Source organism: Zingiber officinale, chromosome 6A, assembly GCF_018446385.1.
Source record: "Zingiber officinale cultivar Zhangliang chromosome 6A, Zo_v1.1, whole genome shotgun sequence".
Lineage (NCBI taxonomy): Eukaryota > Viridiplantae > Streptophyta > Magnoliopsida > Zingiberales > Zingiberaceae > Zingiber > Zingiber officinale.
Window position 1 is genome coordinate 136,659,455 of NC_055997.1, and position 72,089 is coordinate 136,731,543.

General features: G+C 36.3%; 3 protein-coding genes across 8 annotated transcripts; all 3 read left to right on the forward strand.

The window, feature by feature from the left end:
* The first annotated feature begins 3,778 nt into the window (after positions 1–3,778).
* LOC121998260 (mitogen-activated protein kinase kinase kinase YODA-like) lies at positions 3,779–35,109 on the forward strand. 6 transcript variants are annotated; one of them, XM_042553094.1, is made up of 13 exons: positions 3,779–4,237; positions 6,243–6,932; positions 7,022–7,750; positions 8,788–8,875; positions 8,975–9,037; positions 26,686–26,846; positions 26,923–26,998; positions 30,871–30,930; positions 31,110–31,217; positions 32,111–32,350; positions 33,194–33,285; positions 33,867–34,575; positions 34,693–35,109. In XM_042553094.1, exons 2-12 carry the CDS (start codon positions 6,397–6,399, stop codon positions 34,360–34,362), a joined length of 2,649 nt encoding a protein of 882 aa, XP_042409028.1. In that variant the 5' UTR covers positions 3,779–4,237; positions 6,243–6,396; the 3' UTR covers positions 34,363–34,575; positions 34,693–35,109. The 6 variants fall into 6 exon arrangements, with proteins under 6 accessions (XP_042409028.1, XP_042409026.1, XP_042409027.1 ...); XM_042553092.1 differs by lacking the exon at positions 30,871–30,930 and adding an exon at positions 30,979–31,038 and having other exon boundaries at positions 3,845–4,256; XM_042553093.1 differs by having other exon boundaries at positions 3,846–4,256; positions 34,655–35,109.
* A 12,257-nt stretch (positions 35,110–47,366) lies between these two features.
* Positions 47,367–47,859, forward strand: LOC121995379 (WUSCHEL-related homeobox 8-like). The gene is made up of 2 exons (XM_042549131.1): positions 47,367–47,382; positions 47,510–47,859. Exons 1-2 carry the CDS (start codon positions 47,367–47,369, stop codon positions 47,857–47,859), a joined length of 366 nt encoding a protein of 121 aa, XP_042405065.1.
* Positions 47,860–50,460: 2,601 nt separating this feature from the next.
* Positions 50,461–51,522, forward strand: LOC121994459. Its single transcript, XM_042548482.1, has 2 exons — positions 50,461–51,229; positions 51,339–51,522. Exon 1 carries the CDS (start codon positions 50,576–50,578, stop codon positions 51,200–51,202), a length of 627 nt encoding a protein of 208 aa, XP_042404416.1. The 5' UTR covers positions 50,461–50,575; the 3' UTR covers positions 51,203–51,229; positions 51,339–51,522.
* The last annotated feature ends 20,567 nt before the right edge of the window (positions 51,523–72,089 follow it).

Here is a 72,089-nt window from a genome sequence, read left to right on the forward strand (position 1 = left end):
GCATACAGGATATCTATACCACTCGGTCTGTTTGTCTTTATACCCAGGTCCTGGTTAGTACAGTTTCTCTCCTGCTTACTTCAGTTTGGCATTTACCTTTATTCATCAGGAGACTGTACGCATGATTAGTGCTAGGTGTTATTTCTTTACTTTGCATATCAACTGTACCTGCTGAGTGTTGGACTCACCCCGCCTCCATTGTTGTTATTTTCAGGTTGATGCTGTCAGGAGGGAGTTCCAGTTGCTAGTCCCCTGCAGACCTCCAGCTATTTGCTATCGTTTGTATTGTTTTTGATTCTCACTTGACTATATTTGGATTTGGATGTTGAATACTTAGATATTATATAGTTTGTCTCGTTGATGGATTTGTTTTCGATTTTATACTACTACATGCCTGCCTGGACGGCAGAAGAGGTAAGAAAAATCGGATTTGGGCTTTACGAGTGTAGTTGAGTAGGGTTGTTTTCGAGTCAGAGTATTACTATGTTGTTTATTTTATTAACTGCGTGGTTGTGACAGCCAGAGGCTGAATACTTATCTAAACTGCGTGGTGATTGGTTTTATTTACTGTTATTATTCCAGCCGCCTGTGGCTGAGGTATTTATGTATGTAGAAAGTTTCAGATTGTCCGTCGTACAGGGGAGATGCTGCCGAAATTTCTTCGGACAGGGACTCCTCTGGGGCGTGACAGTATGAATATTTTTTTTTACTATGACATGCCCAATTATAGTAATTCACAATAAAACCAAATCTACAAATATATTCTGAAACTTTACTGCACTCTAAGGATTTACCATTGTGAAACTTTCTATATGGACACCTTATCTTATTGTCATCCATATACTCAATATTATTAGATGTAAAATTTAAAAAATGTTCCAACCTCGTCATAAACTCATCAGTTAAATCCAGACGCTTAGGTAATCTTTTTTATTCTGCATTTTGCTTGTTTATAATTTATTAAAACATTAATAAAAACTATATAGTACACTAATGATGATTATGTATATAGTTCATTACAAATGTAGAGACACATATAGCAAATAAAATGTAAACATATATGAGATAGTACATTAATGCTAACATTATTAAAGTAACGGGTGTAGATATACCTAACAAAGGTCAACAAAGATGAGTGTTTCTCAAAACATGTCAAATATAGACTTACACAAATAATATTATGAAGTCAACAATCAAATATAAAAGTCGACAAACAAATATAGACTTGCGGCTATCAACATACCATATCTCGTGGCCAGCGACCAACTGGGAATAGCCACAGACAACCCTTGACAGCAGAGGACAACCACAAGCAACTGCGGATAGCTGTGGACATCTATGGAAAGCTAAGGTAGGCTAAAGTCAGCCTCAGGCTATCGTGGCCACCCCCCGTCGACTATGGCAAACCAAGGGCAACCACAGCTGGCTAAAGTGGGCAGCAGCCGGCCAAGTCGAGCTGTGGCCACCCAGGGCAAGCCTAGGGCAGTCGCAGCTGCTTGCAGCTAGCCAAGGTTGGCTACCCATCATAGAGGAGACCACCTGTGGCTAACTAAGGGTGGTCGCGGCCGTCCAAGGCAAGCCACATCCGTGCCCATCCAAGGCAAGCCGTGGTCGCCCGGGTCGTCCAAGGCGAGTCGCAGCTAATTGTCCGTTGAAGAGGAGAGAAAAGGGTAAGGGGAGCTTACCAGCCAAAAATCGTTGTTGTGGGAGAAGAATCCCGGTTGCCTTCGTGTTGTCACTGCCATCACCGAGGAGAAAAGAGGGTTAGGGTAGGGGATATCAGAATTGGATGAATGAGTGTTTTTAGGATTTTTTTGGCGATGAAAACATTTTCGTCGCCAAATCCGTTGTAAATCTACGATGAATCCATGGATTCGTCGTAGAATGATAAAAAAAGTAATTGAAACACTTTTAGGATTTTTTTATTATTTATTTTTTTAACCAATCTACGATGAATCCAAGGATTCGTTGCTAAAAATATTACGACGAATCTATGGATTTGTTACAGAATTGGTGACGAATCCATGGATTCCTATCAAAATTGGTTACAAATCCATAGATTTGTTGCTGGATGGTAAAAATATAAAATAAATAAATATTATCAAATTTCGTAGAATAACCAACTCATTCTCAACAAATCTAAATTGATCTACTCATCTAAGTCATCCACCTTATTGTCAACATGACCAAATCATTGAACACATTTGACCTTATTGGCTTTTCTAGTATATGTGATTCATTTAACCAAATTAGCTCTTATCTACTTTAATTAATTTGTTGCACTCTCACCAGTATGATCAACATTAGTTGCGAAAAATATAACATAAAAGAAAATACAAGCATAAAATATTTTTATTTTTTACCGTGGATTCATCGCAAAATGATAAAAAATAATCAAAATATTTTTTTCCAAAAACATTTAAGTCATTAATGAATTTTGATCAAAATTTATTGATGGACTTAGATAAGTCTTTTTTTTTCACTCTGCCAAGTCTTACAATGCTCCAAAACTTTTGATTCATGATCTAGATCAGTTTAGATAAATTATTTTAAAAATTAGTTTTTTTATTTTGTGTATAGTATTGATTTCAACACATCTTATTTACTCTAAGATAACACTAATACTTCCCTTGTACTCTTCTGATTATGTGTATACTAAAATTTTAAGATTTCATAAGCATCTATGCTTGTGATCTAGATAAGTAAATTTTAATCCAAACTTTATTCAGCACTCTCCTAACTCTCACTATATTAAAAACTCTTGATTCATAACCTTTATTAGTTTAGAAAAAATATTTTAAAAAATTCAATCTTCCTTATTTTTGACATAATATCATATTTGGGCATAGTCACTTTTGATTTACTTTAGGATAATATCAATAGTTTTCTTATACTCTCTTTATTTTGTCCATCCTAAAATGTGTTTTAGAAGTATTTATGCTATCAATGAGTTTGACAAATTCATAAATTTTAAAAATCATATTTAGTCTAAATCTAATCTAAGACGTTTCTTGCATTCTCTCAAGTCTATTATCCCAAAGCTTAAACTCATCATCTCTGTCGATTTAGAGAAATTATTTTAAAAAATTAATCTTCTTTACTTTTGACTTTATTAATAAGTTTTGATTAAAAACTCATAAATAACTTAAATACTTCTGAAATTTTAATATTTCAGTATGAAGAAGATCAAAAATAAATATAAGAAAATTATTGATATTGTCTTTAGTAAATCAAAGATGTTTATGTCCCGATATGACAGGATATTGAAAGTAAAAAAGTTGATTTTTAAAAATAATTTTTCTAAATTGATAAATTTATTGTTGACTTAAATATTTCTAAAATCTTGAAACTTTAACCCGACGAGATTAATTATTAGTGTTATCTTAGAGAAAAAAAAATATCTTAATTCAAATATTATATATATATATATATATATATATATAAAAGAGTTTTTAATTATCGTGAGATTCATGAGAGTAAAATAAAACTATTGGATAAGATTGGGACTAAATTTTTTCTAAGCTCATTAAAATTTTTTTTATCAAAATTCATGGATGATTGAAATATTTTTGAAATCTTAAAATTTTAGTACGGACAAAATTGGAAGAGTATAGGAAAATTATTGGTATTATCACAAGTGAACCAGAGATGCCTACATCTAAATATGACATGTGCACAAAGTAAAAAATGTTGAATTTTTTATTTTTTACTATTAAATTGATAAGGGTTATAAATTAAGATTTTTTTTGTTGGAATACGATGAAACTCAATTTATTGAATAAAATTTAGATCGAACTGATTTTATCTAGTTTAGTTTTGCGTCGCTTAAATGAGTTTCAAATCTTAAATTAGACGGTTCATTATTATTGTTAAATTCCAGTGAGAGGAGGAGCTACCACTGCATAGTGCAAACCCCTTCTTATTTTCGGCATTTCATCGCCTTGCTTTTTGATCTCGATTCCTCTCCGTCTCTGCCCTCGTCGTCCGATTCTGGTTCTCCTCTTCTTTCCCTGGGTGCGATCTCTGGTCCTGTGTTAGGGTTTCCAGTGTCCTCCGAGCTGGCTCATATCCAGCGTGAGCTCGAGCTTACAGAGTCAGATCGAGGCGAAGTGAGCGACGAATCCTCGGCGGAATTGTTTCATTGAAAGTCCAAAAGCTCCGGCTGCTTCGTATAAAATATCTTGACTGGATAAAGGCCAGAGGATCTCGTTCGAACAGGATCCGTTCAGCTACTGGAGTAAGCTAATTCTTTTGTGGTGAGAATCTAGGTGTTTTAGGTTTTCGGGGGTTTCTGGATTCTAGTGGAAAACCGAGCTTTTAGATAGTATAGGGGTTTGAAAGTTGTGCTTTGGTTTCGTAAGGAACTAATATAATTGTTGTCGTATTTAAATTGCAGCTATCTAACTCACTGATTCTGAATTTAGGGTAAGTTGTTGATTTTACATTTTTAGTATAGATACTGATTTCACTGATTTTTTCTTGTTGTCGATTTTTAACCTTACTTTAAATCTTTGCATCATATATTATATTAGCTTGTGTGAGCTATTTTGAAATTATATTAAATAAAATTAGTGAAATTCCTTAATTTGAGTGTTATTCTTGCCATCTTTTGCATTCGTGTAAATATTTTTGATATTGGATTCAGGTTTGGCTGTTGCTGTAAGTCATTTGTATAAATTTTACTGTTGGTCAAGGAACAAGCATCCTCTTCTCTAGTTAACTAATTTGATGGAGGTGAATTCTGTAAAAGAAAGAAGATTATTATTAATCTTCTACTCCAATCTCTCCAACCCTACTAATTTGATGGAGGTGAATGCTGTAAAAGAAAGAAGATTATTATTAATCTTCTACTCCATTCTCTCCAACCCTACTAATTTGATGGAGGTGAATGCTCTAAAAGAAAGAAGATTATTATTAATCTTCTACTCCACTCCCTCCAATCCTACTACCTGATTCTATGTGATTGCTACTGGATTTGTCTTCAAATGTTTCCTGATCATATTTTTTTTTATTTGCTGTAATACAATACCATCCATATATTATCCATTTATGTTAATTACTAATCATATAATTATGTTATCATCTATATAAAAGAAGAATTATATATTATCATCATAACATTTCAATACAATAGTTATTTACTGACTCTCATCTAATTTTATCAAGAGATTGACATCGAGAGGAAGTCATCAACACCAGCTCCCTTCCCTTTTGACACCATTACAACCTCCCACTTAGGCTTCTTCAATATTCTCTTTGGTGCACTCTTTCATCACAAAACCCCTGGTTGCTCGCATTGAGCCCGAGGCTACTCTTGCAATGCATGGTCATGTATTCTGTTTCCCTCGCAGTTGACATTGCAACCTTGGAGACTCCCTAGGTCACTAAAATCTTGACATTGCTCTTTGTTAAATTAAAGCATTAGTCTATATCCACTGCCTGCATCATCTTGAAAATCCTTTGTTATCCTTTCATCCTATTATCATATGCGCCGATCATCTGTGAAGCATATAGATCATTTGATCGACATTGGTGATAATTCAGGGTCCATGGACATGTCGTATATATCTCATGATCCCTAAGCTTGTAGATCATTCTAGGCCAAGTGTGCTATTTGATCTTGGTTCAGTAATTTGAAAACATTTAGTGTCTAACAGTCGTCATCCGTGCTCAATGCAAACTGAAGATAGGGCAATGTTAAAGATGGGATATTATTCTTAAACTCCTACTTGATTCACTTGGATCCTCATACCTGATTAGCTATGATAATCCTACTTGATTTGTTCTAATTCCTTTTGGATTCCTCTCCACATTGTGGGTTGCACAGTTGGGTCGGGTTGTCCTGGGACATTTTACCTAGGCTGTTGTGGTCACTAACACATGTTTCATTGGAGCAGGCATGCTTTTCCTAAAGTTTCTCTTTCATTTTATTGTAATTTCTCTTTTAGTTTGGACTGATATTAAAGCTATCTTCCGATACTGTCTCTTTGGCACAACTTACCAATGAATCTAGAATCCAATTCATGTGTTTGTATGCCTGAAATGGCTAAAGAACATTGTCCTCGTCAACCTGGACGCAACTTTTTCAAATGCAATTCTTGTTTTTCTCACTTGGTTATAAGTTTCCAGTATTGAAATTTCATTTTTTGTTTAAATGGGACATAGATTTATTATTGTAGTAGTTGACGTTGTTGATTCTATTTAAAGTTAGTATTGATCCCTGAGTAAACTTCTCTTGCCAGCCTCCTTCAACTAGAAGCCCATCTCTTCTGAATTCTACCAATTAGATTGAGGCTTTTATGTGAGGCAAGCCAAGCTCCTACTAATGACTTGGAATTTTCTGCTATAGTGGCCTCTATTTTGTAATCCTCAAGCAAACGAGGAATTTCAGTCAAAATGCCTACGTTGTGGGGGAAATTTTCATCTAAAGATGCGAAAAAGAAGACGGTGAAAGAAAATTTCATTGATACATTGCATCGTTTTATAAGTCCATCTGAGCATAAAGAAGGCTCAAGAAGGATTGAACGGCATAGCAGCCATGCAATTTCAGAGAAGAACTGCAGATCCAGTTCAAAATCACAATCTACATCACCCTCTTCACAAGTGTCTCGCTGTCAGAGTTTTGCCGGTAGGCCAAATTCCCTACCACTCCCTCTTCCAGATATAAAGTCAGGCATTACTCGCACACCCTCTGAAGTTCATAATCCAAGACCAATATTGGAAAAACGTGGAAAACCACCATTGTGTTTGCCACTTCCAAAGCCTCATCGCATTCCAAAAGGACTTGATGATTTTGATGGAGAATTGGCTACTGCTTCGGCTTCTAGTAATTGCTCGATTGATAGCGATGATCGATGTGATTCTCAACTTCAAAGTCCTGTAGGCAATGACCTTGAAAATTCCAACAAAAATATTGTAGATAACCATTTCAGGTGTGGTATTATATCTGCATTTTGATTTTCATTGTTAGCTAATGTTGTTTCAACTTCTTTGCAACCTAATGTTGCTTATCTTTTTGAAGTTTGCTGCAAAAGGATCAGTTTTCTCCAAGGAAAAAGTGCCCAAGAGAGATTGCTAAGCCAACAAATTTTATATTTGGAAACCAAACAACATCTTCACTCATGTGGGGTGTTCCAAATAGTTATCGGTCTAATATGCAAATTTCTCATAACAGTGCTATAGGAAGTGCCCCAGATAGTTCTATGTCAAGTCCTTCAAGAAGTCCTATGAGGGTTTTATGTCCTGACCAGGTTCCAATATCAGCATATTTACCGACAAAGACTGTTAATGATGTAACATTCAATGGATCTGGCCAGTGCTCAAGCCCAGGCTCAGGACAGACATCTGGGCATAATTCTGTAGGTGTAGATATGCTGGGGCAGTTTTGGCAACATAGTAGAGGTAGTCCAGAATGTTCTCCCATACCTAGCCCAAGAATGACAAGTCCTGGTCCGAGTTCTAGGATACATAGTGGAACTGTCTCTCCACTTCATCCACGGGCAGGAGGAACTGCACCAGAATCACCTACAGGTCGAAATGATGATGGAAAAAAACAACGTCATAGATTGCCTCTCCCACCAATAAATGTTTCTCGCAATTCTCCTTTCTCTCCAAGTAATTCAGCTGTTACTACGCCAATATCTCGTAGTCCTGGAAAGACAGAAAATCCTGCAAGTCCAGGATCACGGTGGAAGAAGGGAAAATTGATTGGTTGTGGTACATTTGGACATGTTTATGCCGGTTTTAATAGGTAATATCCTTCTATTAACTAAGTTATAAGTTTCGACTTGTTGTATGTTATTAAAATTCTTCTGATTAGACCTGCCATCATCCATGATTAGGCTTATCAAAAAGTTCTTTCATACGATACTTGCTGATGGATGATTATTTGGTTGACATTTCTATATTTGAGCTATATTATTGTTGAATTTGGATTGAAGTTAAATTATTTACTTGCATAAAGGTATCATTAATTAGTCATTATTAAGGAACTTCAAAGTTAGATCTCAGTTTGAAATACAACATATTTTCTCAGCCGAGGTCAAGGTTTAGACTACATTAGCAACATTTTTGGCAATGACATTTAGCGAACAATTTGGTTTGAGATCATAGGCATCTAGTGTTCAATAAGCTCAGAGATCTATGTGAGCAGCTAATTCCTTTATTGTCAATTACAGATTAGCATACTTCTGTACTAGATAGACATTGAGAGATGAGCTTCATTTATTGTCCCTTTTAGTCTCTATTTCTTCCCATGTCTATTAAATAAACACTTCCACATGCATTCACAATCTGATGCTCATACAATCATCCTTGCAAATCTATGGGTAACCCCATATCAGAGGATGTAATGAAATTGAATATGGAAGGAACTTAGCCATTACCTTCTTAAAGCAAGTCTATCCTAATCAAGTAGTCTATTTGAGTCAAAGGGGAGTGCTACTACAAGGGTCAGGGATATGGGCTAAGGTCACAACCTTGAAACTGAGGGAAGCCTTTATATTTGTGTTTGGTGATCATTCATGAATATCAACCACTAGTCTGACGAAGGATATGGATAACTTTGCGTGTAAGCTTGAACTCATATAGCCAATGGAAACACCTTGGAATTATTTCATGATAAAAAATAGTTTCATTTTGTAAATCCACATAATTTATCAACAATCCTAAATTTTTTGTTGGTTTACTAGCTTCACCTTGTATATGAATTTTACTAATTCCTCATACTTCTATGGGCTTGTTTTATTTTCCATGTTTTTTTAAAAATTTTTTATGCCCTGTTTATAGTGAGAGTGGTGAAATGTGCGCAATGAAGGAGGTTACCCTCTTCATGGATGATGCCAAGTCAAAAGAAAGCGCAAAACACTTAGGGCAGGTGAACACCTTTTTTATATTAAAATTCCCATCCTCCCAGTGTGTCTATTAGTGTTCTTTCATTTTCAATCATCTCTTTTGTGTTGTTTTCTTTTGACAGGAAATATCTCTTCTGAGTCGGTTGCAGCATCCAAATATAGTGCAGTATTATGGTAGTGAGATGGTATTGCTTGCTTTCTTGAATACACAATGGGAACATTCTATTACTTAGTTGATTACTGATGATTGCTGGTAGTGATAAGTTTTCTTGGTACATCATTACAAGACATTATCTCCATCATGGTAGTTTCCCATCATTTCTTGTTTGTTTTGTATTTTACATTCTCCTAAGGCTCTTTATAAGCTACACTGGGAGACTTAGTAAAATAAACATCTATCAAATATCAGCCAAGTAGGTCTGTCCCTGTATGGCCATTTAGAACTGGTACAAACGATGAGAAGTTAATAAGGATTCATGCCAGTAGAGTCATTAGGTTATTATAATTATTGTCAAATTTTATGAAGGATAAGAAGAACAGAAGCAAAAAAAAAAAAAAATCAACCAAAACTATCAGCCAATTCATTGAAGAAGAGTATAAAAAGTTTAGGTAGTTAAGAAACTACCTTCCAATACTTGTAACTATCAACCACCAAGAAAAATCAACATCAGACTACTGTATTATTAAATGATATAAATCCTTAAATTTGTGCATCATTGTTGTCATAATTTTGCCACTCCTCCTTGGCAACGATGTTGCACATTACAAGTCTTTCTTTCAAGTATCCTGCCTTCTGCAAGCCTATGGTGAATATATCAACAAGATTTTCTGCAGAACTATTTTCTCCAATACAATCTTACCATCTTTCTCTCCAAGTCTGATAATATGATACTTAATCATGATTTTCTTTCTCCTTGTGCGTACGGGTGAGTATTTGGTTAAAATTGAAAGTATTTGGTTAAAATTGACTTGAACTAAACCAAACCGATTGTTTTTTTTTTGAACAAACCGAATCAATCGAATTTTTTAAAAAAGCCGAACAAACTGAACCGATAAAATATCAGTTAATTCGGTTGAAAATCGAAAGTTTTTTTAAAATAAAATTCGGTTTCAATCTTAAAAAAATAGGGTCTAAAAATTCAGTTTGATCCAAAAATTTAGTTAATTCGGTCTATTCGGTTTAACCGAATAAGAAATTTTAAAACTGAACTGAATTAACCGAATTTTTTTTAGGAAAAAAACTGAATTTCTGAATAAACTGAACTGAATTTTAAATTGTTTGTTCTATTTAGCCGAATTTTTGCTTACCCAAGTGTGAAAGATAGGATTCATAGCTAAAGCAATAGCAACTTAATTGTGACAAATGAGCTAAATATCATGATCACTAGCGCTAGGTGCAACATTATTCAGCCTATTTAGTAGAATAAGCAAGTATATTCAATACATTGTGTAGAATAATAAGCAAGAATTTCCTGCTTTGAACTCCAACAAATAGTTCCAGAATTCAAAATAAAGAAATAACTTGATGTATTCACCAAATTGTCTTCTGAACTAGCAAAGCTAGCATCTGTGAAACATATTAGTTTCACATTCACTTTCCTTGGGTATATCACTCCTAGACCAACAGTCTCTCTCAAATACCTCAAATTTCTTCACTCCTGAAATGTGACTCTGTTGGAGCACACATAAATCTTGACATCAAATTAACAGAAAATAGAATATCTGATCTATTGGCAAATAGACATAATAAACTACCTACCATACTTTTGTAAACACAAAAATCAATCAAACTAGTCTCATCATCAAGATTAAATTTCTTACATGATGAAATAGGTGTGGAGACTGACCTCAATTTTACAAAAAAAAAAAAATCTCAAGAAGATCAGCAGTATACTTCTTTTGTCAGATAAAAATTTCCTATCTGGATTGATGTTTCTCCATTCCCATCAAATAAGATATGATTCCAAGATCAGTCATACCAAACAATTTCGTCATTTCAGCTTTATACTGGTTCAAGATGGTCTCGTGATTACCTATTACTAAAATACCATCTGCATAAGGGGTAACAATAATAATTCACCCTCATTTCTTCTTCACATAGAGAATTGCTTCACTAACGCTCGTTTTCAAATCTCAAACTAATCAAGTGATCACAAATGTGGTTGCACCGTACTTTAGTTGTCTAGTTTAGACCATATAAAACTTTCTTCAAATGATAAACTTCGCTTTCTGCTCCTTCTTTGTCAATGCTATCTGGTTACTCAACATAAATTTCTTCATTTAGATCACTATTAAGAAAGATTTAACATCCATCTCATATACCGACCATGCTTTGTGTGCTGGAAGTGTCAAAATCAACTTGATTGTGTCTGATCTAGCCACTGATGCAAATGTTTCTGCATACTCAATTCCTTGCATTTGAGAGTAACCTTTAACTAGTTTGGATTTATATTTGTTAATGGTGCATCTGAGTTGATTTTAACTCTAAAAGCCAATTTGATAACAATAACATTTTTGTTTCAGGCCTTTCAACCCATAACAAAGTACCATTTTTCTCACTCATTCTAAGCTCCTTCATTGCTGCCTGGCACTCTTCTGAACCTACATCATTAAAATAACTTGGAGGGCTTTGTAGAAAGATTACACCTTTCACAAATATCTGTCAATGATCTAGGACCTCTAACTGGAACATGATCAACACTGTCATGTATATTTTCTTCCCCCAAAGCAGGTTCAACAAGTTCAAAATCAGAATCATCTACCAAGAATGCAACTTAATCACAAACTTGAGATTTTTCCTAATCCCAAACTTACCTTCATTAAATCTTACACTCCTGGCTACATCAATTTTCTTAGTATAAAAGGGTAGTCCGGTGCACGAAGCTCCCGACATGCAGGGTCCCGGGGAAGGATCCATTGTATACAGTCTTACCCTGCTTTTTGCAAGAGGTTGTTTTCAGGATTCAAACCCGTGACCTTTTGGTCATATGGAAATAACTTTACCGTTGCGCCAAGGCTCCCCTTCATCAATTTTCTTAGTATGCAAATTAAAAATCCTCTATACTTTTAAATGCTGAGCATAGCTTATAAAAGTACCAAATTCTGATATGTGATCTAGGTTGTCCCTCTTAGCCTCAGGGACAAACATAACATATAGTGTTAAATACCTTCAAATGATCAATGGAAGGCTTCAATCCTTTCCAAACCTCAAAAAGGGTCTTGTCGTCATCTAATGTTATAGTAAGCGACATACTTTACAGGTAGACAATTACTGTTTCTGCTCAGAACTTGTTTGGGCATGACTGATTGATGATGATACCAGTTTGCTTCAAGAACTTTTGAAACTCGCTAGAAGTACACTGAGCATTATCATCAGATCTTAATATCTCTATCTTCCTGCCACTTCATTTTCTACCTGTGCTTTGAATTTGACAAAGTTATCTAATACATCTGGCTTATATTTCATGGAATAAGCCCATCAAAATCTTGTACAGACAATAATGAAAATCCAAAAATACTTGCTGCCATTTAAGGGATTGGATTTCTTAGGAGTACAAATAACAGTCTGCACCAATTGTAACTTTCTAGTAGCTCTTTGAGCTTGACTAACAGGAAAAGACTCCTGTCTTTCCTTCCAAATTGACAAACATCACAAACAATTTCAGCTTGACTAGTTAAAGGAATGTCAATCACTATACTTTTGTTGTGCATTCGGTGCAAGGACATGAAACTAGAATGACCTAGTCTTCTATGCCACAAAATTACATTATCAACTATACTAATGCGACTTCTAATTTCTATCCTCCTTCCATTCTGTAGGAAAACTCCAATCATGCATCTTGATAGAGAGCACTGAATTCCCAGACTCATTACTCACATCAGATTTCTTGTCATGAAAAATGCAGTGTGATTATTTATGACTAATTGTGTGTTAAGTAATTTTGGTGGAATTAACAAAATATGTTATTTATTTTATTCATCAATATCATACATATGCATAAAGAGTATTTCGACTTGATCAAAACCCTACAATCAAGGTAAATTATATCCTTACAATTAAGATAAATCATATCCCTATACTTCCTTTTTTATTTGTATAATTTGTAACACTCCTCATCAAACTAGAGCATAAATATTGATCATGCCCAGCTTGTTACAAAGAATCAACCCGAACCCATTTAAAGTTTTTGTGAAAATATCAACACTCCTATCTTTACATATCCGGTAGAGATCAAACCTGGTTGAATCTTTTTACGAAAAAAATGATAGTTAATTATAATATGCTTGGTTCGTTCATGAAATATAAGATTGGAAGCAATATGTAGAACCACTTAATTATTGCATCACAATTTGGCTGGTACTAAAGTTTTAAGACCTACTTCAATCAGAAGTTGATACATTCATATTATCTCATATGTAACTTTTACCATAGTTTTATATTCTGATTCTGCACTCGAATGTGAGACAAATTCTTACTTTTCCATGAAATTATATTTCCCCCTAACAAACATGGATGTAGATCTTTATCATTCTTGGATCCTACTCAGTCAATGTTTGAAAAACACTCAACCTTAGTATGACCATGATTGCTATACAAGATACCTTGTCTAGGTGCTCCTTTCAAATAACACAAAATTTGTACTACATTTACCCAATGATTAATTGTTGGAGAAGCCATATATCCGCTCACAATATATGCAATATCTAGATGAGTCACAATGAGATAATTTAACTTTGCAACCAATCTTCTATACCTCTCAAGATTCTCAATAATATTTTATGAGTTGTAGATTAACCGTCATTGGAGTACTAGATGGTTTAGCCTGAACAAGTACATATTTTCTCTAAGATAAGAAGATTTCTTTCTTACCTGTTACCGCAATGCTCAAAAATTATTTTGAAAATAAACCCTAAATCCTTTGTATGAAATTGATTTTGAAGAAAGGATTTAAGAGACGAAATACCAACTATATCATTTTCTTTAATGACAATATCATCCACATATACAACCAACAAGATGATGCTTACTAGAGATTGCCTGTAGAATGGAGAATGATTAGACTTACATTTCTTCATTCCAAACTCCTCAATTGCCAAACCAGGGCACAGAGACTTTATTTCAAATTTTATAAGGATTTATGAAGACGATGGACTTTCCCATACTCCCCCTAAGCAATAAAGCTTGACGGTTGCTTCATATAGACTTTCTCTTGAAGGTCACTATGAAGAAAACATTTTTGATGTCTAACTAATGTTAGGGTCAATTATGAGTGACCGCTATGGAAATAAATAATTGGATTGAAGTAAGTTTAGCAAGAGGAGAAAAAGTATCTGAATAGTCACTCCATAAGTTTGGGCATAGCCCTTAGCAATATGATGGGCTTTCAGTCGAGCAATTGATCCATCAGGATTGATTTTAATGGTAAACATCCATTTGCATCCAAATGCCTTCTTCCTGTAGGTAATTTGCCATCCAGAGCATTTATCTCTTCGACCATAGCATTACGCCAACTAGGATAGAGTTTCATGAACCGTCTTTGGAAGAGATATAGAATCAAGAGGCGCAATAAAGGAATAGGTAGATGATGATAAGTGGTTATAAGACACAAAAGAAGACATTGGATAAGTACATTGATGTTTATCTTTGTGAAGAGCAATTGACACCAAATACTTGCTAAGATTAGTATTGTAACATCTATATCTTTTTTGAACGCGAGAATACCCAAGAAAAACATACTTTAGAGATTTTAGATCAAGTTTTATAACTTGAGGACGAATATCCCGAACAAAGTAGGTATATGATCCTGTCTGAAAGTCGATGAAATGGAAAGCTGGGGATGTGGATGTCCTGCTGACCGCTCGTAGACTCCGCTCCGCTCCGCCCTGCAAGACAGATGACGTCAGTGTTGAGCCAGGGAAGGGATCCTCGGCGTTGACCCTTCGACGCTCAAGTCAGTCACCGGCGATGATGTAGAAGGCGGAGCAACAAGAATGAAGACTGTAGCGCAAATAGTGTATATCGTGTACCTCCGCCGATACTTGGACCTCTCTTTATATAGAGCTCTTGTAGTGCGCACACACTTTCCTAGGCAAGCACGCTTCTCGAAGTTTCCCCTGAAAAGACTTGTCCGTAAAGTATCCTGACACAATACCTTAACAAGCCGAGCATATCTCTAATGTGACAGTGGAAGCTTCCGTCGTACGATCTTCCTATCGACCATGCCTGGTGTCAGCGACACTAATTCCCAAAAGGATGTCGAGAGATAACACAGTGGGTCCGTTGCTGGGCTGAGCGGGTTAGTCGCTCGGTCGGAACTCCGCTGTGCTAGTGCCTCGTTCGCTTGGCTAGAACTCCGCTAAGTCTGAGCCGAGTCCTATTGCCTGACAGAGTGGGGTAGTTGATCGGTCAGGATTCTGCATATCGTCTCCTCCTCCTGGCGTCCAACAACACTCCATTGAGCGTTGGTCGTTTGACACCTCCCAGAGTCAAAGGTGGGGTTGAATCAGAGCCTTCTCCCGGTCGGGGGCCTGGTCGCTCGACCGGCCAATGTGATTATCCTCCGTTTGACCATATGATACCTGAACGTTTACCGCCTTGACTCTGACCTCCATCGTGGCAACTGACCCTGCCGGGTGGGCCCCTCCTTATCGCCGCATCAGTATAGTTAAATGTTCTAAGTTTAATAAGAAACAATGACTTATTTAGAAAGAAAATGTGACGAGGAGTCACCTTAAAGAACAGACGATTGCATAATGATTAATTAGACAACAAGCTGAGGAAATTGCATCAACCCAAAATTTAGGAACTTGCATTTAAAATAATAAACTGTTGAATTTTCAAGGTGTCTATTCTTTATCTTAGCAACTCCTATTTGAGATGGTGTGTCTACACAAGAGTTCTCTGGAGAATGCCATTGGAGTCATGTAAGTTTGAAAAGATTCCAATAAGTATTTCTTAGCATTATCACTTCATAATATTTGTATAGGAACATTAAATTGAGTTTTAATTTAAAAATGAAGAATAACTCAAAACAACTTTTCATCAAAGATAATTATGTCACGTGAGAATAATCATCAACATAAGTAACAAAATACTTAAACCTAGTTTGAGACATAATAAGACAAGGTCCTTGAACATTTGAATGAACTAATTTAAAAGGAGTACTCGTTTGTTGACTCTTGGACATGAACTAAGATGATGGTGTTTAGCAAAGGGACATGCCACAATCTAATGAGGATAGACTATAAAATTGGGGACAAGGTTTTTCAATACTGAGAGAAAAGGATGATCCAACCGTCAATGTGATTCGAATAGAGTGATTATTCCAGAAAAGAGATAGACTTTGGTACCTGTACATCATGGATGTAGCGTCCCCCAAACTCAAATCCTTTATCAATAATCTTCTTTGCCATAAGATTCTGAAAAAGATAATTATTAGGAAAGAATGAGACAACAATTAAGAGTACGGGTGAGTTTGCTTAAAAGGGCAGCCCGTGCACGAAGCTCCCGCTATGCGGGGTCTCGGGGAAGGATGCATTGTACTCAAGGGCATACTGATCATAGCTGATTCAGCTCTATGGTAAGAGACTTAGGGTATACTCAAGGGCAAGCTGATCATAGCTTGTTCATAAACTTGCAAGCTGAGAAAATCTCTTTATTGTTTGAAACAGTCTCCAAGGACTCGTTAGTTGGTTCACGAGATTCAACTCTATTGTAAGAAACTTAGGGTTTACTCAAGGGCAAGCTGATCATAGCTTGTTCATAAACTTGCAAGCTGAGAAAATCACTTTATTGTTTCAAACAGTCTCCAAGGGCTTGCTAGTTGGTTCACAAGATTGAGCTCTATTGTAAGAGACTTAGGGTATACTTAAGGGCAAGCTGGTCATACCTTGTTCATAAACTTACAAGTAATATAAAGGCCATTTTAATTGTGCATGTTGATGATTTCACAATAACAGATGATGATGAGGAAGAAATTGTAACGCTTAAGCAACTGTTGAGGACAGTTTGAAGTCAACTATCTTGGTCCCATGAAGTACTTCTTTGGGAATGGAAGTAGTTTGGAGCAAGGAAGGTATTTTTACTCCCAAAGAAGATATGCCCTAGATCTCTTGAAAAAATAACAAGTATGTTGAGTTGCAAACTTATAGATACTCCCATGGCGAATTGAAAGATGAATGTTGAAGTAGATTCTCCAGTCGACAATGACATGTTCCAAAGGCCGGTGGGAAAATTTGTTTATATTGCTCTTCCTATACCAGATTTACTTTTTCAGTAAATAAGTTAGCTTATGCATTCACCACCAAAACAACAGTTAGACACTGCATCCTGCATCTAAAGGTATTTAAAAGGGGCTGTTGGAAAGGATGTCATATCAGAAGAGTAACAATCAAAGAATATAAAGCTTTGCTGATGCAAGTGAGGCAAGTTCTATCACTGACAACAAGTCTACTTCTGGCTTTTGCAGCAAGTTTTGGGGTAACTTGGTTTCTTGGGGGACTAAGAGGAAATCTGTTGTAGCCGTGAATAATAAAGAGCTGAATTTTAAGCCATTGCACATGGAATTTTGTGTGCGTGCTAATATGGCTGGAAAGATTCATGAATGATCTTCAGGTTCCAGTTGTGCTTCCTACAATGCTGTACAGGAGAAAGTTGTAGAAAAACGAACATCCTATAAGACATTCTATACTTGTAAAAATGAGAATTTTTTTAAAAAAAATATATAGTAGCTAAAAAAGAGGCTAAGAAAGCCGTGAATAAAGTTAAAAAAAAACTTTTGAACGCTTATATTGAAAATTTAATACAAAAGAAGAGGAAAAAGATATTTACAGAATAGCTAAAGCGAGAGAGAGGAAGATAAGATATCTTATCCAAAATAAGATATATTAAAAATGAATGCAATAGGGATTAGGAAATAAAAGAGTGGTAGAAGATATATTTTCATCAATTTTTTAATGAAAGTTAGGTGACCAGCTTAACTTAGGTAATTTAAATAAGTTAAATGAGTATAAAAATTTAAATTTTTATCATATAATTCAATTTTAGAAGTAGAACAAGCTTTAAATAGGATGTAAAATGAAAAAGTAGTGGGACGAGATGATATTCCAATAGAAGTATGAAAGTGCATAGGGAAACAAGGTATTTTATGGTTTACAAAGTTATTTAACTTGATATTGAAAACTAAAAAAATATTTAATCGATGGAGGATAAGTACTCTAGTTTTCTTGTATAAGAATAAATGAGACGTACAAAATTGTGCAAATTATAAGGGAATTAAACTAATGAGTCATACCATGAAATTTTAAAAATGAGTAATAAAAAATATTAAGGAAGGAGACCACAGTGATTGAAAATTAGTTTGAATTCATGTCTGGAAGGTCGACAATACAAGTTAATTGAAAAATATTGAGAACAAAAGCAAGATCTACACATGATAATTGTAAATCTAGAAAAAGCTTATGATATAGCCACAAGAGAAATTATATGGATAATTTTAGAAAAGAGAAGTGTTAGTGTAGCATATATTGAATTAATTAAGGATATATATGACAATAGTGAAGAATTCAGGTGGATTAACCGAATTATTTCCCATAAAGGTAGAGTTATATCAGGATCATATCTAAGTTCCTATTTTTTTACACTAATCATGAACTCATTGGACACATCCAATACATGGTACCATGGTATATGTTGTTTGTAGATGATATTGTTTTGTTAGATGAGACGCATGAAAGAGTAAATGCAAAACTCGAATTTTGGTGGGAAACACGGTAAGTGAAAGATTTTAGGCTCAGTAGAGTAAAAATATAATATATGGAATTTAAGTTTAACAATATTAGATATAATGAGACAATTATTAAGATAAGAGATGACGAGTTTTCTAAAACCGAGGGCTTTAAGAATTTAGAATATTTTTTGCAAAAGGATGGACGGATTGAAAGAGATGTCTTACATAGAATATAAATAGAATGATTGGAATGGAGGAGAGCATTGGATGTTCTATGTGATTATAAACTACATTTAAAACTTAAAGGGAAGTTCTACAAAATGATAGTTAGACCTGTTATGTTATATGAAGTTGAATGTTGGATTATGACTCGAACATATGAGCTTGAGAGTTGTTGAGATGAAGATGTTAAGGTGAATGTGTGGATATACAAGGATGAACAAGATAAGAAATGAAAATATTAGAGAAAAAGTCGGGGTTCTAGAAACACGTTTAAGATGATATGAACATGACGACCAATAAATGTTCGAGTTAAGCGATGTGAAACTATAACAAATATGCACATCAAATGAGGAAAACCAAAAATGACTTGGTTAGTAATAATAAAATGAAATAAAATTTATTTAAATATATATGATGATGTAGTAGGGGATCGAGTCCAATGACGTAGAAGAATCTATTTAGCCGACCTCACTTAGTAGGATCTGGTTTGGTGGTTGTTGTTGTTGACATAAATGCCAAGATTAGTCGATTGCTAGTCTAGATTTGTTATAGGCCGATAGAAAATATTTTTGTTGTCCACTGATACAACTTATTAGAGTCCATAGATAGAGCACAAAACATTCATGAATTAACTGTGATAGTCAATTAGATACATAACAATCGATGAGTTAGAAACAATCCACTACTGATAAAAGAGGGTTATAATAGAAAATAAGTATATATTTTGATAAATATGAAATTTGGATACGTAGAGTGAGTATTAAGGAAATTTGACTATGCAGTGCACTAAATTGTTGTTTTATTTGCTAAATCTTTTAAAAGGTTTATAGCTCTTGTAAAACATTTAAAAAAATTATTTCTTCTCCAAATTAATTTGTACAACTCTTGTGCCGCAAGCTAAGCATAAATAATACATATACAAGTTATTAGGTTATTAGAGTTATAATTATATGTTGTATATCAAACTACCCCATTCTAGGTATTTAGGGTGTTATGGTTGACTCATGTAAACACAGTGATACACAATAGTCCATCTCTCTCAACTAATGTTAGGCATTTTACCTTTTTGGATACTCAATTATGACACACTATTTTATCTCTGTCAAAACTCTTGCTAAGCATATTAGCCTTTTGGGTGTTCAATTATTCATTGCTTGATATATGTGCTATTTTGTGTTTTATTTTTGATATTAAAACTGGCATTTAATGAATCATGCCATGGCAAACACATCACTTCATTTGGGTTGAAAATACATATGTTATTCTATTAACTTAATTGGCAATGGTTGTGATTGAGGGCTAAAATGATGAGATGAGATTGGAAACTGTGTTTATGTGTAGTGGTGGTGGATTGGGGGTGCATTTTATAATTTTGTAAATCTTGGAGATATTTTGAAAATTTACAAGATATAGAGTAAAATGAAATTTTCCCATCACATTATGCAACACTTTGTTAGTGTCTTTTTGGGAGTTGATGTCTAAATTGAGATTTTGACTATTAGACTAAATATTCACAATTTTCTTATCAATTTAAATCAACTTTAGTTGCCATTTTAAATTGAAGGACTGATTGGATATCTCTAGTCTAACTATAATGGGTTATGCACATATTCATATCGGCCCATGAGGCCCATGAAATTTCTAGCAACCCTTGCTCTTGTTGATGCGTGCTCATAGCATGAATATATTATTAAACTATTTTTAACTAAAAATTCTATAAAAAAAAAGAGAAAATAATAATACAAACAAAAAGTAAATATTATGACTTTTTAATATAGAAAAATTATTTATTAAAAATTTATTATCTACATAATTACAAGATTATATCTTCACTTTAATATAATACATTCAATTTATTACAACATAAATATTATATCTCAAATTTATACAAGAATATTACATATCAAATTTGTAACAAGAGAATGGAAATTGAGAGACTGAGAATCGGAATCTTAGTTGTTTAGATGAGGGATAAGGAGTGAGATTGGGTTATTTAAGGAAAATTTATTTTTCTTAGAAATTGTTAGGTTAATTTGGTAATTTGAGTTTTAATTTGACTAAATGCCCCAAATTAGTTGGTTTTTGAAAGATCAAGCCGTATTTTTGCAAATTTCATGCCGATCTCAAGTTCGTGCCATGCTTAGCATGGCCAAGCTTGGTGTCATATGCTGAAATCTTTAGATACTAGCGCTGTGCAATACTTAGACACTGTTCTTGTATGATGCTATGTAAGCCTAACTCAAACAAGCAAAAGACCTAAAAAAGCTTGGGAAGGGAGGAAAGCTATTTTACTTAAATTCCATCTAGGAATGAATGACAAGATTTAAGGAATCCTATAATGGAAATTAAGTCTCCAAAACACTTGAAGCTGTTTCTAATGAGAAATCTAGAAGCTCTCCTACACTTATCTAGAGTGTTTTATAAGATTAGAGAAGAATCTTTTGGTATTATAGAAAATTCTAAAATGATGGAGATACAACTTGGAATGTTCCAAAACATCTTGGATATCACGGACCGTGCCATCCTTCCACCCCTATGCTTGAAATATCCTCATTGCTCTTATAGAATAGATCAATCTGGTCCTTGAATTGTCAAAGTCCCTTGGAGTGTCCAACTAGCTTCGCTATCTAGAAATCCTCTTCACTTTATAAGATATTGTTGGCTTGTAAGTGATGTTTCCTTCGGATAACCTGATCGCCTGAGATGATTTGCACCTCTTGGTTGTGTGATATCTTCACTCTTAAAGGCGCTATTTTCGATATGTTTCTGTTTGGTTCTCCATGTCTTCATGATATGGCTTAAGGACACTTGCATAGAAAACTGGGTGGAATTCTTAAGTTTTGGTGGCAACTCAAGTTTGTATGCCATTTTGCCCACTTGTCCCACAATGCATAATGATCCCTCGTATCTTCAAATTATACCTTTGTGGTGTCCCTTGTGTTTTTGTTGATTGTATATCTTGACTAACTCAAGGTCTCCAACTCTGAACTTGTCGGAATCCTCCTCTTAGCCCACTTCTTCATGTATTTTGTTGCCTTATGCAAATATAAGTTTTCGATGCCCACTTGTTCTTACTATCTCTTAGCAAATTTAAAATATCTGGCGGCATTGCCTTGTGGTGTTGTGGGTTGGTGGCTCGAGATAAGCTCGAATGAGCTCCTTGTTGACTCATTTACTTGCAAGTTGAAGGAGAATTGGGCAAGGTCAAGGAGTTTCACCCAATCTCGTTGGTTGATGCTTATGAAGTGCCGAAGGTATGCCTCGAGTAAGATATTGCCTGCTTGCCTGCTTGTCCATTGTCTGGTGGTGCATATTTGTAGAGAAACTCAAGTTTGATCTAAGGAGCTATATTGTTCAGTTCAAAATTTGTTGTAAGCAAGAGTCTTGACTGTGCAATTCTTTGGTGTTGGGTTGAAAGTTTCGTACTCTGAAAACCTATCTAGCATGACAATAATACTCCCGCACCCATCTGATGGAGGAAGCCCAATGATGACGTCTATTGAGATGCTTTGCCAAGGTGTTGGAGAAGTCCCTTTAGTGCATATGGTTCTCCTTTATCTTGTTGACACACAAGACATGCCTTTACAAAAGACTCCACATCTTTCTGTTGATGTGGCCAATAGTAGTGCTTTTCGAAGAGTGAGAGTGTGCGCTAAACACAAGGATGCCTCACGCACATGGAGTCGTGATAACCTTCAAGTATTTCTTGTCACAATCCCTCATGAGTGGGCACATGTATGTGACTTACTTTGGCTAGGATGGTTGTAGCTTGAGGGTCATGAGTCATTTCTTTCTTGATGCGATCCACTAGAATTCCTTGAGCATGTGAGATGACAACAAGTTCAACCTTCCTACATAGTACATTTGCCACTAAGTTAACCAATCCTGGCGGGTTGTACTGGATCTCATAATTGAATTCGACAAGGAAATACTGCCATCTTGCTTGCTTGGGTGATAATTTCTTTTGAGTTTGAAAATAGCTCATGGCTACATTATTCGATGATCACAAATTTTGACCCACGTAAATAATGCCTTTAAAGTTGCAAACAATGGACTACAACTGTCTTATCCTTTTCTTGAATGGTGTATTGTCTTTTGGTGTCATTTAGCTTTTGACTTTCAAAAGCTATAGGATGTCCCTCTTGAATGAGTACTCTGTCAATGGTTTAGTGCAATGCATCGGGTTGCACTTTAAATGGCTTGGTATAAACTAGAAGTGTGAAGACCAAATTCCTTTGTCATGACATTCTTTAAGTTTTTGAAGGCTTATCCCCATCCCAAACTTTGCCCTTCTTAAATAAGTCAGGTAAAAAGAGTAGTAATATGAGAATATCCTTTGACAAAGTGTCGATAGAAGTTAGTTAACCCCAAGAAAGACCACAACTTAGTGATTTTTTGGGCTCTTATTGTCGGATGGCTCGCACTTTGCTTTCATCCATGCAGATGCAACCTTGCCCAACTCCCAAAAGGATACCTATAGTTGTGTGAATGCACACTTTTCCTTCACATATAGTCCATTGGCTAAAATACCTCAAGGACTAGAGAGATGCTGTACATGTTCTTTGAGCATGCGATTATATTTAACAATATCATCAAGGCATACAACCACAAGAATTTGAGGGCATTGGTGAGGCTAAAGGGCATCACCAAGAATTTGAAAGAACCATAGCAGGTACTACATTCTGTTTTCGCAATGTCCTCCTCAACTATCCACACTTGCAAATATTCCGACCTCAAGTCCAGTTCTGAGAAGTAAGTTCCAGTGCTAAGTTCATCAAACAAGTTTGCAATGAGTAGGATACAGTAGTTGTTCTTGACTTTTAGCTTGTTAAGAGTCTGATAGTCTATGAAGCGATCCATCAGATTTCCTTTGGAGTAGCACTGATGTTCCATAGGATGCCTTGGATGCTCTGATGAAGCTCACATCTTTCAATTGCCCTCGCATTTCTTTAAGTTTTGGGGATGGCATTCGATATGGAGCTCGGGTTAGGGGCTTAGCTTTTGGAATGACTTCAATGGCATGTCCACTTCATGCTTCGAGAGTAGTTTCTTGGTAATTCTAGAGGTATGATGTCCTTAAATTCTTCTGCACTGCACACCTCTTGGGGAATGAGATATTGCTGGGTCCATATCATGAGTTTTGAGTGTAGCCACAAAGGTAACTTCACTATTCTGCAATCCTTCTATAAGTTACATGATAACTTTATAACAGGACCAATCTGTCACTTGATTGGCACTGCACATTGATGTTTTGGGTCGAGCACTCTAAGAAGGAAACTCCAATAACCATTTCATAATCGTGCATGAGAATAGGTCTCCTTACCTTGACACCACACAATGATTGTGACTTTTTTGAATTAATTGTTTTCAAGCATCCCCTCTTTGTGTGGTTTTAGGCTTAATTTGTCTGCTACATCCTTGGTGAGGAATATCTCAGATGGCCCAGTGTCAACTAAGGTAATGAGTCTATGCCCTAATATTTCAGCTTCCACAAATATCATTCCTTCATCTTGGTCAAAGGCTTCGATTTTTATGACACTCAATTGGCATAGAGCCCCCAATTGTAATGTCTTATTCCCATGTTCTTCTTCTTTTTAAATGATGGCTGAGAGTTTACATCGTTTTGGGCACTCCCTTGCCCAATGTGGTCCCTCATAAACGAAGCACTTAATGCTTTGTTTATCAATTTTTTTTAGATAGATTGCCCTTGAAGTGTGACTTTTTGGAATTATCCTCGTTAGATATTTGATTCTTTCCAGATTGGTTGTTGAGTTTTAAGAAGTCGATTTCTTGAACTCGATGAGTGACTCGGTGGCGACAATGGCTTGAGAAAGAGTTTTCACTCTCCTATGTTGCAACTCTATTTGGGCCCACCCCTTCAGCTTGTCCATGAAGGCGAATAAGGCATCTTTGTCATTCATTTGAGGCACTTTAAGCATTGGCTCTTGAAACTCTTGGTAGTGCATACTTCCCCCTTATGAGTGAGGTGACGTAACTTTGCCTGCGCCTCATCCTCGGTATACTCGAGTAGAACTATTGTTTGACCTCCGTAACAAAGTCCCTCTAAATATTGATGTTGGTGCCCCCATGCCTTACATCATCACACCTTCACCTCTACTATGTCATTGCAATGACACTTGTATACGTTGTTGCAGTGTGTACCTTAGTGGGGTCATCCAACCACCTTGTGCTCCAAGTATTGCTCAATGCCCCAAAGGAAGTTATCGATGTCTTTGGCAACATGCTTCCTGCTGACATAGACCATCGGCTTTGGCAAGTCCACCCTTGCCAGTGTTTGGGCAATGGTCCCTCCTTGTTCCATGTTTGCCTGATATGCTCTAAACTTACCCCTCGAGTTCACACACTTAAAATCTCAATGCTTCAATCATGGCTTCTAAAGCACAGTCCCACTTATGCAACTTTTCTGGAGTAGCACTAAGAGCCCCCTGTAGCTCCCCACTTATTTCCTCCTGAATTGCCGTGAGGTCAAGTTACTTCTTTTGGAAGTCACCAAAGGCCAACTCCAACTTAGCTAGATGGGCATTAGAGACAGTGATAATGCTTCATGACTTGTCCTTGCAGTTCTTTGATTGCTAGGAGTTGTCTTCCTTGCAACTCTTTGATTGCTCAGCGACGCTTGACATGACGATAACTTGGCTACGATACCACTTATCATGTGCTGAATCCTTAGATACTAGCATTGTGCATCACTTAGATGCTCTTCCTTGTATGCTACTAAATAAGCCTAACTCAAACAAGCAAAGAACTCAGAAAATTTTTTGGGAAGGAAAGGTATTTAGATGATGTACAAATAAAGGTAGCTAATCTGATTATACTATTTAATCTAAGAATGAACAACTAAAATTTAAAGAAGCTTACGGTAGAGATTAAGTCTCTAGAACATTTTTGAAGGAATATTTAATGGAGAATCCTAGAAGCTCTCATATTGCACTTATTTAGAGTATTCTACAAGATTAGAGAAGAATTTTTGGGTATTTTAGAAAATGCTAGAATGATAGAGATGCAGCTTGGAATGCTATGAAACCTCTTGGGGATGGTCTGTAGGTCAAGCTCCCGCTGCCCAAACTGATCTGAGATCTTGTTTAACATGTCTTGTTCAATTTATTGGCACTAGTCACGACTAATAATGTGATGGGGCAGGACATGTCACATGTGGCTTGGCTTGTCAATACTACTAGTTTAGTCTATAAATATAAATGATTTCTTATCTGACCATTAACAACCAAATATTTAATAAACATATCTTTCAGTGAGATATCAATTTTCATTGCTTTCAGTGATACCTGAACTTTATGGTTGAACATGCTTTTCTTTTAAATTTTAAAGAATAGTGAATATGAGCATGCTTGCATGCCTAACAATCTAAACTACTTTCATTTTGGAGGACAAAATTTATTTGACACAAATGTCTCTGTCCTGAAGATACCTAGAAAGTCTTACCCCAAGAAGCTACACAATACTTGTATATTATTTGTTTTTTTAGGAAGCTTTATAACCCCCTAGATCTACTTTGAATTGCTTGCTAAAGATCCAGTTTAGAAGTTTGGTAGTCACCATGGACCTGTTGATATTTATATCCCATCTCTTGGTTTGCAATTCAGTGGGAAAGGCACATTAATATATCTACATTGGTTATATTCACATGTAGATGAAGGTAACCTACGTACACTATTGACGAAGAAATATACTATGGCTAACTGCTGAGCTCAATAGTATTAGGGTCTCAATAGAATTTGACCTGAAGATATAACTATCTATAGTATTTTGTGTTTCTCTCCACTATTCCTAGTAAACAACAATATATTTCTGTCATATATCTGTGGTTTGATTCTTATATATATTTATATATTTTCTTCAAACAGATTGATGACAAACTTTACATTTACCTCGAATATGTTTCCGGCGGTTCAATACATAAACTCCTTCAGGATTATGGCCAATTTGGTGAGCCAGCAATTCGGAGCTATACTCAGCAAATTCTTTCTGGACTAGCATATTTGCATGCTAAAAATACTGTTCATAGGTATTACAAAGAAGTATTTCTTTTGAGTGATCTGACTCTTAGGAAATGATGTGTAAACCTGGATTTCTTTCTGCAGGGACATTAAAGGTGCAAATATATTGGTAGATCCAAATGGCCGTGTTAAGCTTGCAGATTTTGGAATGGCAAAACATGTATGCTTTTATCTCTTTTAAAATAAAGCAAACACTTTTTGGGCAATTATATCCTTGTACCCTGGCATACTATGACTAGACTTTCTAATGCAATATGGGCTTCAGAATTTGTATTTGGGAGAAAAGTTTTCCAATCTCAATATTCTTGCATTTTTTTCTTGTGAAATTAAATGTATCATACTTCTTTTTTTCTGAAAATTTCTAGGTTTTTTAGCTACGAGTTGTTCCTTTGGGTGGTATTTTGGCAATTTATTCACAAGTGCCACTTGGTTTGATCCGAATGATTTGTGAAACTAATTTTAAATTGTACATTAGGATAAAATATTGAGTGGGTGAGTGGAGAGAAACATCTTCAAAGATTAAGGTTCTAGGAATAGTATATGTTTATTCATATTACTTGACTAGTCATTCCAACACAATATGTGCTTCAAAATCAGTTTGTTTGAAATGTTGTCATGCTCATACCACACATCTTTCATGTTATTTTATAGTGAAACTGTATACACAATGTTTATGTTTACAGTTCACAATTCATATAATGTGATTTGGAAAATCTGTTTGGACAAAATTTTATAATGCTTATCTCACATATCTAGCATGCTTTTTTCAAACTAACTGTGTACACTTTCTTTATTTCACAATTCAGTGCTGTTTTAGCTCTTTGAGTTGTTCCTGTAGGGCTTTTCTATTCGCTATTGATGCCAAATATTTTCGTTCATATGATTTACCAGACTAATATTAGAATAGTACTTCTGAGACAATTTACTGAGCAGGTTAGTGGAGAATAATCTTCTAAAGATTAAGCTTATGGGTATTATGTGTGATTCATATGTATCAATCTTTCTCAGCTTTGGAACTTATTGTACATGCTATGAAAATTAAATTATTCAATGGTCCTCCATGCTAGTTTGCCTAGTTGAATTTGTTTCTTACATCCCTTGCCCTATGAAAATAGTTTTATAGCACAGGTGAAAATTTTCACTTTGCTCGCCAACTAATATACGAGAATGGATGATACCCCCTGTCAACACTGTATCTATGAGAAACACACTGCCGAAACCACTAGGATTATAGTACCCTTCTTTCTTTATGAGCGATGCCCCGACAACACTTTGCTTCTCTGCCTTCTTCCTTCGCAAGTGGCGAGATGCTAGAGGCTATGAGAAGCACTTTGTTAAAGCAAACTAGGGTTTAAGACCTTTTGGTACATCTCTTCTTCTGTGAGTGATGCCCCAATAACATTGTGTTTCTGTGTTCTTTTTTGGTGACCACGAAGACATCATGAGGAATTCGCTGAAGAAAATTGGGTTCTGATGCACTTCTTCCTCTTACTCTACCTCACCTGCCTCCTCTACCTTGTACTCTTCCTCCACCTCCTTTTTGGAGTCATTAACAGATAACTGAAATAGAATGATATTGTTCTGAAATACGGTCTCTGGTGACATTTTGAATCGGATTGAAATTTTTAACCTTGGAATAATGTGAATATACTGATTCTCCTCAAATTTTAGGAGAATTACATGACGACTTAAATATGATGGCATCAAATTTGAAAACAGTGGCCAAGAGTGTACTTGACAAGTCAAGAGGATGCACATCACTAAATAAAGAATCTTGATGGTGAAATAGAAAAGTATAGGAGAAAGTGATAAAAAAAAATGAATTGCCTATAAGTTACTGTGCATTTGCAAGAACAAATAAAACTTTAAAACGTATACAATAGTAAGAGAAAAATGGTAGTGAGTAAAGTCAATAATAAAGCTTTCAACCGCTTGTAACAACATCTTGACATAAAAGAAAGGGTAAGTGATAGCTATAAAATAGCTAAAGCAAGAGAAAAGAAAGGATATTACCTAAATAAGATGCATTAAAGATGAATCAAATAGGGTATTAGTTGGAGGATGAGGAAATAAAGGAGCGATGGAAATGATATTTTCATCAACTTTTTACTAAGGTTTAGGTGACTAACTTAGCTTACGAAATTTAAGTAGGTTAAAGGAGTATATAAATTTAATTTTTTATTGGAGAATTTAAATTCCAAAAGTAGAATAGACGTTAATGGGATACAAAATGGAAAAATAGTATGTTGTAATGGATGCTATTCTAATAAAGATATGGAAGTGCTTATGGAAACAACGTATTGAATGACTTATGAATTATTCAACCTAATATTAAAAATGAAGAAAATGCTTGATTAATAGAGGTTAAGTACTCTAGTTCTTTGTATAAAAACTAAGGAAATGTAAAAATTATGTGAATTATAGTGGTATTAAGCTAATGGCGCATACTATGAAACTTTAGGAAATAATGATAGATTAATGATTAAAAAGGAGATTAAGGTGATCAAAAATCAATTTGGATTAATGCCTTAAAGGTCGACGATAAAAGTTATATATCTTTTCAAAGAGTATCAAGAAAAGAAACAAGATTTACCCGTGATATTTATTGACCTAGAAAATTTATGACAGTCCCGAGGGAAATTATGTGAAGAATTCTAGGAAAGAAATATAATTAAGAATATGTATGAATTATAAGAGCGAATACTCTAATTAATCAAAATATTTCCTATAAAGTTAAGGTTACATCAATAATCAATTTTAAGTCCTTATCTTTTTACATTGGCCATGAATAAACTTATTGAACATATCTAAGACGTGTTATCATAGTGCATAGTGCATAGTGCATATTTTTTGCCGATGATATTATTTTGGTCGATGTGACACGTGAAGAAGTAAATACTAAACTCAAATCTTGATAGGAAATACTAATACTAAAAGGTTTTGACTTGGTAGTGTAAAGACAACATATGAAATTTAAATTTAGTAGTAGTAGATGAAGTAAGGCAATTATTAAAATAGAAGATGACAAGTTACCTCGCCACATGTAACTGAGAGTTTTAAGTATGTAGATTTATTTTTGCAAAGGATGGAGAGGTTGTTAGTGATATTTTACATAGGATACCTGTAAGTTGGTTGAAATAAAGGACGTTAGGTTTTTTTTATGATCGTAATATACCCTCTAAATCTCTAAAACGACGGTTAGATTTACTATTTTATATGCAATTGAATGTTGAGCTATGAATTGAGCACACGAGCAAAAGATGAGAATCGTAGAGATGAGAATGTTAAGGTGGATGTGTGAATATATGAAAATTGATAGGATAAGAAATGATAGCATAAAGAAAGTTAAGATTGTATCTATTGAGGGAAAACTATGAGAGAGACTCGCATTTAAGATTGTATGAAAATGCATTTAGACGATCAATAAATGTCCTAGATAAACAATGTTAGACCATGTCAAATACACACTAATCGAGGAAGAGTAAAATAAAAAAAAACTTGGTTAACAACGATAAGATAAAATAAAATTTATTTAAATATAGATGATAATATAGTAGATGAACCTAATAACATAGAAAAATTCATATAGTTGACTCCACTTAGTGAGATAATTGCTTAGTTGTTATTGTTGTTGACCCAACTTATAACTATATGAAACTAAGATTGTTTAATAATTCATGATTAATATTCTTTTTCCAGAGATAATAAGTATGTCTATGTATACTTTGAAAGTCTGCTATCAGAGTACAATGGTTTGATCAAGTCAACTGCAGCTGAATTTTGGTATACCGTAAGATAAGAATATGCGTCAACCTTTATTTCCATCAGTTCACTAGAATTCCACAAGATCATTACACCAAATTTGAAATGTATTCTCATTTTTCCAATGCTTTTGTGAATTTGATATTTAAATTATTTTGTACATGGCTTAGTACATAAAACTATTTCCTAAAATCTATTCTGAAATCAGAAAAATAAGGCTTTTTTCTCTGTCTGAACCCAATATTGATCACCTAATGTTGTGCTTGTCAGATTACTGGACAATCATGTCCCTTATCATTCAAGGGAAGCCCATATTGGATGGCTCCAGAGGTATTATTTTCTCCAATATATTTTTTTTCAATCATACATCTAAATTAAATTACTGGACAATCATGTCCCTTATCATTCAAGGGAAGCCCATATTGGATGGCTCCAGAGGTATTATTTTCTCCAATATTTTTTTTTCAATCATACATCTAAATTAATTCGTATTATGATTGTTCGGTTAGGTCATCAAGAATTCAAATGGATGTAACCTTGCGGTGGATATTTGGAGTCTAGGGTGTACTGTCTTGGAGATGGCTACATCAAAACCACCTTGGAGTCAATATGAAGGGGTTGTTACCTGATCTTTGAGAGCATGTAACTTGTTTAGAGTGATGCTTGGATATTTCTAATGCACTGATATGAAATCCAGAAAGCATATCTATTACTAGTTTCCTTGCATGAACCTTTTATATTTAAGAACATACACAAATAAGTCACTGTCATACTTTTTTAAAGTGAGGACCATAGATCTAATTACTCTCTATCATCAACACATTAATTTTGAGAAAATTTGTGATGGTTGATCACATGGTTTATAATTTTTTTTTGTGCAATTTGGCACATGCCGAACATCTTATTCTGCCACCATTCGACATGCAGAACCTGTCTGAGATAATGAAACTTGCTCCAATTGACAGCAACAAGGCATGAGCTTCCATGAGGCGACTGCAATGAGATCATGGTTGGATAGTGCTAGCTCTTGTCTTCTTTCTTCTCCTTCCCCAATCTTCTTGTTCTTCTCTTCAATTCCTTCCTCATTGTTCGTTCTGGCCAGGGAATTGAACCCAATGAATGAAATTTCAAACCTTGGGTGAATAACTAGTTCACCTTTTGCATGACATGCCAATGCTCTTGATTCATATCCATTTGTGGTTGAGTTGTTTGTCAATCTTAGTTTGTTCCACATCTTTGAAAGGAGTTAGTTATTTGCTCAACATGGTATCACCAGTTACACTAATCACTGAACCCAGCGGCAACTAACATAACAGGAAGTCCGTTGCAGTAATTAATTTTCTTAGGTGACCTCGCCCTTAGCTTGTACTAATTCGAGAATAGTTTCCTTGAGATGCACTTGATATGAGTTATGTAATTATATAAAGATTTTATTTCATTTATAATGCATGGCCAAGTATTGATTCTGTTTTGTTTTCTTTGCAATATTTATCACTTGTTTGTTTTATAGATTGCAGCAATGTTCAAAATTGGAAACAGTAAAGAGCTCCCAAGAATCCCTGATCACCTCTCTGATGATGGCAAGGATTTTATAAGGCATTGTCTTCAGCGTGAGCCATCTAACCGTCCTACAGCTTCTGAGCTTTTGCAGCATCCATTTGTGAAAAATGCATCATCAATTGAGAAATCCCCAATTTGTTCTGAACCTTTAGAATGGCTAGATGGCATTTCAAGTGGAGCAAATATAAAGGTGAATTGCTTTCTGAGAGTGGTTTATTTGCAGTGTTTTTTTTCCTTTATTAATAAATGTGATGCTAATAAAGTTGAACTGGTAAAAATTAAACTAGTTCAGTAAAATTAGTTCAAATTTTAACATGTCAAAACTTCACATTTTTTGTTTCTACTTTTAATATTTAAAATATGCCTAATCTATTTTTCCAAGACTTAATATGACCAGGTTATTGTAAAAGCTTAAAAAAGAAACGTCATTATATTTCCCTAATCATCCACAATAATAAGTTTTTTTGCTCTTTCTCCTCTCTTATGGGATCACTAAGGCATACAACCCCATAAGACCAAATGATCAATTGAGGCACATGGTTCTATCTTGAACTATTGACATGTCAATAGACTAGGAAGAATTATAGCTCCACATAAATAATGTGCAACTTTATAAAGCTGCATTAGTTTGTCTACTTTTCCTGTGAAATTTTCAAGTTACAATTTTTTATGCAGTAGTTAAATGATGAACTTCCATTTTTGTCGAGACATGAAATAATAAATGAAAAGGAAATCTCAGTTCAAGGTTTTGCACAGAACCAATCTCACGTCTCTGAGAACTAAGAAACACTTGGTTAAATACATGTTGATATTCCAGAGCGATGCACATCTATAGAACTTGAAAGATAATGAATCTAAAATCTAGGTCTAGTTATATAATCTTTGTAGCTTTTATAGGAATTATTTTAAGCCTGTTGTGCTTTCTTCTCCATATTTCTCTTTTATTACTTCATTTTTCATCTGCTTTGATCCTGATATTTTCTGATGCTTATTATGTGCTTTAATTTTCATGCTGCTATTAATAAAACTTCAGATAACTGGCCATGTGAAAAATTTGTCTTCTCTGGACATGGAAGGAATGTCAATCAATCACATAAGAGGTGGAATACCTACTATAGCAACAAGGTAAATCACTTTTTCTTTTTGCCTTTGTAGAGTTATGGTTTTATTTATCTGTTTGTTGTTTCCTCTATCAATTTAATACACGAATGGCTTGGTCAGCATTCTGTGTGGTTCAACTTTGGACATGATTTGGAGATAAACATGAAATGTTATGTTTGAAACTCTTTCAATTTCTATAGCATCCTCATTCTTTTACTGTTGGAATAGTAATTGCAAAATGGGTTATGCTTTTTTTTTCTTGAGATAATATGCAATGTTTTACCTCTCATCTCATCTTATTATGAACAACCAAAATCAGCTAAACGAATAGCATCTATACGCGCAAATGAGCTATCAGTTACTTTGTTGGACCTGATCTTACAAATTAAACATTTTAAAACTTTCTAATAATGCATTTATTGAAATGCATATGCAATATTGTTAAGACTTTTTTTTGGCCAATACACCACTACACGTGGTTAAGCATACTTTTAGCACTCTGGTCCTTGTTCCTATCAATCACATGCAGTGCCTAACAAAATTGCAGCCCAATGGGAGCCAGTTTTTTCTTTAACTATCTGACTGATTATCTTTTCGATTTGCAGTGATGTTCCTATCAGATACTTATCTTGTCCTGTCTCTCCAATGGGAAGCCCTCACTTGAATTCCAGATCTCCATGCCATGCGAGGGGAAGGATGTCTCCATCTCCTATTTCAAGTCCTATAGCCACCTCAGGTGCATCTACGCCTCTGACTGGTGGCAATGGTGCTATTCCATTCAGCCAATCAACGCAGCATGTTAGTGATCCTGATGGTTTCACTAGTTTGTCAAAATGCAAAACTGATATATATCTCAGCGGGACTACCTACCATGAACAAAAGCTCAATCTTTTAGCTGGAATGCAGCAAGGCTCACTGAAAGTTTGGGAAAGAAAGACATCAAAAACTGACATACTCAGCACTCAGTTTGGTAGGCTGAGACACGGCAATTTACGGGATCTTCATAAGAAGCAATCTGATCGTCTGCCACCTCAGTCCTTGAGAGATCAAATGAAGCTTAAACCTTCACAAAATCCCAGTTCAGGTCTTCCAGACTCCTGACTCTGCAAATGCTACATGACTGACAGAAACGATCAGCCAGATCGTTTTTTTTTGTGTTGGTTCTGGCATGCTTTATCAGTCCCAATTTCATCCAAAACTAATTTATTTGCTAAGTATGGAAGTTGCAACTCTACAATCATTCTTTGTTCTTTGGAGACCTGGGCAGGGGATTCAAGTTCCAACCTACAATGCTGTCTGTCAAATTTCATACTGGTAAATAATCTTTATTTCATCATAATGTGGTACTTTTCCCCCCTTCTATTAAGCTTTTTACTGAAAATTTTCTTGTTAGCATTTGTGCGCTCAACACCTAATTGTCGGCGTTTTTAGTGGAGTAGCAGATTGATGCAGTGATTATATTGAGGATGCAATCAATTTATTAGGAAGAGTAAAAGGCCAAGCAACGTTTGGGAAAGTGGAAGCTTGGAACTCAACTTGTGCATATAGTTAGGATATTTGTATAAAGGCTGATCCCCCACATTGTCCAACATTTTGGATCATAAAATTTATTACACTGAGACTGCATCAGTTGGGATATACAATTGCTGTGTTTCTGAATTGTGAGACGGATGAACGATTATGAGTGCAGTATCTATATATATGTTTACAATTGGAAAAAAAGATATTTTAATCACTAGTTTGCATGTAAAACATGAACATTGTACTTTTATGGACTTGGCTGTTAATAACTTATTTTTATCTTTCAGTAAGAAAGTTATAACATCAACTTTTGACATTTCAACAAAATTTCACGTTCATTTGTAGCAATAATATGCACATGTTTTAAGTTTTGAAATAGTTTTAGCACGTTTTCCACAAATATTGAATGCCATTATTTTTTTTAAGAATCGTATGTATCTTATTCCAAGAATATCCAAAGACAATTTGTTATTTTTTCCCAAACAAAGTTATAAAAAAAAACTGATGTTTAAAACTGTGGAATTGATATTGTAAATAAAAATTTGTTCATCTAATGTTTCCTATTAAATTTACAAGAGGTAATAGAAATAGTAAACTATAAAAATATATTTATTTTGCATTTTTAATATGTGCATCGAGTGTGTTGGAGGTTAGTAGTAGGTTGCATGTAGAGCTCAACAAACTCATACGAGTAAAACTGTTTTTGCAATGATACTTCAAGTGGTTAAGTTTTGATTAAGAGGATTGGTTGCATGGAAATTGTGATTAAGTGGGGTTGAGTTGTGTTGATTACTTCATACCGTCTAGTTAGCGGTGTGCATGCAGGTTGGAAATTTCTAGCAAGGAAAAATTCTAGAATGTGAAACATAGAGTGATTGTTAGTTTAGTGCCTTTGAAACATAAGAATGAGGACTCGAAAGCAAGCTAAGACAAAGGATGACGTGAATAAACTTGGAAGACTCGATGCATATGAGAGACTAAAGGCCTCGATCGTGATATCACGAGTCTACATCGATGTAGACTCATGGGTTGAAGATCAAAAGCTAGGTGAGAGATTTATAATTAAATGTAATCTTTGGGGATTTCATTTTTCAAGAAACAACATCAAGAGATGACGCCGTGATGGCGTGTAAGAAATTTTGATGAAGAAATAATATGTCAATTGGATACTTAGCAGATTCAATTGGGTGAGTCTCAGTTGACTGAATGGTTGAATCAACTCAAAAATTTACTACAAACTGTATTGAGAGTTGGAATGCTTTCAATCAACTATATTTTTGTTTCAATAGATTGAGTTGGATTTAAATTAATTAAAAGTTTATCCTCTACTGCCACCATCGCCCTTTGCTTTACTTGCCGGCAATAACAATAGTGACGGAAAACGGTGGCAAAAGAAAAAGCGAGAATGAGGAAAATTTAGATTTGAAAAAAAAATCAAGAGATTAAAAGTCAAGCCACATATTTTTGAATAGATTAAAATTTATTTAGAATTAGCTAATTGAACTAGATTAAAGTTTATTCAAAGTTTATCCAATCAATTGAGTTGGATTTAAATTAACTAAAAAATTTATTCTCTATCGTAAGCGCCTTTGCTTTGCATGTCGATAGCAGCGAGTGTGACGGAAGACAACGGTGAAAGAACAAGCGAAAGAGAGCGAGGAAATTTTAGATTTGAAAAAGTTGAGAGATCAAAATTCGAACCATATGTTTTGAATAAGAGGGCGGAAAGAGAGAGTATAAAAGAAGTTTAATAATATAAAGAAATCGAACAAACAATGCCATATGAGTGCGTCGCTCATGGTCACGCCATAGGCATTGAACATCATATTATTTATGTATATATATTAATGTGATATTGATTATAATTAACATTTTTTAGATTTAGCAAGATTAAGAATTGGTAGTTTAATTGATTAAAGGGATTTTTATTTTTTTCTTAAAAATTCTCATCTATAATATAAATATTTGATTTTGAATTAAGTTTGAAGCAATAACTCTTTATGTCATATGTGTACTACAATCTACAAATGAGTAAGCCAAATGAAATAATTAAAAGTAAACTAATTAACATGTTAGATTGATAACTAGATCATTAATTACAAAGAAGAAAATGCTGCAAATCTTGTTGTGTAATGGATAATATAGCATTAATTACTTGGGTCAAACAAAAAAATCCTTTTAAATTTGTATTTATCCATCTGAACATATTTAATATAGGTAGTTTAATTTCAAAACTACAGTAAAAATTTATCGTTTACATTTAAGGGCATTCATATTTGAATATTAATATACGACATCTCTTCAAATACCATACCACGTGCTATTATATTAATATCTTCCTTTTATTAACATACACTTATCTTCATTTTAACATTAACAATTATGTGTGGGTCCCACTATCTATTTATTTATTTTTTATTTTTTATATCCAAAATTTATTTACTTATTTTTTTTTTTATAAAAAATCTACTCATTAACAATATGTGAGTGTTGTAATAATCATTTACATTTATTTATAACACCATTTAAATATTATAATACAGATATTAATACAAATGTGGGTGCTCTTATAACATCAACCTCATTATTTTAAAGTCTAGAAGAACTTGTTTTAGGCTGAAGTTTACCACTGATTTTATTAATCTAAAAGTTTTAGATACTTTAATCTAATGTTAATCTAAAACTTCCATTGATAAAATTATCCATCAAATGCTATCTTAATTAAGAACCAGTAATCCATAACAAATTGTCATTGATAATACAAAACAAATATATTGATGTAGAAAATTTATTTATTTATTATCTACAATTTTTTTAGTTTAATCTGAAAAAAATCATATTCAAATAATCAATTACATTATTTATTGTTTAAGCTATAAATTTAATATATATTAGAAAGAACATTTTTTCAAGTATAATATATTTGATACCTATTTAAGGATATTATCATTATCTTTTATGGAATCAATCAATCATTATTGAAAATATATTTAAATAGTATTAAATAATACTATTTAATTATATAACTAAAGAGAAACTTTAAAGAGTTCTATATATAATTACGTAATCGTATAAAATAAACTTTTAGATAGATTAGGATAATCGATTGGAACACATTAATCGATTATCATAAGGTATCAATCGATCAATATACCTAATTTTATTTTGTTAAGGCTGATTAAGTAATTTATTTTCAAATTAAGTTCCTACTATTTTCTTGGGTCTATCTATACAACGTGCTACTAAGTTGAACTAATGTGTCGGCCCAAAGGAAGACACCTTAGGTAGGTTTAGTACATTTTGTGTTGATAGACGTATATCTATGCTAAAAGTAATCGGCCCAAAGGAAGGTTACTTTTATACCAGATATATGCATAAGGTAGCTTACAACTGTAAAACAAAATATTATTTTGTTCAAGTCATGCACAAAATATGTCGACCAAAAGGAAGATATATTATGTGGCCGATTAGGGTTGTTGTAAACTATGTACCAAAATATAACTCATATAAAGTATCATATTATGCGCACAATGAGTCAGCCCAAAGGAAGACACATTGTGTGGCCAATTAAAGTTTGAGTTATATTAGAGAGTATCGCTAACAAATAATGTGTCGGCCAAAAGGAAGACACATTATGTTGTACTTGGTATCTCATAAAGAGCCCATTTATATGCCTTTAAAATTTTATTTTATTTGCATAATTTTATATTACTTGTATGCTCTTAGCTTTAGTTTAATCGTGAGCTTAAATAAATTTCTCTCTTTAATTTCAGTATAATCTGTAATTGTCAGTATTAATAACATCCTAACACTAACTGGTTCGAATTTTACAGAATGGAAAGAATATGCAACCGTAGTCTTAGGCTGCATAGACTTAGGCTATGCACTAAGGAATGATTGCCCCGCACCTCTGACCAGTGCTAGCACTATATAGCAGAGGACTGAATTTCAACTGTGGGAGAAATCAAATCGCATGTGTTTGAGTATCATGAAACTTTCCATACCGGCACCAATAAAGAGCTTAATAACTGAGGGAGGAGATGCTAGGAGTTTCTTAGACCAATTGGCAGACCGATTCACCTTAAATGAAAAGGTCGAGACTACCATACTTCTTACGAAGTTGGTAACCATGAGGTATACTAGAAAAGGAAATATAAGGAAGAGACTGAGGCTAGAGACACCTGAAAGTGCTCACCTAGCATCTAGATCTCAAGGTTCAAGCAAGAAGAGAAAGAGGATCAATAAAGGAAAAGGAAAGCAGACTGCAGATTCCGGGAGTACTTTTCAAAATTTTATTAGTTCAGAAGTTAATTTAGCTATGGTACCCACTGACACTTGGTGGATAGATACTGGTGCTACTACTCTCATAAGCGTCACTATACAAGGTTGTCTCAGGAGCCGACTTCCGCTTGATGGTGAAAGATATATCTATACAGGAAATGGAAAGAAGGCTAAAGTCGAGGCGATTGGTGTTTTTAGACTTTGTTTAGGAACCAATATTTTTTTAGATTTAGAAAATATATTTATTGTACCGTCTTTTCGACAGAATTTAATTTCAATTTCTTGTTTGGACAAATCAGGTTATTCTTGTTCATTTAAAAATGAAATTTTTATTATTTTCTTTAATTCAGTGTTGGTTGGCAATGATTCTTTGGTTGATAAGCTTTATAAATTGAACATCTTTACTCCTACAGTTAACAACGTGATAATGCATAGTATAGGTACAAAACGTAAATTAACTAACGAGAATTCTTCCATGTTGTGGCATAGACGTTTAGGACATATATCAAAACAACGCCTAGAAAGGTTAGTGTCACATGGAATTCTTGATTCCTTTGACATGTCAGACTTTGATGTCTGCATAGAGTGTCTCAAGGGGAAGACCACTAACAAAAGGAATAAGGGGGCTAGCTGTTCTAGTGATGTTTTGGAGCTAATACATACAGATATTTGTGGGCTATTCCCTAAGACATCTTGGAATGGACACACATATTTTATTAGTTTCATAGACGACTATTCCAGATTTGACTATCTGTACCTTATTCATGAGAAATCGTAATCTTTGGACATGTTCAAAATTTTTAAAGCCGAAGTTAAACTTCAACTAGGTAAGAAAATTAAAGTTGTCCGATCTGACCGTGGAGGTGAATATTACGGTCAACATGATGGATTAGGTGAACAACGTCCAGGACCTTTTGCGAATTACCTTGCTCAATATGAAATTGTGCCTCAGTATACCATGCTTGGTACACTCAGTCAGAATGGTGTAGTTGAGCGTCGTAATCGAATCCTAAAAGACATGGTAAGAAGTATGATGACTTTCACTTCTCTATCAGAGTACTTGTGGGGTGAAGCACTCAAGACTACAGTTTACCTACTCAATAGAGTACCTAGTAAAGCAGTAACTAAAACCCCATTCGAGATGTGGACGAATAAGAAGTCTAGCATTAAGCACTTACACGTCTGGGGTTGTCTAGCTGAAGTTAGGCCTTATAAGCCTAATGAAAAGAAATTGGACTCAAGAACGGTTAACTGTAATTTTGTAGGATATTCTGAGAAGTCAAGAGGGTATAAATTTTATGATCTCTCTAATAGATCCTTCTTCGAAACGGGAAATGCCAAGTTCATTGAGGACAGTGGGAGTAATAAAATCAGGAAAATATCTTTTGAGTAATGCTTTGACAATCCTCCTGTGGTTACTACTAGTGTGATCAATAGCTGTATGGTTACCATATTGCACATTATGAGTATCACACATCCAGTAAGCATAGTGAACCAAGATATTCCCATGACATCTCCAATACAATTGGAGGAACCTGCCACTAAAATTTAAGTATTGCCTCATATTGATGAGCAAGTACCTCAACCATCTCAAACACAAGTGCCTTTAAGGCAATCCACAAGGGAACAGAGAAGCACAAATTCTCGTGATTATGTTTATCTCTAAGAGCATGATTTTGACATAGGGTTGGAGAGTGATCCTACATCTTTTCAAGAAGTCAAACAATGCTCTAATCCTGAAAGGTGGATTAACGCAATGCAAGAACAGTTTAAGTCTATGGCAGACAATGACGTTTGGAAACTTGTCGAATTATCCGAAGGAAAGAAGCTCGTTGGCTGTAAATGGATATTTAAAATCAAGCGGGATTCAATGGGTAATATCAAAAAGTATAAGACTCGTCTTGTTGCCAAGGGATTCACTCAGAAAGAATGCATTGATTACAAGGAGACTTTCTCACATGTGTCGAGAAAGACTCCCTTAGGGTAATCATGGCACTTGTAGCTCATTATGGTTGCAAACATAGTCCCATGTTGAAAACACATAGGAAAGATCATGGCTTTATAAGGAAAAAGATATCTCCATTGGCATGAGGCCTTTTGGGTAGAGCCAAGAGCAAACCCATGAGGGCTTAGGCCGAAAGTGGACAATATCATGTCATTGTGGAGATATCTGAAAGCTTTTCAATCTTAGATCTTACAAGTAGTATCAGAGTCAGGTCGCTTTTCACCGGACTAATCGTTGGAAGAAGCATGAGCTAGAGCCATGATCCAAGATCGAACCATGTGGGTGAAACCTTGAACAAAGTAAGGGAGGCCCTAAGCAGGTTAGTGACCCGATGCTCGAGGGGAGACCCTGAGCAGGTCAAGAGTGAACCGATGCTTAAAGGGGGGGGGTCTTGTGGTCCTTTGTTTAAAGGGGGATTGTTGGAGTTGTAAGATTGCAAACATAGTCTCATATTGAAAACACATGGGAAAGATCATGACTTTATAAGGAAAAAGATCCATTGGCATAAGACCTTTTGGGTAGAGCCCAAGAGCAAACTCATGAGGGCTTAGGCCCAAAGTGGACAATATCATGTCATTGTGGAGATATCTGAAAGCTTTTTGATCTTAGATCTTACAAGTGGTATCAGAGCTACATCAAATGGACGTAAAGACTGCATTCCTTAATGGAGACATAGAGGAGTTTATATATATGGTGCAACCAGAGAACTTTGAGTCTAAGGACTCAAAGCACCTAGTATGTAGATTAAAGAAGTCCATTTATGGTTTAAAGCAGGCGCCCCATCAGTGGTACCGGAAATTTGATCAAGTGATTACCTCATTTGGATTTAAAGAGAACCCCGTTGATCAGTGCATATATGTCAAGTTCAGTGGGAGCAAGTTTGTTATACTTGTTTTGTATGTAGATGATATATTGCTTACAAGCAATAATAAGGATCTGCTGCTTCAAACTAAGTTATTTCTATCTGGTAATTTTGAAATGAAAGATCTTGATGAAACATCCTTTGTTTTAGGCATACAAATCTATCGTGATCGTTCAAGAGACATTCTTGGAGTTTCACAATAGACCTATATTGAAAAGGTGCTTATAAGGTATGGTATGCAGAATTATACACCCGGTGACTAACCTGTGTCAAGAGGTGACAAGTTCAACTTGCAGCAGTGCCCACGACTTGAACTTGAAATAAAGGAAATGGAGCAATTCCCATATGCGTCAGCAGTGGGAAATCTCATATATGCACAAGTTGTGCTCGACCAGATATAACATTTATAGTGGGGATGTTAGGTAGATATATTAGTAACCCAGGACCGTCACACTGGAAAACAGTAAAGAGAGTGATGCAGTATTTGCAAAGAACTAAAGGACATATGCTTACGTATCGGAGATCAGATCACTTAAAGGTGATTGGATATTCAGACTCTGATTTTACTGGATGCTTGGATACCAGGAGGTCCACTTCGGGCTATATCTTCATGCTTACTGGAGGGGCTATATCTTGGAAGAGTATCAAACAGACGCTAGTAGCCACTCTATTATGGAGGCTGAGTTAGTAGCATGCTACGAAGAATCCAATTACGGGATTTGGCTGCGGAATTTCATCACAACATTATAGATTGTTGATGACATTGACAGACCATTAAGGATCTACTGTGATAATAAAATCGTAGAATTTTATGCCAAGAACAACCGCAGTTCATCAAAGTCCAAGCACATCGACATCAAATTTCTAGCGGTTAAAGAAAGAGTTCAAAGTTATCAGATTATGGTAGAGCACATCAGCACAGATTCCAAGTTGGCCAATCCACTCACCAAAGGCTTGGTGCCTAAGGTGTTTCATGCGCATGTTGTGGATATGGGAGTCCTTCTTATGGAAGAAGAACTCATCTAGTGGGAGTTTATATTTATCTTATTGCTCTATATTTGATAATAAAAACAAACATTTTGTTTTGATTATTATACGTACTTAAAGTTCAAAATATTAATGGGAATTTACATGTTTGTTTGACACTCTGATTGTGATATCATCATTTACTATTGCTGTTTAGCATTTGGTGTATGTAAATATGATAAAAAATCTTTTTGGAATCATAAAGTTGATCATGATTTGCTATTGCAGTTTAGCATAAAGTATTTTACAAATATGATTTGACCTCTTTTGAGGTCATCTTAGGACCAGTTGGAAATTGACATGTATTTATCACATTTCACGTAATTTTCAGTCTACACATCCACATCTTGATCTATGTCATTAATAATGATCATGTCCGAAAGCTGAATCAACGGACGCTGGGCACGTGGCGCTCTCCGGTTGTTGACGTAGATCTTCTACCGCTTGTGTAAACTTCCGGCGAACCTGCAAAAAAGTCGGCCCGGGAAAGGGTTCCCGGCGGCGATCCTCCGACACTCAAGTCAGAAAGATGAACAGTAAGAAAGTGGCTCCAGGGATCCTTGATTGCATACCTCCGGTGAAGTCTAATGGCATTTATATAGAGCCACGGGAACTTGGTGTACACAAACCGAGGTTTACATGTGTCATATCCCATACCGCAGCATGGGCTTGTCAGAAAAGCATGTCTGACTCCATACCGCTATAGTCTGAGCGTCTCCTTGATGGGACAGCAGAACATTCGATCGCACCATACTGAGTATGGTCTGGTCTTCGAACATGCCTGTTGTCAGCAACAGGGGTTACTGAGATGACGTTCACACTGTCCTCTACTCTTTGACTTCCTCTTCTTGGATCGACCATCAAGCCGCTCGGCCAGAGCATTCGTCTCTGGTCCGGCATAGGTGGTCGTCCGTCCGGGAAGGTTGAGGGTCGTCCGTCCGTTCGGCTCGTATCGCCTGAGACCCTGGTCGAGTAGGCAAACGACTCGGCCTTCAGTCGTGCATTGTATCGCGGCCGGACGGATTATCTGCTCGGCCATATGGAAATATGGGCTCCCGGTTAGATGGTTGTCCCTTCGGATAGGGGTCATTGCCTGGTGATCGGCATGTCTCGCCTGCTCTTCGAGTCCATGGGGTTGACCCCCCTTTGACTTCTGTCCTCCACGTGTCGTTGGACTTTCCCTTATGAGGGCCCTCCGGTCTTACCACCGGATCACTTGCCTCCCCCTCAAGTCTAGTCGAAGGAGGCGGAGTCCGACTGACTGGACTGCCGACCTGATTGAGTAAGGGCCGTTGTACCGGGCCGTTCGGCCGGGCTAGGGAATGCTCATCCGCTCAACTTACATTTTTTGTCATGTCCCTTCGGCTCTATCACTAGGTGGATGATCAGTGTTAACGCTGGCGTCATGGGCGTTGCGTGCTGTGACAGGCGTTCATTAAATGCGCCCTGTGTCTTGTTGACACGTGGCGTTCCCGCTGTCGTCAGCGTACGGCGCTGGCCTCACCTCCGATGGGACAGTCGTCGTTTGAAATGAGCGGTCGGATGATAGCTTTGTTTTTTACGACCTGAATCGGACGGTCGAGGCTATTCGAGGCCAACGTTATAAAGCTCCCGATATCTCCTTTCCGCCGCATTTCTTCTCCATCGCACTTCGACGCTCTGCTGCTTCTTTCTGCTCCGGCGATTCCGTTTCTCAGCTCTCCGACGACCTGATTTTTAATGTCGAAGCTCGACGGTCTTCCGCTCGGAGGGTTTATAGACGCCGGCTCGTCTCTCGATTTTTAACGTCGAAGCTTGACGGTCTTCCGCTCAGAGGGTTTATAGACGCCGACTCGTCTCTCGATTTTTAACGTCGGAGCTCGACGGTCTTCCGCTCGGAGGGTTTATAGACGCCGGCTCGTCTCTCGATTTTTAACGTCGGAGCTCGACGGTCTTCCGCTCGGAGGGTTTATAGACGCCGGCTCGTCTCTCGTTTTTTAACGTTGGAGCTCGACGGTCTTCCGCTCGGAGGGTTTATAGACGCCGGCTCGTCTCTTGATTTTTAACTTCGGAGCTCGACAGTCTTCCGTTCGGCAGGGGGAGCCCGCTCGGTTGGATTTTCCTTTCTTCGGGCCGCTTGGGGTTCCTCCACGTTGATGTATTCTTTGGCCCGATGTAGCATATGGTCGTAGTCTCGGGGCGGCTTCCGAACGAGCGATCGGAAGAAATCCCCGTCCACGAGGCCTTGTGTGAAGGCATTCATCATAGTCTCCGAGGTGGCCGTAGGGATATCCATGGCCACCCTGTTGAACCGCTGAATATAGGCTCGGAGCGATTCGCGGGTTTCTTGCTTGATGACAAACAGATTGACACTAGTCTTCTGATAGCGCCGACTACTTGCAAAGTGGTGGAGGAAAGCCGTTTGGAAGTCTTTGAAACTTGAGATAGATCCGTCCGGCAATCTCCGAAACCACCGTTGGGCCGATCCCGAGAGGATGGTAAGAAAAACCCGACACTTCACTCCATCTGTATATTGGTGAAGAGTAGCCGTGTTATCGAACTTACCCAAATGATCATCCGGGTCGGTGGTTCCATTGTATTCACCGATCGCAGGGGGCACATAGTATTTTGGCAGAGGGTCTTGTAGAATAGCCTCTGAGAATTGACGGTTGATCCGTTCGGGCGAGGCGTTCGCTCGGGGGGCTTTGCCTTTTCTACTGTCTCGTCTTGGTACTTCATATGAAGATAATCCTCGATCACGATTAACTGCTGCGGCTTCAGGAGTGCGGAATAGAGCCCGATGGAATGGAACTGTGGCTGGTGGTGCTTCCGCTCGGCCACCAGATGCTGATGTTGCCTGCTGCTCAGGCCGCTCGGCTTGTGTCTTCTGTTTTTGTTCCACAAGCTTAGCGGCCCTCGACTCGATCAGAGCGTCGAGTTCCTCCGTGGAAAGCGTCACCGTGTGCTGTCGTCCAGCTTCGTCCATTGCTTCTGATCGGATGTAGGAGTGTTCCCACAGACGGCGCCAAATTGATCCTGTACGAAAGCTGAATCAACGGAAGCTGGGCACGTGGCGCTCTCCGGTTGCTGACGTAGATCTTCGACCGCTTGTGTAAACTTCCGGCGAACCTGCAAAAAAGTCGGCCCGGGAAAGGGTTCCCGGCGGCGACCCTCCGACGCTCAAGTCAGAAAGATGAACAATAAGAAAGTGGCTCCAGGGATCCTTGATTGCATACCTCCGGTGAAGTCTAATGGCCTTTATACAGAGCCACGGGAACTTGGTGCACACAAACCGAGGTGTACATGTGTCATATCCCATACCGCAGCATGGGCTTGTCAGAAGAGCATGTTTGACTCCATACTGTTACAGTCTGAGCGTCTCCTTGATGGGACAGCAGAACATTCGATCGCACCATACTGAGTATAGTCTGGTCTTCGAACATGCCTGTTGTCAACAACAGGGGTTACTGAGATGACGTTCACACTGTCCTCTACTCTTTGACTTCCTCTTCTCGGATCGACCATCAAGCCGCTCGGCCAGAGCATTCGTCTCTGGTCCGGCATAGGTGGTCGTCCGTCTGGGAAGGTTGAGGGTCGTCCGTCCGCTCGGCTCGTATCACCTGAGACCCTGGTCGAGCAGGCAAGCGGCTCGACCTTCAGTCGTGCATTGTATCGCGGACGGGAGGATTATCCGCTTGGCCATATGGAAATATGGGCTCTCGGTCAGATGGTTGTCCCTTCGGATAGGGGTCATTGCCTAGTGATCGGCATGTCCCGCCTGCTCTTCGAGTCCATGGGGTTGACCCCCCTTTGACTGCCGTCCTCCACGTGTCGCTGGACTTTCCCTTATGAGGGCCCTCCGGTCTTACCACCGGATCAAATGACATTGGTATTGTGATTACTATTGGAGCTTGTTACGATAATATACAATAGCTATGACCTTTTTAGTCATATACCAATGAAGTTAATGGATCAGATTGTTTACAGGGATATTTTGTACCAATAAAGTTTGATATCAACTAAAATTTTTACTTATATTCACATACAACTCACATATAGCCCAAGTGAAAAATTATTGGATATAATTATCCCTATTAGGTGGGCTTATTTGTAAGTTGTACACGTGAATACGATCCGAACCCTTTAAAGTGATCTAACTTATGTCTAGTGGGTTTCGGATAATTGGATGTGAATCTCATATGTATAGAACCTATAGTCCTATATCTATTATCATCGATAGATTGATAATAAATGTTCACTATATATAGGGTTGGTCCCCAGAGGATTAGGGTAATCTTGAGACGTCTCTTTATTCCCTATTGACGAAGAGAATTCAGCGTCGTCAACCCTAACTCCTCTGAAAGACCTACCTTTTCCTTCCGTTGTTTCTTCTTCCACAAGATCTTCTTGACGACGCTAAAGGATAAAGATATGGCTCTGCATTCAGGTTCTTTGTAATTTCAGTATTTATTTTCTTGTGTCATGTTCTTGATGAAACGAAGATCCATGTTCATATGTTCTTGTTTTTCTTATACGAATTCTTATTTTGATTGTCTAGAATTCATGCGGCTTAGGATTTACGAGATCTATCACCAAGATCTCTGCAAGGCAGCGCTGGACGCCAACGCCGATGCAGCTTCAGATTCTGGAGAGCATCTTCTACCAAGGGAGCGACACTCCGAACAAACAAGGGATAAAGGACATTACCGCCAAGCTCGCCGAGCACTGCCAGATTTCTGAGACAAACGTCTACAACTGGTTCCAGAATCGAAGGGCTCGGTCCAAGAGAAAGCAGGCAAATCCAACACAAAACACTGCTGAATTAGAAGAGGCCGAGTCCCTCAATGCCAAGAGAGCCAGGACTGAGAAGCTGGTTCCACAGAGCAGTAATCTACCCCCCATAAGTGATGATCACCAGTTTTAGGATGTCAACTCTGAACTGCGATTCGTCGATCAGGATCACGCTAGAAGCCGAGCTGTGTATTCATTTATCCATGATGCTTCGAAGGTTGCCAATGGTTCCGGCGGCATGGCTGTCTTTGGCAATTCTTGGTCGAATCTAAATGAGTAAAGTAGCCTTGTGTTGTTTCCCTTTCAGTTCATTAATTCAATGAGTATCTTAACTCTTCCTTTTACAAACATTTCAGGCTGGTGAATATGTTGTAAATCTGTTGATATAAGCTCAAGGGATCACAAGTTAGCTGGTCCATTCATGGAGTGTATTTGTGAATTTTCCAAAGGAAATATAATTCCTTTTGTTTGTTCTTTCTTCTATATGGTTCTAAATTGAAACAATGTTAACTTTTTTTTTTATTATTTCTTTTTCATTTTGTTCAAAGAGGGGATACGAAATACTAGTGTGTGATTATTTTAAGTGGCTTGGTTCACGTTGATGTGAAGCATGTAATCATTATTTGTGGCACTGAAGCATGTATCAAGGCTGACCCCCACATTGTCCAACATTTTGGATCATAAAATTTATTACACTAAGCATTACAGTGTTTCTGCATTGTGAGACGGATGAAGGATTATGAGTGCAGCATCTATAGCATGAACATGAACATGAACATTGTATAACTTTTATGGACTTGGTTAAAACTTATTATCTTTCAGTAAGAAAGTTATAACATCAACTTTTGAGATTTCAACAAAATTTCACGTTCATTTGTAACAATAATATGCACATGTTTTAAATTTTGAAATAATTTTAGATCTTGTGAATGCGATCTTTGGGCCAGATATCATTTGTATAGTGATCACCCTCCACAAAGATGTCTCTATGGATGCAACTCACATATCATTTGTGTTCATCGACCTCCTGACTCTTGTATGAAAGATTGGTTCATCACTGCAATTGAGATTTCGAAAAGGACAATCCAACAACTGTACTCTGATAGCTCTTTCCAGCCAAGCAATGATCAGATTTGTTCTTACTACATCGTAAGAAGTGCACAACAAGAGTAGCAAATCATTACATATGGAAGCTGATCTCAGTGTTAGCATTTAAGAACTTCCCAAGTTAAAGTTTACATTGATTTACTTGTATTTAATCAATCTACATACTACAAGTTAGTTGCTTAACGTTGAAAGACTTCCTACCAAGTCAAGAGACAAACATTTATAATTTCTTCACAAATAAAATATCTTTGTGGAATTGTTCCACAACCATTTTTTTTTCCTTAGCCAATATTTGAGGAGAGTAGGGGTTAAGTAGTAGAGTGCAAGATTGGTAAATACTTTGACAAGTGTGCAAATGACACCATTTTTTATTTCCAAAGTGTCATCATTCATTTGACTTTTATTTTGGCATAGATCAATAGATCGAGAGAAAGAAGATTGCCAAAATATATAATTTCTTGTTGCTTTCTTGCCATCATTATGATTGAGATCCCAAATTTGGAGTAAGGCTTAGGAGTGTATATATGTATCTCCAATGTATGGCAACTTGTTGGAATACTTAATGATTTACAACGTAGTGAAAATATCGTGCTTGATCAGGATCTTGGATGTTAAATTCATTAAATAACCGATGTAAGTATCATAATATGTCATCTATTTAAAGTGGTTTGATCAACGAAACTAGCTTGGTTGACCAAATGTAAATGCTTTGATCAAACAAATTAAAGTAGTCTATCATTGGAATGAAAATTAAGTGAAATTCAAAGGTTCAATTGGCTAAAGCAAAGTCTTAGGTTTTCTAAGCTCCAACAAAAGTGGTTGAATTAGAATATTTGAGCCTCAACCCGTCACTTAGCTTGCAACTTGTTATTAACTTTGATCAACCTGAAAATCTAACATTCTAGAACTCTTAACTTGTTCTCAATACCTATACTTGGAAATTGACATGAGGTTAATATTAACGGTGATTGAGCTTATATAGGTGACTACTTTAATCGAAGTTCAATAAGATTTATTTACATATAACATATCCAATTCTTACAATATGAATGAACTCTTTTTAAGTTTCAAGTTCTCTTTGGTGATATCTCTCCACAGTTTCATTCTCAATTCAACCAACTTGTCATCCTACTTCGAACCCAAGAATTTGTACACTTAACTATGTTAAATACAAAACACTACTTCAGTCGATCTTATCGAACACCAAAACTCATGAAAGATTAACCATGAGGACATGACAACTGGTTTATGAAATGAAAAATATATATTACGAATACATTACATTTTGATAAGAAATAACCATGTGTATAAAATTGCTAAAGTGATTCACAAAGAGAGCATAATAAAGAAATCCTCCTCCATTAGATAAAACAAGGGAAGAACTTAATTTAACCATTGTCAAAAATGAATTATTTATAGTAAGCAAAATATCTCTCATGAAGGTAAATTAAGTCACGGTAGAAATACCATAGCAGCTAATGGTTTATTGAACAATTTGAGGAGAAGGATGTCAAATATTCACCAATGAGAAAAACCAAAAAAAACAAGTTCAAGATGAAATTCAAAATGATGAAACAATTTGGTGAATTCAAATATTCAAAAAGATGAGTCTATAAAAGCACACGTTTAGCTCCAATTCCTCCATCACTGCCATCACTTCTTCTTCTTCTTCTTCTTCTGTCTTCTTCTTCTTCTTCTTCTTCTTCTGTCTTCTTCTTCTTCTTCTTCTTGCAATTGATAAAATGATAAGTTTTAGAAAGATGAGCTTCCTTCTTATTTGCGTCTTCTCTACAGCTCTACTGGCGAGCCTCCTCATCCCTTACTCCTCCGTCCACCTCCGCAACTCCACCTCTCTTTATCGCCTCTGGATCACCTCCCAGCTCATCGTCCTCATCATCTGGAAGATTTCCCCCGCCAAATCCGACGCCGACCAACCCCAACAGAGGACGGAGCTCGACCTGCCTCCCGGCGTAGAGGACCCGGCACTGGAGCTGAGCTGGTACTCCCCGCCATCCAACGAGCCGGCGGCGCCGGAGGAGGCCGAGAGGGAAGTGGCGATGGCGACCGAGAACCCCTCTATGGACGACGCGTGGCGGGCGATCGTCGCAGGGAGGGGCAAGCGGGTGCTGAGGAAGAGCGAGACTTGGGAGCGGCGCGGGAGGGGGGATGCGGAGAGGGCGGCGGCCGCAGCCTTGAGGAGGTCGGACACGGCGAAGGGGTGGAGACGGCGAGAGAAGCTGGTGGAGAGCCAGGAGGAGCTGCTCCAGCGCGTGGAGAAGTTCATCGAGAAGCATTACGATCACCTCCGCCTTCAGAAGCAGGAGTCGGAGAGCCGCCGCTTCTTGGAGAGGCAGCTTCTTCGTCACTAGCCAGAACACCATGCATCTCATCTAATTGTATGCATTTACAGCCAATTCCAATTCACAATTGCAGCAAAAAATCAAACTATATACATATAATCTTCGCTTTCTCATGCCATTTTTGTCTCTGTTTGTCGATTTGCAGGTGCAGAGCATGCATCGACTCGATCGAACTGCCGATTCCTGTACATACTGAATGCTATATTAAAGAGCTATCTATGAACTCGCTGCGCCGCCTGTAAATACGCAAATCTTTGTGTGATGTGTGTTTGTTTGCATGGAATAATTACTGTATTTAAGTTCGAAAATTGGACCAATTCAGCACAAAAGGGAACAATCTCGTGGAAGAAATATTTATATTTGTTCATACTTAGATGAAGCACCAGAGTTTCGATCTAATTGAAAGACTTAGTTGTGCTTTTGTTTACTTGGAAGAGAAATGGTAATGGACAAGAAAATGATTCCATTAAGGTGCTTGGATAAGGTAGTTGTTGGGACCGGTAAGTTGTTAGAGGAGGTGAATAGCGATTCACTTTGTTTCTCTTCGGTGATCATGTACTCATCTATAAAAGATTAGTACACAGTGGAAATATAAAAACAGACACAAAATAAAATACAAGTATAGAAAATGTCTATTTTACATGATTTGAAATCTACTATTGCTAATCTACGGCCTAAAGTTTTAGTAGTAACATCACTATTCTTTTTTATTATTGAACATTCCGAAGGTGGAAAAACCTCTTAAGACACGAGATCTTTCTTTTGCTCATTTTGTAGTTGCTTTAGCCTGAAGGTCTAGGAATACAATACCATTCGCCCACAAAATCTCTAAGAATTGGCCCGTAGAATCTTCTTTAACATGGCATGATTTTTTTCACCCAATAATTAATTGTCTGTCACAATCAATCGATTACTTTATTGTCGATTCGAACGTTATTTTGCTCTATCAACCCAATGACTCGATCGAACTTAGCAACAATCTGACTTCTTGACACCATTAGTTGACAATGCTAATCAATCGAGTTTCCAAATTGAATATGAAACTTTTTGTTTGCTCCAAATGATATCATCTATCAATCGATTGTTCATGCCACAATAATGTCTAGAATCCCTTTAACCTGAATTCATGGTTTCGGGTCATCAATTGATTGATAAACCTATATTAGTTCACAAATACTTTTATTTCAACCTTACTAAGGTTGAACTCTCACTTTACCTAGTCTTCGATTGACTCTAATTTATCAGGTTTTCTTTGCTTAGTATCTAATTAACTTAGACCTATTGGAACTTATTTATTGTCAAACATCTGGTTCTCCTTGACTTGTTTAGACTTATCAACTCATGCTTAACATTCAATTAACATTGACCTAATATGACTTCTCTATCGTCAAACATTTAGTCCTCCTGAATCCGTTTGAACTTTTCATCTCATGCTTAACATCTAGTCTTCTATGACCTATTAGGACTTCGTGTCTAACATCTGGTCCTTCATAACCTACCAGGACTACAGTTCAACATACCTGACATTTGGTCCTTTATAACCGGTTAAGACTTTCATCTACATGTCTAACATTTGGTCCTCCATACATGATCTATTAAGACTTCCATCCAAATGCCTAGCATTCGATCATTTGTGAACTATCATGATTTTACTTCTCGTACCTAACATCTAATACTTAATGACTAAACAAAATTTTTATCATTATCAAGTGTTCGGTCAATTGTAACTTAGTTGGACTTCACCACACATGCCAACTCCCTACCGGGTTTCCAATTGTCATGTGCATGTCTGATCAATCGTGATCTACTTGAACTTCTCCCTCATCAACTTCTTGCTGGACACTTAACTGTCAAGTATCCAGTTAACTATAATCCACTTAGACTTCACTCTTGCCAACTCCTTATTAAACTTTCAACCATTAAGTGTCTAGTCAACTATAATCCACTTTGCACTTCTTCATTATCAAATATCCGGTCAATTTTGATTTTTGACTCAGCCATCAAACACGTAAGCTCAAATCAATCTTGATCAACCTTGACGCGAGGTTAATTGTACTAATAATCTTCTCTTTTTTACTTAACATCTCGCTTTCAACCATCAAATATATTGATCAACTTTCGATTATTCGATCACTTTTGACATAACCTCTCGCTCAACCATCAAATATATTGATTAATATCGAAATCCAATTTGAACCAACTCAAACTAGGTCCTTCATAACCTATTAATATCAGAGATTAATTGCACTCGTAATAGCTATGTTTCTTTCAACCGAAGTTCTTACCGAAGAAGCATTATGCAAACATTAATATCATAGTTTCATTCTTGAATTTTATTAAGCTACATTTGAAAAGCACAACATATACATACATATACTATACTGATTCTACACGGTGACATACTATCATCCTGTCCTACAATTTTGTATATTTATTCATATAGTGTAATTTTTAGTTTTAAAAATGATATGAAAAACCACAATATACTATTTAGAATTCTAATACCTAACTATTTAAAATGATTGTATATATATTTTTAATAATTCATGTGTTTGTCTTATTAATCTTGAAAGTAGATTAATATGCCCTTAGAGTGTAGCATAGATGGTGGTTACATGACATCTCTAGTGTAATGATGAAGAGTTGATTCTTAAGAACTGACGATCTGGGATTTATCCCACCATGTACCTTGACGCCTGTGTACCTACATATATCTCCCTCTATAAATTGAAAAACACTACCAGAGACTCATCTAAATAATCAATTAAGCCGCTGCAATGTGCTGTAACTAAAATTTAAGTTTTAAATCCCTTAATTATCCATCGGAGAATATAACGATCGTAACATTACCCCAGTCAGCTCATGGGGAATTTAGTTTGGGCTATGAATTCATGTAAGCCACTACCGAAGTTGTCTGAGTGGATGATGCTACTATCAAAACCTACGAATGGGATGATAGAGACAACTCATAACTAAAGATGATCAGATCGGAACCACTATCGCTGATGAAGATCTACCATGTCTGCCTACAACATAAAAACAATGCAATGGAGGAAAACTTCTTTCCCTCTCTATCATTGAGGTAGGGTCCACTATTACGGTCGCCGACTATAGTAGGAAAGTTGTTTGTTTCTTTTTAGGGACTTTCTACTTTTCCTTTTACTAAGTAATGCCCCTCAATAATTTAGTCGGCAAGTGCTCGTAAAAAAAAAACTTTTGTAACTAATCTTCTAGGAGATTTTGGTTTATTATAGGAATCTTAAGCTTTTATCGTATTTTTTGAGATTTGTTTAAAATAAAAATTAACTTATACATAATAATAATATTCATTTTTTAAAATTAGCTTTAAGTATTCTATTTATCCTAACCAATTCGTTTCTATAAGAATTTTTCATAAACTATGAAGGTAAATCAAAAAATACTTGCAACATATTATCCATCAACCTAATATTTTTAGATTAATCATCCATTAAAAAGTATCGATTAATTTATTGAAACAAAGACTCAATCAGTTCTTCATTTGCATAGCAAGACGCAACTAAAGATGTTGGACTTCTGGACTGTCCACTACGAGCACTTCCAAATTTATTCTGGTGATTAATGAAAAATTTCAATGGACCGGACCAATCAGACTCAACATTATCTAACCTAATTAATCATTGTTTTTTTTTCATTTACACAGCAAGTGGTGCAATCTGCAGCTCTTTTCCTGGATTATTATTATTTTAATATTATTAAATAGAAATGAGAACTCTGTCGGCCCACCATGACCTAAAACACAATCTATAGCAACTCAAAAGATCTCTAATCTTGACTATTCTCAAAACCCTTTGAATAACAATTAATTTGATATATATATATATATATATATATATATATATATATATATATATATATATATATAGACACACACAAAGAATTAACTATGAAATGTAGTGACCTTCTTTTCCCCCTTGTTTGATGGAAAAAGGAATGGAGGACAAAGTTAAGTTGAATAAATTTTTTGGTAGTGGGATACTCTTTAGTTCCATCTTTAGAGCCAAGTCAAGCTTTAGCTTTACTAATAAACTAATCTATCACATTAATGCAAGCCTCTCTTTGTGGCTGATTGATCTAGTAAAACAAACAAACAAAATTGACTAGTACTACTTAATTACTTGCATGTGCTTCAGTTGTCCTATCCTTCATCCTTTGGAATGACCAACCAGAGAGTGGCACTTGTGTAGGAAGGCTTAGTGTTTGCATGAATACTTATCCACAATAATGTGATCATTAGGTAATGTAATGTAATTGCCCTATATTTGTCTTCAGTGTTCATATTCCCTCTTGTAGATTTTGGTGATGAAGTTGATGATGAATGTTTATAATAGTGAGTGTTCCACTAGGTCTTGTTTCTTAATCTATTATTTGTGCTATAAACTAAACTGCTTTAGCATGACTGGTGCACAAGGAAGGAAATTCCACACAGTGGGGCAGAGTAGTTAGCAGTTATGATGTCTGGAAATTATTAGGAGGAGCTTTAGCCTAGGAGACCAAGCCACTATCTTAAGATAATAATTCATGATATGGGGAGCAATAGCAGGAGCCATGTGGTAGGTGCAGACTCCATCAAAACAGAGTCACGTCGGTCCGACTTGACTAGGGCTCAGAGACAAGTCTGTAGACCTAATGGCGGGATTGCATAACTACGATCGGATCTGAATTGAGCTTGAAGGAGGATTCGACTGGGTGGACGGCCAAGTCGAGGAGGGGAAGAGATCGTCTGGTCCATAAATACTGGGTCATCCCCTGATCCAGCATTTGTATTGGTGGGAGGTAATGACCTCTACTTGTTTAACATGTGAGGATCATTGCCTCCCACCAATCCACTTTTTTTGGTCCAGGAGCGGATAAAAAAAATGATCAGAGGACCTCATTCCGTCGGGGAGTTGCTTGAACACGATCTGAGCACATGACAAGTGGGCTTGAATGGGAGAGCTGTTAATTGGGCCGTAGGCCTGTTGCCTCAACAGCAGCTCATGTTTGTTCCTAAGGTTCTATTTTATTGAATATTTCATTTCTTAGTTAAAAAATAAAGTCAGCTAAAATTAAATATGTATATCATACCAAAGGTTCCATGGGCTCAAAAATTCATTTTAATTTTTTTAATTGAAAAAAGTTTTTTTAATTTAAAATTGTCTAACATTTTTTAGCTATTTTAGAAAAAAAAAATATAGTGTAATTAAATTTTAATTGAAACTAACTCATTCCGGCAAATAAAAGTAGATATAACCAAGAATTTATGAAAGTTTCGAAATAATATTTTATATTTTTTGTATAGAAAAGTATTTTTAAGTAAAAGCATTTATCAACAAGCTGTAGCCAAAATTTCTTAATGAGCCAATACAATATATCATCCAATTTCAAAGAATGTCAAAAATAATATCTTATTTTAAGTTATAAACACTATATTATTCTGTACGCTGGTTCATAAAAAATAACCAAATGAGAGAATCCTTCTCTAGATTTAACCAAATAATATTAACTCAAAATAAAGATAATATTTTAACATCAACTAAATAAATATTTAAATAGTCTTAAAATTTAAAAGATGAAAATAATCTTAATAAACAAGATTTAAAATTTTTAGCACTTTTAAGAAAATTTTAAATGATATTTTTTAATTTAAAAATGAGATGTTATAGGTTACATCAGTAACAAATATAAATTTTTAAATGAGTTTTCAATTTAATATCTTACTATTTTATTAAAAATCTCCCCCTTTTACTAACTAACTTTGGTGAAACCTAAAATGAATTTACGTTACTGTCCTTTTTTCTATTCGCACTAAAAATAATTCTAAGGTTTATTAGTAATTCCATAAGCGAAACAATCAGTGATCTAGAGTTCGAGACTCAGCTACGACGTATTATTATGAATTTTTCTCATTATTAATTTTCTCTGGTTGTTTTATATAAAAAAATATAGTTCTCTTTAATCCCACATCTTAGAATTGACAACACTATGATCAAAGAAGCTTCTATAAATATTTTAACCCGACGATGTTAAAAAATATACTTTTCTTAGTTTCTTTTACTAAGATAAGATAAGTATAATATTAAATTAAAATAATTTTTTGCATAGGAAAGCCCACTACAGTAGTTTATTGCTGGGATTCTCTAACGTCCTTGCATTATTGTACTGTTGCATGGGTCTGACGAATCTTACCCAAATGATTAATTCTTGGTTCTGAAGGTGACACTAGAAAATCCAAATAATTCGGATTTTTAAAGATCCAAATAATTTATATATTATTATATTACACACGCAGCGCGTGTGCACGATCACACTAGTATTAATTAAAAATCCGTGATTAGTTATAAATTGACTTCTCAAAGTTCGAATTTCCTACGTCAATATTCCGCAATGTGTTAACTCTTTGATAGCATTAATCAAAACAAAAGAATGCTCCAATTATTTGCATGAACTGAACTAATAAGCTGGTTCAGTTCCATTTCATGAATCGCACAAATCGAATTTGTCATGTTATCACATAGACTTAGGGTTGAGTCGATGGGCTAGCTACGACCCTCCCTCATTTATTTTTGCATAAGACTAGAGCAGGAGTCGATAGGCCATGCTACTCGCCTTTATTGTTTGTTAATTTTTTATAGGCTAGTTATATAGAATACTAAATCATTATTTTGAAAATTTGGTCATTGGCTACGCACATATCATCCTAATAACACATTAAAAGTCTAGGACGACGTTGCAATATGCAATTTGATTACAATATTCAAGCCCAGAAGAATATGCAATATTGCCAAGAACTCAAAATAAAATACTGATGTGGCGGGTAAAACGATACCATGTGGGAGGGTTAAAAGGTAATCCTGTTTCGAGATCTTTGGGGGTGACTTTTCAATGCAAACTTAAAGGAATATCTTAGGGTGCAAGCAGACTTATTTGTAGAAGAGGTAGTAGGAATAATAGAAAAATATTGAAAAAATAGATAAAGAAAAAAGAAAATCTTGCCTTCTCTTATTACAATTTTTTATACATGTTTCTGGTACCTTTCATCTTCCTCGTTATTAAGACTGCCTTTATTACAAGAAGAGAAGTATTGAATCAATTATTAATTCATGAATCACAAAGAATTTCATTTTATTTTTCTCTGACTTTTAATATAGCTATTATTAATAAATTTATAATAAATAAATAAGAATATTAATTTACTTTTTTAGCTTGTTCCCTTCTCCACGCTTTTATGAGCTTATATATGATATAGGTAACATTGGGTATTTAATGCATTGAATTAATGTGATGATTTTCCTTATCGGTAACTTGATAACTTGCCCAAGTTAAGATACGGTCACTCTAGACCTGTAAAGCTACTCGAGCGGTCACCCAGATATTTGTCCGAGCTTGAGTGGGAACTCCACTTTAAAATATACTCGAGAAGGCTTGGAAATCATAAGAGCTTGTCCTAGTGAATGAGTTGTCTGCTCCCGATCGGCTTGGTTATCGCCCGACCGATGTATCTCCCTTCTCCAATCCTGATTTTCATCGACGTCTCACTTGCTATGTTAACCCTTAGACGTCACGTGGTACCTTCTATAAATCGTCACATTACAAGCCCCCCCCTTTCGTCTAGTCGAAGGAAGTGCCAAACTGACTGACTGGAGATGTGATAGAGAAAAATGCTTATTGTTACAGCCACATAGAGAGAGAGAGAGAAAATCTCTAGAATAACCTGAGAGATTTGTTTATTTATGAGTCGTAGCGCCCCTTTAATGATGCATGCTATGATTGATGGCGTGTTCCTATCGTTGGACCAATACATAACGAGTCACCTCATATTGAGTTAAGATCATATCATTGTTACATCAAGTGATGTAACTGATTATTGTGCATGTTTCTCAATGGTCGTGCTGAATCTGACAACCCAAACTAAATCTCGCCTTCGTAACATGCATCTTTGATCTGACGACTATTATAGAGGAATCAAAGGTATACTATGGTTTCTCCTCTTCCTCTGAAGCCCATCTTTGTCCATCCTTATCTGTGTTTCCGTTGCGCTCATTTCCTCTTCACCTTCTGTGTCTCCTCCCTCTCGTGTAAGTCCTCCCTTTTATTTGCACTTTTCTACCTTCCTTCTAGTATTTAGATTCCTTCTCAGCCCTCGTGTATCTCTATAATTCCCATGACCTTTGTTCCTTGGTATGAAACCATTCACTCGACTTTAACCAGAGAATTTAGGAGAGAACTTAGGATGGGTTATGATATCTCCGACGATTGTGTAATCTGAATACCTAGAGGAGATCAGGTACCTTTGATGCCTCCTCTTGACTTTACCACCTTCTTTCATAGTCAAATCAAGAGTGACCTTCGCTTCCCTGTCCCTGAGTTCTTCAAGGATGTTTGCACATATTTTGAGATTTCCCTACACCAACTGGCACCGAATGCCATTAGGATTCTATGTAGGGTGGTTGTAGTTTTTTGCCTATATAATATTCCTTTTACCCCTACCTTTTTTCATTACTTCTGTCATCCTAAGAGGGTTGAGCTAGGAGCTTTTCATTTAATGTCCTGAGTGAGATGTAAGTTTTTGGAAGGCAATCCATCATCCCACAAAGGTTGGAAAAGTAAGGGAGTGTTTAGTTATTTTCATTTTCAGAAAATCATATTTTTTAGTTTTTTAGAAAATGATTTTTCCACATTTTTCATTTTCTTAAAAAATGCTTTATCTTTTTTTCTAGAAAACAAACGTGGAAAATGCAAACCAACCACATTTTCCATTTTCTCAAAAAATAAGAATAGAAAACAATGTGGAAAATATAAACCAAACGCCCTATAAGTTTTTCTATTTGAAGACACCAGTACCCTTTTCATTCTCAACCGACTGGATAAGAGATCTTCCGGATCCACCATCGCTCAAGTAGTACAAGAAGAATCTCGAGTGTCTTCAGGCCTTAGAGATACTTCTTGCCATGTGCTTCAATTGTACATTTATCATTCAAAATGAGGGTGCCCTTCTATATCGGGCTCATCTAAGACCCATTGCAGTCGAGTTAAAAAAGGTGCTCTGTAAGTCTTCCTTCTCTTCTTCTTCTGTGAGAACTAACTTAACTTTCTTGCTTATTGGCAGAGGACAATATGTTGGGCGCTTTAATGAGCAAACTCCTGAAGGAAGATCGTGCCATCTTTCGGGCTTTAGCCACTCCCGAAGTTTCTTATGATGCTGCTGGGGAAGCATCTACCGGACTGATTTGCCCCCCCCCCCACACACACACACACCTCGAGAGCCCTTAGGTACTAGAATTGAAATAAGCTCCTCCAGCCAAGCGATGTTAGCAACTGAAGGAGCATTCCGAGCGATTCCTATTTCCACATCAGTCGAGCGGATTGGCAATCCTACTGTTGCTGAGGATCCGACTGCCACACCGATTGGGAAGGCGACTAATGTCCTGATTGAAGAAGAAGAACCTAAGCTACCGACATCTCCTTTACGGATACGGAGACGTAATCAACCCGAGCCACCTATACCAGCAGGCCCCTTCCCCGAGAGACCTGCCTCTCACCCAAGAATGGACATTTTTATAATAGAGCCTCCCAAAGAGTAGTTAGTAGGCTCCCCAATCATAAGTCCCACGTCATCCGTCTCCAAAACAACACTGAGCATTCTAATAGTCACTACTGGAGGGGAATCTACACCCGAGTTGGAGGCTTCCACGGGTTCTGCCTTCCCTCGGATTCACCCCAGTCTTAGTCGATCGAAAGAAATCACCCATTATACTAGCTTACTACAGCTGATAAAGTCTAGTGATTATGCTAAGTCGCTTCATAGCTTAGACGTGTTAGAAGTTAGTCGACGCACTAACGTCTCCATTTTGAAGGTATGCATCGCATCCTCGTTATTGTTGTTTCTAATACCTGAGCAATAAAATTTGTACAAACACTATTTGTATAGATATGGATAAAGCATATGCACATCCATAACTGAATTCGTACTCCGGTGATGTAGATCGGGTAGATACTGAAATAGGTTGCCTATTCGGAGGCTCATATAGTAGAGCTTACCCGTGAGGCCTAAGAACCTAAAGTTGATGCCTCTCGGGTGACAAAAGAATGCCTCCTTCAGAGGAACCTGGTGGCTAGCCTTCTCGAGAAATTAGAACAATCATTTTCCCTCAAAGCCGATCTAGATGAAGTAATTCAGAGGGAAAAATCCATGCAGCCCAAAGTTATCTTGCTAGAGATCGGTCGGGAAGAGCTTACTTCCCAACCCACCGAGCAGGTGGCTCAGTGAGACACCTTAGAGAAACAAGTAGCTGATTTGTTGGGATAGCTGATACAGGCAGACGAAGAGGCGACCACACTTTGTGTACAGGTGGTGAATGCTATCCAAAGTGAGACAAAGGTAACAATCCAACTAGAGGAAGTCTAGTCCGATCTGGCTTCCTATAGAGCTGAAGAGGAGGGGCATAGAGCAACTTTTAAAGCAGAGTTTTTAAAGTCTAAAGAATATTCTGATTTACTGGCTACTCAAATGTTGAAAAGGTTGAATCAAGGGTTCGAAGGAGCTTCTCAACAGTTTATCCGAGTGGGACTAGTCCCCCAAGCACTAACTTAGGCTTTCTAGATTTAAAAAAAAAAGTATGGGATGAATTACCTGAGTCTGAGAAGACTATATAGGATAGGGGTGGCTTCTTTGAGCATGTCCAACTACAGAGACTTTTGGGAACTTTTTGCTATATATATAAATTCCTATTTTGCTTCAATATGTAGACTTGTTATTACCTACTTTTGCATATGTTGAGTAACGTGTGATCAATAAGTTTATTATGGCTGTCTTTCCAAAAGAAAAACACTTAGAAAAAATTCTGAAATGTAATTCGTATAACTTTATTAACTTCCACTATGGAAGGCTATAAACTCTCTAGAAGAATTTTGGTTAGGTTCCACTTGGAAAGGTTGAACCCTCTCTTTAGGAGGATAACTTTAGTTAGCTTCTGCTCAGGAAGGTTGAACCCTCTCTTTAGGAGGATAACTTTGGTTAACTTCTGCTTAGAAAGGTTAAACTCTCTCTTCAGGAGGATAACTTTAGTTAGTTTTTGCTCAAGAGGGTTGAACCCTCTTTGTAGGAGGATAACTTTAGTTAGCTTTTGCTCAAGAAGGTTGAACTGTTGGGGTTGCAAGGTTATAAATATAGTCCCATATTAAAAACACATGGCAAAATCATAGGTTTATATGAAAAAGATATCTCCATTAGCATGAGGCCTTTTGGGTAGAGCCCAAGAGCAAAATCATGAGGATTTAGGCCTAAAGTAGATAATATCATACTATTGTGGAGATATCTAAATTTTTTCGATCTTTCAATTGGTATCAGAGCCAGGTCACTCTTCACTGAACTAATCGCCGAAAGAAGCACGAGCTAGAGCCATAATCCAAGATCGAACCATGTAGGTGAAACCTAGAAAAAGGTAGTGGAGGCCCTGAGTATGTCAGTTATCTGATGCTTGAGGGGAGGCCTTGAGCAGGTCAAGAGTGACCTGATGCTCGAGGGAAGGCCTTGAGTAGGTCAAAAGTGACCCGATACTTGAGAGAGACCCTGTGGTCCTTTACTTGAGGGGGTATTGTTGAGGTTGTAAGATTGTTGTAGGACCGTTAGATTCGATAGAGGGGGGGGGGGGTGAATATCGATTCGAAAAAGACGAGTATAAACGCAGCGGAAAAATAAAGTAGACACAGATGTTTTTACTTCGTTCGGAGCCTGTGACGACTCCTACTCGAAGGCCCGTGGTCCTTGACCACTTTCGTTGGGCAATCACTAACAAGTCGAAATATGATTACAGAATAAGTACAGGAAATGCTAGTAATAATAAAGCAATACCGACAATGAAAAATTAAATAAACACCGGAGGAGCACTTTTGTCGGAGCGTTGTTGACGTCGCACTTGAACGTCGAGCAGCAAGACCAGTAGTAGAAGAGTTCTCAGTAAAATTTCATTTCTGAAGCTCCTGCCTGGGGCTTCTTTTATATGCTGTTCCGGGCGCCTGGAGTGTGACGTAACTGCTCAAACCAAGATGCTCCACGTGGCGACGACTTGGCTGGATAAAATTCGCCTTCCGGGCGCCCGGATCCCTTCCGGGCGCCCGGATCCCTTCCGGGCGCCCGGACCTCCGGGCACCCGGATCCCCTCCGGGCGCCCGGACCACCTTGTTCTAGAAAGACTCCTTTTTCCTACAAAACAAAGTTAGTCCGAGGCAAATATACATCCTGTAAAACAAATTGTTAGCACAGTTAAAGTTCAACAGATGGATAAAGAGAGTATGACTTAGATTCCGTCTTTCCGAGACCGGAATCTAGTCACGATCTCGACTTAGACATCCGAAATGGATCTAAGCCGGATCGACGCATAATGTCCCCTTCCCGGGAACGCGTCCTCACAGTCACTCTCCTCCAGTGACTTACCGCCAGACGGACCTAGCCGGACTTCTCGCCAAGCATCCGGTCCGCCCGTCGACCTTGGACTTCCGCCACTATCCGGTCAGCCCGTCGACCTAGCTGGACTTCTCGCCAGCGTCCGGTCAGTCGACCTTGGACTTCTCGCCACTATCCGGCCACCCGTCGACCTAGCCGACTTCTCGCCAAGCGTCCGGTCAGCCCGTCGACCCGCTTGGACTTCTCGCCAGCTATCCGGTCAACCCGTCGACCTAGCTGGACTTCTCCTGCACACTCGATCAAAGTGTCAGACAACAACAAGACTAACTTAACCTATTTGTCATTCATCAAAACCTAGGTTAAATCGTTAGTGCTAGCCGCATCAACAATCTCCCCCTTTTTGATGGAATGACAACCTGGTTAAGTTAGTGAAAGCATATGCAAGAAACAACTTGCATTTGTGTGGTTTTAAAGTTAGTTTGTGTTTTCAAATTGGTTTAGCTAACTTAACCACCTAACCCTCCTCCCCCTTTGGCATTCATCAAAAAATGAACAAAGGTAAATAATCATAGTGAAGAGTTACTGTAACAGGTAATCAAATTTTGAAAGATATCTAAGTTTGGTTCAAAATTTGAAAGATAAAAGTGCAATTTTTAACACCAAGTCAAAAAATAGTCAAGTTGACTTGGGGGAGACAAGTTGAGTTTTAAGGTTAATCAAGTTTAACTCTCAAGCGTGTGGAAATTTTCAAAATAGGTTTTTCAAATTTACTTTTTATGTTTAAGTAACATATACTTTTCAAAAAGGTAAATTTTTCAACTTCGATTTTTCAAAACAAAGCAAAAATTAAATAATTTTTCAAGAAATAAAATTTTTGCCAAAATTAATTTTTAAGGCTAATTTGATAAAGGCTAAATTTGGAAATAGTTAATTTTTCAAATCAGGTTTGAAAATTGGGTGTGATTAAACTTTCACATTTTTCAAATACTTAGTTAAATTTAAATTTTGTAAATCAATGTTCAAACATAGGTTAGGTTTTAAAAGGCATTTTTCAAACACACAAAATTTGAGTTAATTCTCCCCCTGAACTTGATATTTAACTTTAACCAGCTGTCTAACCACTTAGGTACTAACTAGCTATCAGAAGATAGTAGCTTTCACATGGTTAGTCAGATTAAGTTGATTACAAGCAGTCAGTTTTTTGACTTGACTGATTAACTTTAATCTGATTAATATCTGAGTTGTATTTAACGTCCAGACTTATGTTGATGCACTGAAATAAGCATCTTAAGTCCAGACAGTTGGCCTATGCATCTCACCCCTTTCTATGTTCGTCAAACACAAGCAAGGTAAACCTAGGGTGTTGGTGAGATGCTCAAAAACTAGTCCTATGGGTACATGCTTTCTAAGGATTCAAAACTAGTCTAAGGCCAAAACTGTTTTTGAAAATCTAAAAATGGAAAGTTTGAAAACAAATAAATTTGACTTATAATTTGGTAAAATCATTTTTGAAAGTGTTTTTGAAAGATCCTAGTCTATTAAGCACATCCCTAATTTTCGTCGTAAGTTGCTAAATTCACTTTCAGGGAGAGGTTTTGTAAAAATGTCAGCTAAATTTGATTTGGACTCAATGTACTTGAGTTCAATATCGCCTTTAGTAACATGATCCCTGATGAAGTGATGTCTAATTTCAATATGTTTGGTTCTTGAATGATGCACAGGATTCTTGGTTAAGTTAATTGAACTTATATTGTCAATTAATACTTTTACATTTGTGATATTTAAGTTGAAATCTTTTAGAGTATGCATCATCCATAATATTTGTGCAACACATTCGCCTATAGCTATGTATTCTGACTCAGTTGTAGACAGAGTAATACAATGTTGCTTTCTACTAAACCAGCTAACAAGTGATGCACCTAATAATTGGCATCCACCACTTGTGCTTTTGCGGTCTAATTTGCATCCAGCATAATCTGAGTCAGAATACCCTATTAGTTCAAAATTATTTGTCCTAGGATACCAGATTCCTACATTTGTTGTTCCTTTAAGATATCTAAAAATTCTTTTAACCTGTGTCAAATGGGATTCCTTAGCACAAGTTTGGTATCTAGCACACATACTAACTGCAAATAGGCTTGCAGTTAAGTACAGTAGGCTACTTATTGCACTTCTATAATATTTTAAGTCAATTGGTTTTCCATTTGGGTCACTATCTAAGATTGTGTTTACAGCCATCGGTGTTTTTATTTCTTTTGTATTTTCCATTCCGAATTTTTTAAGTAATTCTTTGGTGTATTTATGTTGAGAAATATAGTTTCCTTCATTTGTCTGTTTGATTTGTAATCCTAAGAAATAGGTTAGTTTTCCCACTAAGCTCATTTCAAATTCTTTTTCCATTAGATTAATAAATTCTTCTAAAAATTCTGAATTTGTTGAGCCAAATATTATGTCATCCACGTATATTTGTGCAATAAATATGTTTGTATTTAATGATTTAACAAACAAGGTTGGGTCAATTTGTTGTTTGAATCCTTTAGATGTTAGGTAAGATGTTAGCCTCTCATACCACGCCCTGGGTGTTTGTTTAAGTCCATATAGGGCTTTCTTTAATTTAAAAACATAATCAGGGTGTTCTAAGCTTTCAAAACCAGGAGGCTGACCTACATAAACTTCTTCTTTGATTAGTCCATTAAGAAATGCAGACTTAACATCCATTTGGTATAGTTTACATCCCTTATGGGCTGCATAACTTAGTAACATTCTAATGGATTCTAATCTGGCTACTGGGGCATATGTTTCGTCATAGTCAAGTCCTTCAACTTGACTAAATCCTTTGGCAACCAGCCTAGCCTTATTTCTAGTAATTTCACTTAGTTTGTTTCTGAATACCCATTTTGTTTCTATTATTTTCTTATTCTTAGGTGGTGGGACTAGGTCCCAGACCTCATTACGCTCAAATTGGGCTAGTTCTTCTTGCATAACTATAATCCAATCTGGGTCTAGTAGGGATTCATCCACAGTTTTAGGTTCAATTTTTGAAATTAATGAAATTTGACTTAGGTTTCTAAAAGATGATCTGGTTTGAACTCTTAAGTCTGGGTCACCAATTATTTGATCAGTTGGATGATTTGGGTTTACCCTTATTGTTTTAGGAGGTTGATTCTCTTGATGTTGTTCCTCTTCTTCATGACTTAGAGTTTGGTTGATTTCTGGAACAAACTCCGGTGGTTGTGTAGGTTCTATGTCTTGTTTAGTTTCTTTAAATTTTACATTAGTAGTTTCTTCAATTTTTAAGGTAACCTTATTATAAATTCTGTAGCCTCTACTATTTAGGGAATATCCTACAAAAATTCCATTTTCAATTTTAGAGGTGAATTTTCCTAAGTGTTCTCTTGTATTTAAGATGAAAACTGGGCACCCAAATACCTTAAAGTATTTTATGTTTGGTTGTTTATTATAAAATATTTCGAAGAAAGTTTTGTTATGAGTTTTATTTATTGTTGTTCTGTTCTGTACATAGCAGGCTGTACTAACGGCTTCTGCCCAAAAGTATTTAGGTAGGTTATACTCATTTAACATTGTTCTAGAAGCTTCAAGTAAGGTTCTATTTTTTCTTTCTACAATTCCATTTTGTTGGGGGGTTTTAGGGCATGAGAACTCATGATGGTAACCGTTTTCTAGACAAAAACTGTTAAAGTTGTGATTTTTAAATTCTCCCCCATTGTCACTCCTAATTCTTTTAATTTTAATATCTTTTTCGTTTTCAATCTGTTTGCAAAAATTTGTAAGAATTTCAAAAGTTTCATCTTTATGTTTTAAGAATTTTACCCAAGTAAACCTAGAGTAATCGTCTATAATTACTAAACAATATAAGTTTCCATTAATGGATTTGACTCCATGGGAGTCAAAAAGATCTAAATGTAGAAGTTCTAAGATTGAGTTAGTTTGTGGTTGATTTGTTTGTTTGTGGGTTGATTTAGTTTGTTTTCCTTGTTGACAAGCATTACATATAGTTGAATCTAAGTTAGGTAACTTCGGCCTTTTACAAGTCCATTTAGTTTACTTATATTTCTAAAGTTGGTGTGAGACATTCTCCTATGCCATAACCAAGTTTCTTCTTTTTGTGTTAAATAGCACTTAATGGAAGAAATGGTTAAGTTGATGACATAGATGTTGTCTTTTCTAAAACCTTTTAGGCTTATGGTAGGATTATCTAGATGTTTGATTGAGCATTCTGTAGATAGAAACTTGACCTTATACCTAGTATCACACAATTGACTTATACTTAGAAGATTATATTTAAAGTTTTCAACAAGTAAGACATTTGTAATTATAAAGTCTAATTTTAATTCAATATTACCTATACCAATTACCTTGAGTTTGCCGTTGTTTCCAAAGGCAACTGTTCCTAGGCTTTTGTAAGTGAGTTGAGTGAACTTGGTGTGATCTCCAGTCATATGTTTGGAGCAACCACTGTCCAAAATCCACTTGGTTTCCTACAGTAAGTAGGATTTAAAGTTAGTCTTTTGAGCATGCATTAATTTAAGTTTAAAATTAAGATTTTGAAAATAATTTTTAAGTTTAAAATTAAAATTTTGAAAATAATTTTTAAGTTTAAAATTAAAATTTTGAAATTAATTTTTAAGTTTAAAATTAAAATTTTGAAAATAATTTTTAAGTTTAAAATTAAAATTTTGAAAATAATTTTTAAGTTTAAAATTAAAATTTTGAAATTAATTTTTTTTTAGTTTAAAATTAAAATTTTGAAATTAATTTTTTTTTAGTTTGAAATTAATTTTTTTTAGTTTAAAATTAAGATTTTGAAAATAATTTTTAAGTTTAAAATTAAAATTTTGAAAATAATTTTTAAGTTTAAAAATTAAAATTTTGAAAATAATTTTTAAGTTTAAAATTAAAATTTTGAAATTAATTTTTAAGTTTAAAATTAAAATTTTGAAAATTTTGAATTTAATTTTTAAGTTTAAAATTAAAATTTTAAAATTAATTTTTAAGTTTAAAATTAAAATTTTAAAATTAATTTTTAAGTTTGAAATTAAAATTTTAAAATTAATTCTTAAGTTTAAAATTAAAATTTTTAAGTTTTAAAATTAAAATTTTAAAATTAATTTTTAAGTTTAAAGTTAAAATTTTGAAATTAATTTAAGTTTAAAATTAAAATTTTGAAATTAATTTTTAAGCTTTATTCATCTCACCCGATCTATATTATCAATCAGGGAATCCTATGATTTTGTGAGATGAAATTGGTTTAATTACAGAATTTTGGTTTAACTTGTGTTAGATTCAGGCTTAGCTTTGGTTTCCACAAATAGGCATTCTTCGGATAAACTTCTAAGCTTGGTGAGTCACAAGGACATCATTAGAAGTAACCAACCTTTCGAGGTTTTTCGAATAGTCCTATCCACGGAACTTAGTACTAAATCTTGGTCTAACTGGTTAGGATTCGTTTAAGGGTAGCTTCGGTCAGTTCCACTTGGCCAAATGCACCAGATCGAAACCATATCTTTCTAGACATGCGATGCCCAAGTTTCCCTAACGTACTATCATCCAAAAATTTCACCAATACCATGATTCAAGTTAAACTTGGTCTCTTTTTAACTAATCCTAATTACCCTGCTGGGTTGGTAAATTTTGGGTTACCCTATCGGGTAAGTTAGTTTTGGAGGTGCCAGCTATTCTGGAGCCTCCCCCTGAATTATTGACTTTTAATAAATTTTGATTTTAGGCTTGTGTCTATTCTTTTTATAGTTATAATTAACTTGTTGATAATTTCGTTGATTTTCAAACTGTTTAGATTTTGAATTTGATTTAGGTTTGTATTTTGGATTTTGGTTTGGTTTATTCGATTTTATATAATGTATTTTTTCTTTAGGTATATAATATTGATTAAGTCCTACTTGCGTGGTCAGACACGCTTTCGGAACCCAAGTTAATTGGTTGATTTGTATTGGGTAATTAATGATTTGAAGGTTTTATTTGAATTTGACTTATATCCTAATCCGGTTTTATTATAACATGCTTTTTGATTATTTAGGATTAAGTCTAAATTTTTTGATCTTGTTGTGAATTTTTCTAACATCTCCTTTAAATTGTTTATTTCATTTTTTAATGATAAATTCTCCTCCTCAAGTGTTAGATCTTGAGTTGGATTTGAATTTTTTAATTGTTCCTTGAGGTTTTGATTTTCCTCAAGAAGTAATTTGTTTTCATTTTCTACTTTGGTTAATTTACTATTTAAACAAGAAATGATTCTAAAAAACTTTTTGTTTAAATTAAAATATACCTCATTCGAGCCTTCGGAAACGAGTACGGACTCGTGGCTTGTTTCGGGTTCAGACCCGTCTTCATCTTCCGACTCATTTGCGGGCCATCGGTGCGAGGTGGCTCTGATGTTTCTGCTCTTCTTCCTCTGATTTGTCCGAGGAGTCGTCCCACGTTGCTTTGAGTGCTTTCTTTTTTGTTGGCTTTGGTTTGTCGAACTTTAGTTTTGGGCATTCGTTCTTGTAATGTCCCTTTTTGTTGCAGCCGTAGCAAGTCACGTTCTTTTGTTCTGAGGGAGAGCTGATCTTTTGAAGATCCTTTTTGCTGAAGCTCCTCTTTCTCCTGGTGAACATTTTTCTTACCAAGTTCACCAGGTGTTCTTCGTCTTCGGAGTCTTGGTCAGATTCATCTTCAATTTCAGGCTTGCTTTTCTTTTCTTTGGAGGAACCTGCAAGTAGAGCTATACCTTTCTCGGCTCCAGCATTAGTTTGTTCGTGTAATTCTAATTCACAGAAAAGCTCATCTAATTTTAAGTTAGAAAGATCCTTAGAAATTTTGTAGGCATCCACTATTGATGCCCACAAACTATTACGTGGAAAGGCGTTTAATGCGTACCTTATTAAGTCTCTGTTCTCCATCTGGTGGCCTATCGCATGGAGCCCGTTGAGGATGTCCTTGATCCTCGCGTGTAGTTGATTCGCCGTTTCACCTTCCTGCATTTTTATATTAAAAATTTTATTTAAGAGAAGGTCTCGTTTTGTTACCTTGGCGTCGCTCGTTCCCTCGTGCAGCTCGATCAACTTGTCCCATAGCTCTTTAGCGTTTTTGTGTGGACCGACTCTGTTCAGTTCTTCTCTTGTCAATCCGCATTGTAGAGTGTTGATCGCCTTATTTTCTGTTGATGCTTTTTTCTTGAGATCTGCTATCCAGATCCACTAGATTCCGGCGTTGTCCATCGGAATTTTGTAGGGTCTCGTGATGCTCATCCACTGGTCGAAGTCTGTTTTGAGGTAGACCTCCATGCGCTTCTTCCAGTAAGGGAAGTCGTCCCCGTTGAAGAGTAGAGGTCGCACTGTGCTGAATCCTTCTTGTTGGGACATTCTGTGCACGGGTAAATAACCAAAAAAAACCCAAGACTTGGTCTTGGATTAGTAGTGTGGGAAGAGAAAAATAGAAAGGAATCTAGATTCGTGTTGCACTAATTTAAATTGATTAGAGAAATATTAAGTTAACGAAACAACAGTTTTAAAGTTAATTAAAAAAATTCACCCCCTGTCTGATTGGTGGTTGCACCAAATCAGAGCGGTACCTGCTCTGATACCACTTGTAGGACCGTTAGATTCGATAGAGGGGGGGTGAATATCGATTCGAAAAAGACGAGTATAAACGCAGCGGAAAAATAAAGTAGACACAGATGTTTTTACTTCGTTCGGAGCCTGTGACGACTCCTACTCGAAGGCCCGTGGTCCTTGACCACTTTCGTTGGGCAATCACTAACAAGTCGAAATATGATTACAGAATAAGTACAGGAAATGCTAGTAATAATAAAGCAATACCGACAATGAAAAATTAAATAAACACCGGAGGAGCACTTTTGTCGGAGCGTTGTTGACGTCGCACTTGAACGTCGAGCAGCAAGACCAGCAGTAGAAGAGTTCTCAGTAAAAATTGATTTCTGAAGCTCCTGCCTGGGGCTTCTTTTATATGCTGTTCCGGGCGCCTGGATCCCTTCCGGGCGCCTGGAGTGTGACGTAACTGCTCAAACCAAGATGCTCCACGTGGCGACGACTTGGCTGGATAAAATTCGCCTTCCGGGCGCCCGGATCCCTTCCGGGCGCCCGGACCTCCGGGCGCCCGGATCCCCTCCGGGCGCCCGGACCACCTTGTTCCAGAAAGACTCCTTTTTCCTGCAAAACAAAGTTAGTCCGAGGCAAATATACATCCTGTAAAACAAATTGTTAGCACAGTTAAAGTTCAACAGATGGATAAAGAGAGTATGACTTAGATTCCGTCTTTCCGAGACCGGAATCTAGTCACGATCTCGACTTAGACATATGAAATGGATCTAAGCCGGATCGACGCCTAATGTCCCCTTCCCGGGAACGCGTCCTCACAGTCACTCCCTTCCAGTGACTTACCTTTCTTACCTGCCAGACGTCCGGTCAGCCCGTCGACCTGTCTGGACTTCTC

What these genes read in the sequence shown, in the direction of transcription:
- LOC121998260 (XM_042553094.1), top strand. Translation starts at nt 6,397, where the DNA reads ATGCCTACGTTGTGGGGGAAATTTTCATCTAAAGATGCGAAAAAGAAG. An exon ending in AGTATTATGGTAGTGAGATG is followed by an intron (nt 9,038 to 26,685) that starts GTATTGCTTGCT and finishes TTCTTCAAACAG; the next exon opens with ATTGATGACAAACTTTACAT. An exon ending in GCTAAAAATACTGTTCATAG is followed by an intron (nt 26,847 to 26,922) that starts GTATTACAAAGA and finishes TTCTTTCTGCAG; the next exon opens with GGACATTAAAGGTGCAAATA.
- LOC121994459 (XM_042548482.1), top strand. Translation starts at nt 50,576, where the DNA reads ATGATAAGTTTTAGAAAGATGAGCTTCCTTCTTATTTGCGTCTTCTCT.